The sequence below is a fragment of the Capra hircus genome, chromosome 8 (genome assembly GCF_001704415.2).
Source record: "Capra hircus breed San Clemente chromosome 8, ASM170441v1, whole genome shotgun sequence".
Taxonomy (NCBI): Eukaryota; Metazoa; Chordata; class Mammalia; order Artiodactyla; family Bovidae; genus Capra; species Capra hircus.
The window spans coordinates 7,681,465-7,752,781 of record NC_030815.1 but is presented as its reverse complement, the minus strand read 5'-3'; the positions used below and the strand labels follow the sequence as shown (position 1 = coordinate 7,752,781).

The 71,317-nt window shown below is 47.9% G+C and overlaps 1 protein-coding gene across 2 annotated transcripts; it reads left to right on the top strand.

The window, feature by feature from the left end:
• On the top strand, positions 17,362 to 69,916 carry BLK (BLK proto-oncogene, Src family tyrosine kinase). 2 transcript variants are annotated; one of them, XM_018051835.1, is made up of 13 exons: positions 17,362 to 17,504; positions 50,684 to 50,792; positions 53,384 to 53,438; positions 54,855 to 54,948; positions 55,811 to 55,909; positions 56,888 to 56,991; positions 60,960 to 61,106; positions 61,583 to 61,735; positions 62,978 to 63,157; positions 64,272 to 64,348; positions 66,744 to 66,894; positions 68,454 to 68,585; positions 69,274 to 69,916. In XM_018051835.1, exons 2-13 carry the CDS (start codon positions 50,685 to 50,687, stop codon positions 69,477 to 69,479), a joined length of 1,506 nt encoding a protein of 501 aa, XP_017907324.1. In that variant the 5' UTR covers positions 17,362 to 17,504; position 50,684; the 3' UTR covers positions 69,480 to 69,916. The 2 variants fall into 2 exon arrangements, with proteins under 2 accessions (XP_017907324.1, XP_017907325.1); XM_018051836.1 differs by lacking the exon at positions 17,362 to 17,504 and adding an exon at positions 30,671 to 30,749.

Genomic DNA, 71,317 nt, shown 5'->3' with positions numbered 1-71,317 from the left:
CTAAAATTAACACAAACTGATTGTCTCCATGAAAGCTGAAGCAAATGGGATGCACGCTTTCCCTGCCACCCAATCCTGACCACCAAGGTGGGGATGAGGGGTACCGAATGCCCAGTTCTGGTTTTGAGGACCTTGGATCTGGTTCTGGCTTTGCTACTTGTTATTGGGCTGCTTTGGGCAAATAACTAACCTTTTGAGCTTCCATTTCCCCTTCTACACATCAGGGGTCATGATACCTATGACTATGGGCCGTGGTGAGGATTAGAATGAATGTGAATGCTTGCCTATAGAATGCCTGATGTGACATTTGGCAAAGAGTAGGCACCCAATAAAGAATGTTTTTTTTACCCATGTCTGTGCATCAGCTGATCTTCGATTGTGCCGCACCTGAGAAGGGTCATGCCTGTTGCTCATTCTAGTCTAACCCACAGCACAAGCAAATATTAAACAATCAAGCTGAGAGGGTTCCCGAATGTCTTAGCTGCCTTATTTGCCTTCCTTGAACATGAGGCAGTCCTGTAAGGAACTCGACACTAGGAAAACAGGATGGAGCACAGAGCAGATCACATACCCCGTGGTTCAGCCGCAATCCTCAGGCACAGACTCAGGGCACTTCCTGGCAGGGATGCAGGCAGGACTTAGCATGGGCGGCTGCGACTGCCCTGACTACTGTCTCATGCTTAGGACTGTTTCTGGTCCACAGAGAGAACTGGCAGCAGACAGGGAAAGGGAAATAGATGCAGGCACCCAGAGATGGGCTTCCTGATGCTCTCAGGGATGAGGGAGACCAAGGGAGGGGGGCCAGGTGGTAAGCACACAGAGCAATCACTTCTGCAGGACACCCTGCAGAAAGCGAGTCACCTTCAGGTTAATGTTTCTTCATCAGATCAAAATGTTCAGCGAACAGAATCAGCCCTCCTTGAAAATGGTTGGTTGCAATGATGCCATAGGCTTATGAGAAGGAGGAGGAAGAAAGCGAGGGTGGGGAGGGAGGGAGAGGAGAAAAAAAGGAGGAGAAGGAAAAGGAGGAGGAGGGGATGGAGGGGAGGGGAGAAACAGAAGAAATGTGGAAAAGAGAAAGAATATTCAGAAGAGTGCTGTGGCTTGAAACTTGTGTGTTGCAACCCTAATTCCCACTGCGATGGCATCAGGAGATGGGCCCCGGGGGAGGTGACGAGGTCATGAGGGTGGAGCCCTCGTGAATGGGACTAGTGCCCTTATAAAGAGACCCTACGAGCTTCCCTCACTCCTTCTGCCCCACGAGGACACAGCAAGAAGACACTGGCCACAAACCAGGAAGTGGCCTCACCAAACACCAGTCTGCTTTGATCTTGGACTTCCAGCCTCCAGAATTGTGAGAAATGAAGTTCTATTGTTTATAAACCACCCAATCTGTCATATTTTCTTAGAACAGTGTGAATGGACTGAGATGGTGGGATACATTCTTCCTCAGTGGCCTGGTGTCTCAGAGTCAGGGGCCGTGTGAGTGACCAGGACTCCGCCAGGATGAGCTAACAGCCTGACTCTGCCCCCTGCTCCCCAGGAAGGCAGCCCTCGGCCCATGCAGGCCAGGTGGTCTAGCTGTCCCAGGAAGGGTTGGTCAGCCTGGGTCTGGGCGTCCTGCACCCCACCCCCTGCTGTGGGGCACCCCGACCTCAGGCAAACTCACCATACCATACCATCTCTCACCGTACCATCTCTCTGTAGGACTCACTCTGTTCTCTTTGGACCTGACCTCAGTTTTCCAAGCCAGTTTCCCCCTGTGGGCATTTCTGCACCTTTGCAAGTTAGGGCTCATATGCTGAAAAGCGTGGATTATATTTGAAGTTTTACAAGGGAGAAAAGTAACCTGTTGGCAGCTGGGAGAGAGGAGCACCTCAGAGGAACTCTAAAATCCTCCCACTGGCCCTGCCTTCCACCCATGCCCGCAAAAGTAGCCTTTCTTACCCTGAAGTCCAGCTATGCAAGCAGTGCAGTCCTATGGGACTCAGAGTCTAAGAGAGATCAGATGTAGCCCAAAAGAAATCAGGCAGAAGCCAAGTTCAAGAAGCAGCTAATGATCCATAGAGAACATTAGAGAAATAGAGAAAAGTATGGGCACCAAGGACGAAGAGGAGGAATGGGATGAACTGGGAGATTGGGATCGACATGTACACACAGCTATGTAAAAATAGATGACTAATGAGGACCTACTGTGTAGCACAGGCAACTCTGCTCAATGCTCTGAGATGACCTACAAGGGGAGGAAGCCCAAAAAAGGGGACGTATGTATATGTCTGGCTTCTCTGGTGGCTCAGGGGTAAAGAGTCCGCCTGCACTGCAGGAGATGTAGGAGATGGGGTTTGGTCCCTGGGTCGTGAGGATCCCCTGGAGCAAGAAACGGAAACCCACTCCAGTATTCTTGCCTGGAAAAACCCCATGGACAAAGGAGTCTGGCGGGCTACAGTCCACAGGGTCGGATAGTCAGATACAACTGAGCATTTGATATGCACAGTAGAAACGAACACAGTATTGTAAAGCAACAATGCTTCAATAAAATTAATGTTAGGAATTAATTAATTTTACAAAGTTAATGACCCAATCTTTTAAAACATCTTAGTTTTTTCTGCATCATGTCTTTACAAAAGACTTCTTGCCTTCAGAAGAACCATCAGCTTTCCACTCACATTCAAACATGCCCATTGAAACACATCTGGTACCTGCAAAAGCACTAGGCTCTGGACTACAGATAATTACACTTGTATCATCTACTTAAGCGTGGAAAGGAAGCAGAGAAAATGTTTAATAAATCTGGTCGGAGGTACCTGTTTGCAGGTCCTAGAATACATCGATTCTCTAATCTTTTTGATTCTATTCCCTCTTTCCCCAATAATCACCCCTCTGACTCAGATCGGTGCCCCTCATCTATGCTTCCCTATCACCTAAGACGAAACGTTGCTCTGACACTTCACCCTGAGGTCACCTATCCTTGTCTGTCTCTCCTAATCCTAACAGAGTCCAAGCCTGTGAGGTCAGGGATGGCGTTTTATCTTACCCTGGAAATGTACCTGGTGCCAGCTCGGGACTGGGACACAGAAAGTGCACAATCAGTGATGCGTGTGTAAGTGAACAAACCAATGAGTGAACACATGTTCTAATAAATCCTTGTGCCTAGTCTCCTCTGCCAAAGAAGGCATGGAAGGAAACGGACTAAGCCAGGGGTGTCGGAGCGTCCAGGGCCGCAGGTGATAGGGTGGGTAATTTGAGACCTGGGTCGTCTGTCCTAGGCATGAGTTGATATGGCTCCTTCGTTCATCTCCAGCATGGTCTGGCCACCACTGGCCTGCCTGATGTTGACTTACAGAAAAATGACAGGGGATCTCTCTCTCCACTATTATTTTGTAATTAATTTTTATTTGAGTACAGTCCATAGGGTGGCAAAGAGTCAGATGAGACTGAAGCAACTTAACGCACAGGTTTGTTTTGGAGTGTTCTGCTGTACAGCAGAGTGATCAGCTAAACATGAGCATATTCCCCTCTCTTTTGGATTTTCTTCCCATGTGGGTCATCACAGAGCACTGAGCAGAATTCCCTGAGCTCTACGGTAGATTCTATTAGTTACATATTTAATACATGGTATTAACAGTGTATATATGCCAACCCCAATCTCTCAGTTCATTCCCCCCTCCCTGTTATTAATTGGCCTCTGTGATCAGTCCTCTTTCCTCAGAAGCTGAAGAAAGGTAGTAGATTATACTGTCTCCTTTCTTAGGAAATCAGCAGAGGCTCAGCTTTGTTCTGTCTTTCCGGCAGGTAGAGAGGTGGAGGTGAGAGTGGGCACTTCCGTCCATGCCCTGCCGCTTGCATGGGAACCTGGCTGCTAGTCAGGACTTGTCTTCCCCTCCAGCCCTGAGTGCGGGAGCACTGGACATTCAAATGTTTTCCGTTCGGTAGTTATGACTTGGGAAAATTCCACAACCTACCCCTCCTTCCCCCCAGGCCCAGACAGCTGAGGTGTTTAGATGTGGGTATCTGGAATGTGTGTGAGCCGGTGGGGAGAGGGGGACAGAAAAGGAGGGCCCTGGTACAATTCTGGGCCTGAGGCAGGAGACAGATGGGCCCCAGGTTGAAACTCCATAAAAGCAGGATGATGGAGGAGGCTGAGCCCTGCTCAGATAAGAGATAAAAGATCACATATTCCTACTCTCAAAGTCAAGGAGAACTTCTCAACTACATGTACGCAGAAAGGCTCCTTGGAGGCCAAAAAGGGAGGAGACGTCACTTCACAGTAAGTGATGTCAGCTACCCACGAGCCTCTTGGATAGAATCCCTCTTGGCTGAGAGATGAGCACGCACAAGCAGGAGGTTCCTGAGATACACCAAATACGGCCTCAGGACCAGGCAAATCAAAGTGACAGGCCGAAGGAAACCTGAAGAAATGACCAATAAAAGCAATTCAATCTGCCACGAGCATGCAACTCAGCGACTCTCTCTCTGGGCCTGCCTATGTGTCTATCCACACGTGCATGCTAAGCCTCTTCAGTCGTGTCCTCTGTCCATGGGCGTCTCCAGGCAAGAATACTGGAGTGGGTTGCCATGCCCTCCTCCATGGGATCTTCCCGACCAGAAATCGAACCCGCGGTGCTTATATCTCCTGCGCTGGCAGGCAGGTTCTTTGCTACTAGCACCACCTGGGAATCCCCTATTTGCACATACTGTACTTTCTTCACCCCTAATAAATACTTTACTTGCTTCACTACTTTCTTTCTCTGTGGGAGTTCCTTTCTGCAAAGCCAAGAAGCCAGGGCCTTGTCACTGACCACTGGTCTAGTGGCTAGGATCTGGTGCTCTCACTGCTGGGACCTGACCTCAATCTCTGGCCGGGAACCAATATCCTCCTTCAAGCTGCTGTAGGCAGAGGCCACACGAGGTCAGGCCTGGCGTTCATTCCTCTTGAGGGGTGGTCTCTCCTGATGCTGGAACAGGGGAGTGAGAACTTAACCCATCTGGCTGTAGCCCTCTTGCAGGCTGAAAGCTCCTGCGTGTCCTGTTTGGGAGACGGTTTTAGGCTGGAAGGCTGAGGCAGGACCCGAGTCTGTGGGAAAGAAATGAGCTAAGTCGGGGAAACTGAGGGCAGAGCAGTGGAGACTCCCTCTTGGGAGCCTGAGAAGAGACCTGAGGCTCAAAAGGCAGCTTGAGCCTTTGCCCTTCTCCTCTGGGCCTTCAGGCTGCTGCTCCGGATTCTACTGAGCCACCCAGCTTGGTCTCAGCTTCTGCTACTGCCCTGTGAGTGGTAAGGACCTCTGAAAATAGGGTAATTGCTAAGTGATCCTTGCAAGGTCAGCCCCTGCAGGGTGAAGAGGTAGAGAGGTGGCTGCTGAGGATCCAGGCTGGACCTGGCTGGTGAGGTGGGCTGATTTCTTAAGGGCAGGTGGAAGTATTGAGGGGAAGTATTTTTAGGATAGAGAAGAATAGAACACATCTGAGATTAAGGAAAAGAATCAGGGAAGAAGTCTGTATTGAAGGTGGGAAAAAAAAAATTAAGGCAGGGGACAATCAGAAAAGTAGAAAGAAGTGAGCCCAGGTTTGGATGAAGGAAGAGGAGAAAATGGGATGGATGTGAGATGGAGAGGAAGAGGGAAAGGAGAGGGAGGAGAAGAAGGGAGGGTAGAGAAGCTCACACCTTTCCTTAACAGAAGAGGAGGCAAAGATGGAAGACTAGGATCCAGGTCTCAACTCTCAGCCCCAAAAGAGCTTCCACTGGCTCAGCTGTGTCCCAGCAGGGGTGACTCCGGCAGGCCAGGGTGGGCCCTCGGGAGTCTGTCTGGGGGCTACACAGAGTTGCCAAGCTGCAGATGTTGCTGACCTCTTCTTAAGGAGAAAGTCTGACTCGTGGCAGTTCAGCCGTCAGAATTCGATGCTCCCAGACCATCTGCTCTCAGCTCAAACAGGTCATTAGTGGGCTTGTGCGAAGGAGGTCTGGGAGGAGCTTGATAAGAGGCTGCACGCTGGGGAAGAGAGAGGACTGGACCACTGGTCAGGAGCACTGGGATCCAGTCCTGAAGTTCCAGCTCGCCAGCTGGCAGCAAATCTCTTTCCTTCTTTGAACCCTGGAAAACGGAGACAGGAAACAGTGCCGTAAGCGTCCCAGGACTGGTCCCAAACTTCCTCCGCCCTGGGGTTGTCCCCACTTCTCAGCATAAAATCCGTACCTGTTATCTCCTGTACCCATAGCCTGGTTCCCACTCGGCTGGCCAGTAGGAATGCAGCTGCAAAGAGTGACGGTATGTCAGTGACACCAGGTGACCTATTTTCTGGTAGGGCATTCTCCTCCTCTCTTTTTATGGCTGAGGGGCAAAGGAACACTGCCCCAACTCAACGGCATTATTGATGGAGCTGTTGGGTGTTTAGATTGAGGTCCGGCAACCCTCCAATCCAGGAGCCAGCATCCTCTCTTGTCTTCTACGTTTCCCTCAGGAAAGGGGGTTGTCCCCTGCCCTCCACCCTAGAAAACTCGTCGTGCTGAGACCTAAGCCCTCAGACGGTTCTGAATTGCTGAAAGCCAGCCCCCAGTCTAAACAACCAGTAACTGCATCGATAATGCTGTTGGGTTGGGCAGAGTCAGCTGTCGTTACCATCATCGCACAGCAATCCCAGGGAGGTTTCTGGTTGGTTACGCCGGCGTCCCAGTTTTCTCCACGGGCCAGTCTTTATTGTTGGAGAGGTGGGTATTACGGCTTGTCAGGCCCTTCCCTGTGAGTAGGCAGCATGTCTCTCACCCGAAGAGGGAAGGGCAATCTGGGAAAGCAGATGGAAAAAAATCAGTGAAACAAAAACCAAAGCAAAACTAAAAACAGCTTCCATAATCTTCCACAGATCGCCCCAAACTGTTTGGTCTGCTGACTCACAGGGTCAATAACCTCAATAGCACTTAGCCTGTGGCCATCCATGGTTGAATGTCTCAGGACTCCGCATGGTTCTGCTCAGCTGCCAAAACAAAGCACAACAGAGTGATGGTTTCAACAATAGACACATATTTTCTCTTCATTTTGGAGGCTGGAAGCCCAGGATTAAGATGTTAGCAAGGTTGCTTCCGAATGAGGCCTCTCTCCATGGCCTGCAGACAGACACCTCCTCCTTGTGTCCTTGGGGCCTCTCCTCCGTGCAGGTACACGTCCCGTACCCCTTCTGTGTGTTCGCATTTCCACCTCTTATGAGGACGCTAGTCAGATTAGATTGGGACCCACCCTAAAGGCCTTACCCTGACTTGATCAACTCTGTAAAGGCCCTATACAAACCCAGACCCACTCTGAGGCCCTGGATATTAAGGCTTCTACATATGAAAGTTCAAGGAACATAATTCAGCCAAAACCTAACTCCATCCATAGAATTACACAGACAGTAGGATTTCAGAAATCCCCGAGTCCGTTCCCTGGCATTTGCAGTGACACTCAGGGTCATGGAGCCTTTGCCCGGAGTCACGGAGGAAGTCAGTGCAGGGCAGGGGCCTGAGTCCTGGGGCTGCCCTGCTCAGCGGCATGACCCAGGTGGGCACCATCCTCACCTGTTAAGAAGTGGATGAGGAGTTCTCTCGCCCTGGGCTGTCTGTTGAGAACTCGGAGCACAATTACACTTGCAAACATGCTTTGTAAACCTGAATCCTGCCACTGAACTGTACAGTCAAACGTGGTTAAGATAGTATGCTTTATGTTATGTGACTTTTACCACAATAACAAAAGACATTAAAGATAAAAGAAAATAAATCCACCCAGCTATCCTCAAGAAGTATAAAAGCAATCATGGTCTCCAGCCTGGATACATTTCTCTTGGGAATCTTTTTCTAAAAAATAAACCCAGCAGAAAGGAAAAAAGAAATAGAACAGAAAAGGATAACGTTCACAGAAGAAAGGGGAAGGAAGAGGAACAGAACACAGGAGAACAGCTAACAGGGAAGAACAGGGAAATGGGGGTGAAACCTCGGGCTTAGTTATTCACAGGCGTGTCCTGGTTTGTAATGTAGGCTGTGGTTCACAGAGAGCTTTGGAAGCCAGTGCTGTGCTTTCCAGCCCTTTGTCTGCAAGCATCTCGTCTAGGACGCAGGAGTTATGACTTTCAAAACCTTAATGAGAGATCCTGACCCTGTTCAGTTTTGAATGGAGTTATTTCTGAAAAGTAAATGCTTTTCCTATTGGAGTTCCCAAAGATTAGGGATACGACTGCCAATCTGGTGAGCTTCTGGACAGCAGCTAAAAATCCCGTTTCCTTGCTGCCTCAAGAATTTTTCAGGGCCATACTCCCAGAATCTCCCGGTGCTTCTGGGCAATACTCCACTCGTGAATACAGAAGCTCCCCTACCCACTGATAACCTGGGTCATCCGGCTCCCCCCACCCCAGGACTATTTTTTTAACCTAGTTTTTAGTGTCTATCTGGGCCATACATGTATGCAGTTTGAAGACTCAGACAGGCTCTCCATGAACAAAGGGCCGCTTCGCCTCTGCCAGATGCCTCCTCTTTTCTGCTCCCCACAGTCCACACTGGAGAATTTTTAATGGATACTTGTGACATTATCTCCACGTCAACAAATAGCAAGTTTTGACCCCTGCTTCTTGATTTTTTCAGTTTTAGACATGATCTTTTTATTTCTTATTATGAAGCAAATTTAGCTCTTTCCGGTTTCTCCAGCAGGCCCTTCTAATCTCACCGTATCTCCAGTAGAGTTATTAATTTCTATAAGTATTTAGGGTCTGTAGTATGATTATATAAATTCTACTTACACTATGCATTTTTCCCAAACATAATTTTAAGTCTTTCCTGGATAGAAATGACTCGATTTTTCATTTGCTTAATTAACTGTATGTTTAGCATTAATTCTACCCTTTAAACGGAGGAAGGAATGGCACCCCATTCCAGTACTCTTGCCTGGAAAACCCATGGACGGAGGAGCCTGGTGGGCTGCAGTCCATGGGGTCGCTAAGAGTTGGACACGACTGAGCGACTTTACTTTCACTTTTCACTTTCAAGCTTTGGAGAAGGAAATGGCAACCCACTCCAGTGTCCTTGCCTGGAGAATCCCAGGGCCGGGGGAGCTATGGGGTCGCACACAGTCGGACGCAACTGAAGCGGCTTAGCAGCAACAGCCGCTACCCTTTATACTAGCTGTCCCTAGTTATATAAGTCTCCTCTGAATACCTTCGAACACACTGGGCAATGCAATAACACCACCTTCTTGAGGAAACCCCTCAGAGCCCTCCAACCTACTTCAAAATATTTCAACCTATTTCAAAATATAGGTTGTTTCCTAGGCCTGCTTCACAGTTTTTTCTTGAGCATTCTCTTCATTATTTTCTTGGGAATCTCTCTCATCTTGGCTGTTTTCTTTCTCAGATTCCAGGTCTTTTTCTTCCTTAATTTCTTTTGTCATTTTTATGATGCAAATCATGGAGTCCCTTTCTGAGAAAGGCAATGTGGAACCAATGCTTTAAGAGCTTGTATACCCCCAAAATGTCTTTATTCTACTCTTCCCCTTGGCTTAAGACAGAATTCCAACTTGGAAATAACTTTTCCTTAGACTTTCAAAGACACTGTTCTATTATTTTCTGGCTTCCAAGGTTACTTTGAGGAGTCTCAAGCTGTTTTTGCCATTGACCCTCTGCACCTGTTCCTCTGGAAGCTTGTGCATAAATATTCTCTTTTGTTGCTCTGAAATTTTGTGATGAAACGGTGGGACAGCTTTATTTTATCCATCATGATGAAGACTCAGTGGATGTGTATGGAGGTGGTGAGGGTTATTGGGGATCCTTGTTGGGGAAGGCTGCTGGGGTGCTCCTGTTCTCTTTATTCCCCCCAGGAAGGTGCTGTGGTCAGATCCCTCTTGGTGCTGGGTTTGGCCTGAAGGCATGTGCACGACTGAGGTGACACCAGAGTGTGAGGTGTAGTCAGGTTTGGAGTGGTCATAGGGCCAGGCCCGGCACACGAACCTGTAGCCCCCAGATCCAAGGTACGAGCATGCTTGGTGTGACAGAGATTGCTGTTCAGTTGCTTAGTTGTGTCCAGCTCTTTGAGACCCCTTGGACTGCAGCACGTCAGGCTTCCCTGTCCTTCACCATCTCTTGGAGCTTGCTCAAACTTATGTCCATTGAGTCAATGATGCCATCCGAACATCTCGCCCCCTGTCATCCCCTTCTTCTCCCACCCCCAATCTTTCCCAGCACTGGGATCTTTTCTAATGAACCGGTTCTTCACATCAGGTGGCCAATGTGTTGAAGCTTCAGCTTCAGCATCAGTCCTTCCAATGAATATTCAGGACTGATTTCCTTTAGGATTTAAGATTGAGATCCAATGGTCTCCTTGCTGCCCAAGGGACTCTCAAGAGTATTCTCCAACACCACAGTTCAAAAACATCAATTCTTTGGTCCTCAGCCTTCTTTAGGTTCACCTCTCACATCCATATATGACTGCTGGAAAAACCATAGTTTTGTCTAGACGGACCTTTGTCAGCAAAGTAATGACAGTGATGCTGGGGTCTAAGATGCAGGCACACACAGCGTGACTGAGGCTCTGAGGCTCAGGGCACAGGTACACTTGCTGCGGCGGTGGTGGCGCCAACGCCGAGTGTATACAGAGTGGTTTCTGAGCTAGGGGCTGGGGCATGTGTGCACCTGTTTGGTGGGGGTTTGGGGAATGAATTGGTGGGGGTTTGGGGAATGAATTGGTGGGGGTTGGGGGAATGAATTGCGGGTTGGGGGGAGTGGGGAGGTGGAAGCTCTGGCCCTGGGGAATGCAGTGGCAACTGCTCTCAAGGCAGGGAGCACAGCGACGGCTCCTTTTGGGGGACAAAGTAGCGGCTGCTTCTCCAGGGAGGCACAGCAAGGTGGATTCCAAGCAGCTTGGTTTGCTGGTGTCAGGTCAGTGTCAGCAAATACTGCAGCAGTCCTCGGTGGTGAAAGCTTTGGGTGTCTCTGTGCTGACAAGGGCTGCAGTGGTCTTCTGATCTCTTTCCCCCCAGGTGGGAAGGTCCTGCTGAGGGCATCCGTCTTGGCACTGAGCTGTGCCGGACTGGGAGATGAGGTGATCCCAGGAAGATGCTTCCGATGCTTTTCCACGCAGTCATCCTTGGGTTCTGTGCTCCACTGAGTCGCTGCAAGTTCTTGCGTTCAGAGCTCTTCCAGTGCTATGCTATTCCATCTGCTTGCAGTTCTTCGTATGTGTGTGTGTGTGTGTGTGTGTGTCTGTGTGTGTGTGTGTCTGTGTGTGTCTGTGTGTGCGTGAAGGACAAACATTGGAACTTCCTCGTATGCTAACTGCCTGAGATCACTTCTCCTCCTTACTTTTTACCTTTGATTTCTTTCCTCAGTGTTTGCTCTAGTGATTACAATGTTACTGCTGTTCAGCTGCTGCGTGGCATCCAACTCTTAGTGATCCCATGAACCGCAGCATGCCAAGCTCCTCTGTCCTCCTCCATCTCTCAGAGTTCCTCAAATTCATGTCCATTGAGTAAGTGACGCTATGTGACCATCTCATTCCCTGCCATCCTCCTCTCCTTTCACCTTCAATCTTTCCCAGCATCAGTGATTACAATATGCCTCTTCAATGGACCATAATCTACTTTCAATTAATGTAATTTCTGGTGAAAGAAAAAGGAAACTTTGCACACGTATAGCTCCATTTCTCTCTTTCCCCTTCTCTGCGCTATTATTGGCATATATATTTATGTGTGCTACAAACCCACAGTACGATGCTATAATTTCTGCTTGAGCAATCATATGTGTTTTTTTAAGTTAAGAGAAGAAAAGATAATATATTATTATATATTTTTAAATTTACTTACGTGCTTGCCATTTCCAGTGCTTTTCAGTTATTTCTGTCAGCTGGTTAACATCTGGTATCATATTCTTTCAGTCAGAAACAAATTCTCTGTTTTACTTATCTGAAAAAGTGTTTATTTCACCTTCATTTTCTAAAGATATTTTTATCGGATAGTAAATTCTTGTTGTTTTTTTTTTTTTAACTTTAGCACTTTAAATATGCCATTCCAGTGTCTTCTAGCCACCACCGTTTCTGATGAGAATTCAACCACTAATTGCATTGTTGTTGCTATAAATATGATGGATCACTTTTTTCTCTTGCTGCTTGCAGGATAATCTCTTTTCTTTGGTTTTCAGTATATAACCATGATGTCTCAGTGTGGTTCTCTTTGTGTTTATATTACGTTGAGTTCATTCTGTTTTCTGACTGTGCTAGTCTGTTTGGCCTACTATAGCAAAATATCATGAACTGAGTGGTTTATAAACATAAATTTATTTCCCACTAATCTGAAGGCTGGCAAGTCCAGGATCATGGTGCCGGTAGACTAGGGGTCTGATGAGTGTCTGCTTCACTGATGACCGACCATCTTTTTGCTGTATACTCGCATGGTGAAAGAGAGACAATTCTCTCTATATAAAAAATTTTAAAGGCCTTTTTTATTTTTTAAGTTCACTAATTCTTACTGTTTTCCAGGTAAATAAAAGTGAGGGAATTTGCCTTTATCCAGTTTACATGAGGCCATTGGAGAAGGCAATGGCACCCCACTCCAGTACTCTTGCCTGGAAAATCCCATGGACGGAGGAGCCTGGGAGGCTGCAGCCCATGAGGTCGCTAAGTATCGGACACGACTGAGCGGCTTAGCATGCTCTCATGGTCTAATCACCTCACAGATGTTCCACTTCATAACTAGGTTGGGGACACTGAGTCCCACATATGAATTTGGGGGGAACACAAGCATTCAGACCATAGCATTGACCCTTTAAGCTAATGTCATTCATTAACACTGAATAATTGTCAACTATTTTTTTTTCTTCAAATAGTGTTTCTGTGTCTTTTCTTCTCTCTTCTATTTTGGGGCTCCTATTACATTTATATTTGAACATTATACTTCATTTGTCAGTCCTCTAAGTCTCGTTCATTTTTCTTAACTCTTTCTGCTTCTCCTTCTCTCTTTTTTTTTTTGATTCAATAACTTTTATTGCTCTGTCTTCAGATTCACGTCTTTCTCCTGCCGTCTCGAATCTGCTGTTGAGCCTATCTAGTTAATTTTCAACTTCAGTCTTTGCAGTTTTCAACTCCAGAAATTCCACTTGATTCTTGTTTACAATTTCCACTTTTCTGTTGAGAGTCTCTTATTGTTGACATATTCTCCACATAAATTCCCTTAATTCTTAAACATATGTTCTTTTCATTTCTTGAACATAACTATAAAAGCTGCTCTGAAATCTCTGTCTGCTAAATCCAACATCTGGGTCCATGTGGCATCAGAATATTGACTTTTTTCTGGTCACAGTTTCTTGTTTGTTTGTGTGCCTAGTAATTTCTAGTTGAAAACTGGACATTGCTGTGGATTCTATTTTATTCCTGAATTTTGTTTTATTTTCTGAAAGGTGTTTCCTGTTCTCTTAACTTTTCTGCACCTGAATAGCAAAGCTGGTCTCCAGGACGGCGTGCAGCCCTTGCTATCACCGTGTAGCAATTCCTTTCAGTATTTCACTTTGTTTTCCAGTCTGACTCCCTAAGGGCGCTCCCTGATTGTGCACTGTTTAATGGTCAGGTCATTATTTGGATAGAAGTTCTGCTCAGAAGCCTTGAACACGTGAGCCTTCTACCTGCTGCTGTCTAAGTTGTGTGTGGTTGAAGGAATAAATTCAGCTCTGCAGAGTGTCCTTCAGTCTCCCTTGATGTCCACTTTTTTCTGGACTCTCTCTGGTCTCCCTGACGTGTGCATATTTTAGGAGTTGGTCAGGGACATGTGGGGAGTTTATTATCTCAGCCCTTTTGTGGCTCTCTTACTTCCATTGCATTTCTGGGTGATCTTTAGGCTACTCTGAACAGAAGCTATGCTCTCAAGCCCAGTAAAGCTGCAGTTTTTCGCTTTGATCTGAACTGTTCTGTGACCTTTAACCCATAAACAGCAGATTTTCACCTCCTCACTCCAGATCACATGTCACCTCCACCTGGCTGCTGGTTTTCACTAACAGGCCTCAAACAAGTTCATCATTCGCACGGGTAAAACTGTGGTTCTCGGGACTTCCCTGGTGGTCCGGCGGCTAAGATTACACACTCCCAACACAGGGGGCCGGCTTCGATCCCTGGTCAGGCAGCTAGATCCCACCTGCCGCAACCAAGAGTTCGCTTGCCACAACTAAAGATCCTGCATGCCACAGGGAAGATCACAGATCCCTCGAGCAGCAACTAAGACCCGGCGCAGCCAATAGGTAAAATTATATTTTAAAAAATAAGTCGTAGTTAAAAAAGAAAAAAGCCGTGTTTCTCATCAGCCAGGCTGAGGTGTGTGGATGAGGCACAGAAAGTCCAAACAGGAAGACCACAAGCCCATGGCTGTTCTGATGCAGCAGTTTCCCAAGATCAAACACTTCTCAATCTGTCTGCCTTTGGCCAGGCTCCAGTGCCTCTGAATGGTGAATTTTGACAACTTGATCTGGCTTTATACTTGTTTTCTTCAGAGGGAATTTGCCCCACTTCTCACACCACCATTCCTAAGTGAATCTTGGACTGGATTATTTTAATGTTTCTTCCCTCCAACTATTCTATTGTCCACAGCTTTCGATTTTTTTTTTTCCAGAAATGTTCTGATGTCAGAAGGCGGTTGCAAACACATGGAAGGATAGCTCCAAATTTTGCATATATCACCTCAAATGTGCAAAAATAAATGGGGCAGCCAGTGAGGCTGAACACTGAGCTGAGCAGGGGAGGGCCAGAGCTGGAGTCTCATCTCAGCGCAGCCCTGGGAGCCCTTAGGTGCAGAAAAGTTTCTGCACAGGACACCCCTCGCCTCACTTCGTATGTCCTGCTGCTTCCCATCTTCTCTCCCAGCTCCTCCCCTCCTCCTCCTGCCTTTCTTATGGATGCTATGACTCTGTCAGGGTGAAAATGGCTGAAAGCAACTTTCACTTCTGCTTAGATGACTGAAACCCAAGAGTCAGGTCATTTCCTCCTTCTTTTCTGGGTGGCTGCTGGAATCCATTTTTGGGTTTTTTTCCGATCCCTGTCTGTTGGGGGTGGACAGAAAGGTGAAGTTTTTTTCCCCCAAATCATACAAAAGCCAGCTTCTCTGATCTCCTTTCCCTGCAAACCTCACACATCCCCTCTCAGTCTAACCTTGAATAGATACGTCATTGGAGGAAATGCATTTTCTCTTTAGAAAGATAGACTCCCTGTTTCCCACTGTATTCTCTGTATCCTCGAATTCAAGTATGTAAAAAATTCTTCACAACTCACTTATTTAAGCCCCATAGATTTTTAAAAAATAGACATAATTCAGGCGGTATCACTGGACCCTTGGTAAGCAAAAAGCTCAATACTGGCTCTGCCTCTGAGAGTTTGCAGGATCCTTAGGGACAAACCATGTTCAAAGCTGTCCCCTTGGCAATGTACTCCAGTAGTCCCTGATGGAGTTAGTGTTCCTGCCTCTGTTCTAATATTGTGCCTTGTTGAGGCACCAATGGCTGCACTTACCACACCCAGTCATGGTTGTCTGTCTACCAGACCCCTCCCAGACACCTTAGACTGGCTCCCACAGAGGACAGCCATGCTTCTTTATGTCTGCACCCCCAGCCTCTTGTGTGTTCTTAAAGCAAACAATCAGAAAAGTTTGTGTTAGCTGAATTCAAATAACAAGACTGAATAATCTCTCCTCAATTCAATAACTTTTCTGTATTTAAGATTTTATTTATTTTTTTTTACTTCCAAGTTTTGTTTTATTTTTAATTGGAGGATAATTGCTTTACAGTGTTGTGTTGGTCTCTGCTGTACAACGATGTGAATCAGCCGTAAGTACACATATATATGTCCCCTTCCTCTTGAGCCTCGCTCCCATCGCCTTAATCTCTCTCCTCTAGGTTGTCTCAGAGCAACAGGCTGAGCTCCAGTGTAGTTACTATATATCAAATCAGTAACTTTTAAATCACAAGCTTAAGTAGTTTGGGAGGCTTCAAACTAGAGTGTAAATGCTTAGGTCCAACTCTCAGGTGTCAGGAAGTGACTATAAAAATAACACCTACAATTCACTGAGCACAGCCAGTTCTGGGCATGGTTCTGGGCCCTTTGCTGTCAAGGATGGAAGAAGCCAAAGCAGTTTTTCTAAAAGATTAGATTTGGCACTTGGATTAGGCATACTCACATCAGCTGCCAGTTATTTGGAGTTCTCATGTGCTAAATACTGTAATAGAGGTTTTTTATACATTAATTCATCTGTTCTCACAAAAAGATCTTTTGGGGAAAATAAAACAGATTGTTTCCAAGGAGTCTTAGAACCCAAGATCTCTATGTTGCTGCTATGGTTGCCACAAACATCTGTCAAAAAAATCTTTCCTGCCAGAGACTCACAGCGAATTACTCTCTTAATCCTAAAATCCAAGGGAAGGGACTCCATGAAGAAGCTGAGATTCTGAACTGTAGTTCCAGGGCAGGAATAGAAGCCAGTGTGTCTAAATTCTCTCCTTGCCCCCTCCCCTCCACCCATATCGAGGTTCCCAGACATAAGGGCAGGAAAGGAGACCCCCCCATTGGCTCCCTTTGGTCCACAGATCAGAAAGTAGGCCAGTGGCTCCCTATATCCGGCTGAACCAATAAGTTTCCAGAAGGCATCTCAGCAAACGTGTCGGTCCCATTGGTCCCTCAGCTGGTGTGGCAGAGGACAGCACCTCACCACCCTAGATGCTACGGTCCGTCCCCATCAACTCCATTGTTCTCTGCGTCTCTGAGTTTTCATAGTGGAGTGACACAGCACAGTTGAAAAGGCTCTGAGATCAGAATCAAGGACCAGCTAGAGTCAAGGGAATTCCCTTACTAGAGACAAGGGAATTAGCCAAATTTTTTGCCATCACTCCATTCTATCCTTTGTGCTCTTAGTATCCCATGAGCTGGGTATCATCAGGACTACTTGGAAGACAAGACAAAACCAGCATGGCTGGGAGATGGCCACTTTGCTCACACAGACGGCACAAAGCAGTGGAACCCAAGCTCCTTCTTGCCTTGCAGACAACCCTGCAAGGCAGCGTGAAATACCTTGCAGGGTTAACTTGGAGCTTTACTAACTCTGCCAGGCTCGCTACAGGAAAAACAACTCCATGTTGTAAAACCAAAGCCCCTTGGGAAAACTTTCTGACGGCAGAGGGGCATAGTGACAAACGTGGCCCAGCTCCAGAGAAAGACCAGCTGCTCGTGGTCCTTGCTCATAGGCTTTTCCTGGGCACAGCGAGCCCACGAAAGCTTTCCAAGGGCCAGTGGGAGGGGCGGGGCTCGGTGGAGGCAGCTGTGACCACAGACGGGGGTGGAGGGATAGCCTGCCACCTCGGCGGGGTGCTCGCCACCGTCGGCAGGAAGCCACAAGCTGCTGAAGTGACTGAGACGCCTGGGATGGGCTCCTGCTTCGGGATTGTTTCCGAGCCGCTGGTTGTAGCTAGGAGGCCGCTGCCCCACAAGGCGCGGCGATTTGAAGAGCTATGGTGAGCAGCCGCTGAATACCGCCAAGGTAAGACTCATCTTCCGCCTTCCTGACCGTCGCGTTTCCTCATGCCGTGCACACAGGGCGTAGGGGCCTGTGGAGACCCTGCGAGAGTGGGCAGGAACATTGCTACGGGCGTTACAGGGGAGAGGGAAGACTTTCTTAGGACCTGAGCCCCAGCTGTGGATAGATTGCCCCGTCGTTTGTTCTTTCCTATTTTAGAGGGTTTTTTTTTTTTTAATTTTCATCTAATTTTTAGTTGGAGGATTATTACTTGACAATATTGTGATGGTTTCTGCCATACTTCAGTGTGGAACGGTCACCCAAGAGAGTTTTATTGATTGCTAAAACTTCAGTCCATCCAGGATAGAGGCTGCTGCTCGGGCTTTCAGAGCTGGAAGAGGTGGTGAACGTGCCACGGAAGAGAGACAGGAGGAGGCTGTGGGTGGGGTGAGGGTATGGATGGGCACTCAGGGCCGTGTGCTCCAGGCAAGAGCCTCCCTGTGAAGGAGGGTAAAGGTACCGTGGTGCCAAGCTGATGCAGGGCAGCAGTGACGTGTGGAGGGTCTGACTCAAGGTCAGTGATTGGTTGTTGCTTTCATTTCATTTTGGTCTTCTTTTTAAAATCAGGTTTTCCATTTTTTCAGACATTTGGAGGTAGGGTGATGGAATAGGCTTGTTGCTGTTTGGTTGCTAAGTCATGTCCAACTCTTTGCGACCCCATGGACTGTAGCCGGCCAGGCTCCTCTGTCCATGGGATTCTCCAGGCAAGAATACTGGAGTGGGTTGCCACGCCCTCTTTCAGGGGATCTTCCCAGCCCAAGGATTGAACCTGTGTCTCCTGCATTGGCAGGTGGATTCTTTACCACTGAGCCACTAGGGAAGCTCCGGAATAGGTTTAAAGATGGCCTGTTTGGCTAAGAGAGCTCTTTGGCCAACTGTGAAAAGGAGAGAATAGTTGATATCTTGAGAGAATTTAAAAAATTGTAGGATTTTGACAACTTTTCCAGTCGTTTCCTAACTGGCCAGTGTGTTCACTCACCCTCAATTGCCACGTCACATGATGTATGTTGACACTCTCCCTCCTGGAAGGGAGTTAGAATCCCCTCAGCTTAAGTGAGGACTGGACCTACTAGAGAGTATGGGGAAGGGAAACTGGTAACCCTGCAGTGGAGAATCCTGGCCCCAAGGTCAAGGTTAACGTCTCCAGGGATAAGTCCCCTTGTATTTATTGTGTAACTTTGGCTGCAAGGAGAAAAGCACTTCACCTCCATGCTATTCCTTCCTCAAACCCCTAATCCTAGTCTAGTTATGAGAAAACATCGGACAAACCCAAATTGAAGGGCTACAGACTATCTGACCTTCAAGATTCAAGGTCATGACAAACAGGTAAAGACAGGGAAATTGTCACTTCAGAGGAGAGTAAGGAGAAATGACAGCTAAATCCAGAATTCACGTATGGGTTGGTTTGGAGCCTGGAACAACAACCTCAAAGTCCAGTGAAGAATAGGTGAACTCTAAATGAAGTCTGGAGTTTAACAGCTATCACTGATGTGCCTTGCTTGGTTCCGGCAAGTGTACCATAGTTAGGAAAGACACCAACACTCGGGGAAGCTGGGTGCAGGATGCCTGGCAAGTCTCTATCCTATCTTTGTAATTTTTCTGTAAACCTAAAATTATTCCAAAATAAAAAAATAAAAAATAAAAACCTATGCTCATCCTGCCTTGGGGCAGAAATAGTCAACATCTGAACATGCTTGGGAAAACTGGTGTCCATGGCCTGAGGGGCCCACCCTCTGTTTAAACATTCTGGAACCCAGAAAGCCTCTTGCATTTTCTATCAGCCTCTCTCCCAACTCCCCACCTGATTTTCAGAAAGCGCCGTATTTCCCTCTCTTCGTGGTCTTCCTCATCATTCATTTATTTTTTTATTCAACACACATTTCTGAGCCTCCACTCTGTGTCAGGGGGATTTAGGCCTAAGGACTGAACTTCTGTCTCCCAGCGGAGCTCACTGTGCTGGTTCAGGCTCCTGGGCCTCCAGCTCATGCCCAGCTACCCACACCTGATCCATCCCCAGTGAGGAAGCAGAAGGCTGAGCATGGAGGCCAATAAAGGCCCAGACCCGGCATGGAATACCCGGATGGACTCTGCCATTCTGGGCTCACCCATCCCCGCAGGATCTGTGGCCAGCCAGGCAGCACTGAACTGTGCTGCAAACACTCTTCCATGAGCAGAGCATCTCCTGAGGAATGCAGAGTCAAACTGGAAGTCTAAGACCTAGCTCCTGCTTGAGTGACGCCTGGGGGGCCTGGTCCCTGCACAGACCCTAGAATCGGCAGCATCCAGACAAGATCACCAGGGGCAGCAGCCCTGCTTTAAGGATCAAGTGTTTAGAGAGGTGCCAGGGAGACAGAGAAACCCAACCCACCACCCTCAACACACATACACACTCACATACGTACACACACATACATGTGTGCGCGCTTGCACTTCACAGGCCCGGCAGAGCAGGTGTGCCCTTGTTCAAAGGCGGTGTCTCAACCAGATTAGAGAAAGCTTCGGAAGCAGACATGAAAGAGGAAAGAATTATGAAGCTGTGGGGAGATAGCATTTACACGAAAATCACAACGCTTAGATGAAGATCTGAGCTGAAGCGCGGTGATTACCACCGGGCCTGCAGTCCCTTTCCTGTCATCTGCTGCTCCGCCACCGCTCCGAGTAAGGCCCCTCCTGCTGGTCGCTCTGGGGTGCACCGCTCCTCTTTCTCATCCAGGCAAGTCCCTCTCGTCCTGGCTTTCAGGATCGGCGCCCACGTCTTCTCTCCTGTCGTGTCATGCCGTGCCATGCCAAGTCGCTTCAGTCACGTCCAACTCTTTGCAACCCTATGGACTGTAGCCCACCAGGCTCCTCTGTCCATGGGCTTCTCCAGGCAAGAACACTGGAGCGGGTTGCCATGCCCTCCTCCAGGGGATCTTCCCGACCCAGGGATCGAAACTGTGTCTCTTCTATCTGCGGCATTGGCAGGCGGGCTCTTCACCACCAGCACCACCCAGGAGGCCTAACAGTGCCCAGATCCACGCCTGAGTCCCCGGGCCTCTAGCACATGCCTGGGGCACTTTGTTGGCAGGCCTGCTGCCCCTCTGGATCTGGCGCTTCCAAAGCAGGGACCAAGTCCTCCCTCCAAACACTATCCAAAACAGGAGAGGGTTTTGGAAAGAGCTTGAAGCATGATGAGGGTGCTAAATAAGAATTCTCTTCCTTTCTGTGTGCAAAACATAGATCAGTTCTTTATTTTTTCACCAAGAGGGCCAACTTATGGTGAGATATCCGGCTGTGTTTATTATACTGAGACAAATGACCTATGTTTCAACTGTCCATTTTTACATTTATTCTACCTTGTATTGCTACAGAAATTCTATAAAATTATTTCACGGTAAGCTTCTTTTTAGTCCTACCATTTCTAAAGTAAATGAGACTTTTAAAAAACAAATTCTTTTTTTTTTTTAATATTGCACTTGAAGATAGGATCAAAAGTAATAAACCATGCTATGATTATATTTGGGTGACTTTATGGGAAAGGCTGAAGTAGCCATTTCCTAATGGAAAGGAGACATTTCCTTTTCATGGTGTCTGTCCCTTTGTCTGTCTGGCGGACTCCCTGGCACGGTCAGGGGTGTCGGGGACATGTCAGGTTAAGACTGAGAACCGGGGTGTGCTGGCAAATGTTTAACCTCCAACTTTCCAGGAAACACACACACACACGTAAGTTAATCATCAGTTTTACTGGTATAAATGATGACTAACACTCATTTACTAATATTAATATATATAATACCCATTCTTATAAATACCACATAGCCAACTGATTCTCCGAATGATCATGTGAGCTTTTGCCAAACTCTTGGACACAAAGTCAAGCAACTGATGCACATGGGCTTCACTGATGTTTCCATTCATTCCAAGAAGTAAGGTCAGAGTGAGACCACATTATTCCAAGAAGTAAGGTCAGAGTGAGACCGCAAAGACGTGTCTGAACTGCACTTGATAGTCTGCGGGTGACCCACTTCTTTACTAAATTGGGTAACAGTATTTTATCACTTGAAAATTTTCTCCATGTTGGGAGGTGCTATCCACAGCTGCAAATCTTTTTAAGCAAAATCAACACTAGTAAGATTTTCTCCATCACCGTCTTAAGTCAGGGAAATTAAAAAAACGCATCAACCACACATGCGTTCAGTTCAGTTCAGTCGCTCAGTCATGTCTGACTCTTTGCGACCCCGTGGACTGCAGCACGCCAGTTTTCCTTGCCCTTCACCAACTCTCGGAACTTGCTCAAACTCACGTCCGTAGAGTCGGTGATGCCATCCAACCATCTCATCCTCTGTTGGCCCCTTCTCTTCCTGTCTTCAATCTTTCCCAGCATCAGAGTCTTTTCCAATGAGTTAGTTCTTCGCATAGGGTGGCCAAAGTATTGGAGTTTCAGCTTCAGCATCAGTCCTTCCAGTAAATATTCAGGACTGATCTCCTTTAGGATGGGCTGGTTGAATCTCCTTGCAGTCCAAGGGACTCTCAAGAGTCTTCTCCTACACCACAGTTCAAAAGCATCAATTCTTCGGCACTCAACTTTCTTTATAGTCCAACTCTCACATCCATACATGACCACTGGAAAAATCATAGCTTTGACTAGATGGACCTTTGTTGGCAAAGTAATGTCTCTGTTTTAAAATATGTAGCCCTTGCCTATTCCTGTGGTATAAACACTCCTACCATAGCCAATTTCAAGCTGCCAAAACATCTTCACTGAACATGAAGCTGGAAAGCCAGAAAGAGAGGGAGGCAGCACATGATTATATTGTTTCCACCCAACAGATAGAACTGAGGTAAACAACTTCAGGATCAGAGACGGCAGTGAAACATCCAGGAAGTTTCCACATATGTGAGTTAACATATGGTTTTTGTTTTTCTCTTTCTGACTTCACTGTGTATGACAGACTCTGGGTTCATCCACGTCTCTACAAATGACCCAATTTGTTTCCTTTTTGTGGCTGAGCAATATTCCACGGTGCATTTGCATCATAATTTCTTTATCCTGCTCGCAGGGCAGGGAGAGATGCAGATGCAGAGAATGGGTGTGTGGGCGTGGGGTGGTGGTGGTGGTGGGAGGAGCTGGGAGACTGCGCTGCACCTGCACATAGCATGTACATATACACCCCTCTCTCTGGGGGTCAGCAGAGCCTTGGTGAAGCAGCTGCTGCATGAGGGCAGGCCTGTGTGTGCTGAGCACTTTGGGAAGGAAATGCCAGGTGTGCAGGATGGTGGCTCTTGCTGTTCATGACACCCCAGCTACAGGGCTGCGGAGATAAAAGGGAGGCGGTTAGGAGCTTGCCTGAGGGACGTGAGCCAAGTCTGAGGTCGGAGCTGTGCTGCTGTGGCGCTCTTATTTAGGAGCCTCCGTGCTCAGGACTGGTGTGCGGACTGACTGTGACCCCAAGAAGGTCACGTCCCGATTGCTGAAGCTGCTGCCTCCTCACCCCTGGCAGGTTGCCCGGCAAGAAGCTCTTTGGAAATTTTCTCTTGGTGGCTGTTTTGAGAGTAGCTAACCTCCCATGACCCAGGGGAGGGGGTCTCTCACCTGAATGGGTCCTTTACTTCTGACTTTGTTTGCGGTGGGGGAGAATCTAAACAGCAGAAGCTCACATGGGTTTAGATATGAAATTCCTCGTGCTCTTTGCGGGAACCAGTGTGCCCCTCAGCCCAGACTCAGGTGCCAAGGACCCAAGCTGTGTGTGGTCTGCCAGGAGTGAGGAGGTGCTCTCTCTCTGCTCTTTCAGCCACAGGCTCAAGGTTTCGTGCTCAGTGGGGGTCCGTGGGGCTCTGACTGAGTCCTCTTAGGGTCTGTCTTCTTCACCTGCTCACTTAGAAAGCCTTCTAAACAGGGCAATTTAGAAGCAGGAGATCAGCCACAGTCCTTTGGGAGAACAGGCTGATTTTGTACAGATATATCATGTATCTCCTTTCTTTCTAACTATAACAATCATAAAATACCAAAAAAAAAAAAAAAAACTTTTGGAAACAGATATGAGCCATCAGTAATTCCACCTCTGATTTCTACCCAAGACTTGCTCGACTTGGTTTGTAGGATGTAGCTTTTTGTCACTGGAATCATAAAGGACAGAGACCTTTGGAGTCTATGTTTCTTCCTTGCTTTCTTTTTTTCATCTTAAAATAAGCATCTTCCCCATGGCGACATGTCTTCACAATGGTCATTCTTTTTCCATTTTTTATTTAAATATTAAAAACATTATTTTTACAATATTGTGTTGGTTTCTGCCATACAGCAATGCAAATCAGCCATAATTCTACATATATTCTCTCCTTCCCTAGCCTCCTTCCCATCCCCTTATCCCATCCTTCCAAGTCATCACCAAGTGCCAGACTGGGCTCCCTGTACCACACAGCAACTTCCTACAAGCTATCTATCTTACATACATATAGACAATGGAATATTACTCAGCCGTAAAAAAGAAGGAATCTGAATCAGTTCTAGTGAGGTAGATGAACCTAGAGCCTGTTGTACAGAGTGCAGTGACTCAGGAAGAGAAAAACAAATATAGCATATTAACACATACATATGGAATCTAGAAAAATGATATTGATGAACCTATTTGCAAGGAAAGAATGGTGACAAAGATGTAGAGAATGGCTTGTGGACACAGTGGGGGATGGAGAAAGTGGGACGAATGGAGAAAGTATTATCACAATGATCATTTTTGAGGGTTATGATTGGGAACAAAATAGCATGTAACTTGTAAAGTCCTTCTGAACTACATCACACAGCCAAAGAGTATTCTTCCCATCTTCAAGGAACAACAATTATATAGAGAGACGAAAGACTTATTTGGGGGTGGAGTGGGGTGGTCTTGGGTTTGCATTTGAAGTCATGGTGATCGTGGCCTGAGTTCTCGTCTTCTCATCTAGCTCCCTTGTTTTCAACAGCTATATTCGTTGGCTAGGGTTACTGATGTGGTCTTTGGCAGGAGAACAGACTTTCCTCTCTGTGAGACGAAATGACTCAGAAGGAAACAAAACCCAAGGATTTGGCCTCATTTGTCCCATAGTCTAAACCAAGATTCCTAATCAGAGGTCCATGAATTGCGCGGGTTTGGGGGGCGAGGGATCCTGAAACTGAACACAAAATTGGATGTGTCTGCACATAAGCGTACTTGGGAGTGACGGAAGTGTCTGTAGTTTCACCAGGTTCTCAAAGGAGATAGTGGTGTCTGAAAATATTTTTAAAAACAACTGATCTATCTTTCTTTCTTCTTCCCTCCCATTCCCTTTGGCGAGTCCAGTGTTGAAATGAGAGAATTCTAAAGATCTGTGCCTACATACAGAAGTCCAGATGTGGAATGGGCATATTATTCCCATCTGAGGAGCCTTTGGATTAGAACCCAAGTCTGTCTCACTGCCTGATCTGTGTGTGTGTACCCATCATGTGAGGCTTCCCAGACGGCACCAGTGGTAAAGAATCCGCCTGTCAAAGCAGGAGACTTAAGAGACGCAGTTTCGATCCCTGGATCAGGAAGATCCCCTGCAGGAGGGAATGAATGGCTATCCACTCCAGGATTCTTGCCTGGAGAATCCCATGGACCAAGGAACTTGGCAGGCTATGGTCCGTAGGGTTGCAAAGAGTTGGACACAACTGAAGCAACTCAGCACACACGCACTCACGCACCCATTATGCTAAAGTGCCTTATGGTTAAGAGAGTTGCTTCTCTTTTTACTTTAACCAAAGCTAATTGCTAATGTGTTCAAGGTTCTGCCGTAATTATGGCTATCTTTGGTTCTTCAATAAACTTCGCTAAATGTTTTGATTTTTTTTAAGCCTTGCATTTCTCTCCAGGGAGTCAGACTGACACAGAAATATTTGTGGTGGTGAATTGTTCTTTCCTGCTACAAGCATTAACCATAAGAGAAGAGCTGTGTTTATCAAACGGAAATGTTATCACTCAAGGCTTAAAGAGCCAAGGAAAAGAGTCCAAGAGATTGAACCCAACAGTCCAACCCAATGGGTGGGAGACTTGAGCTCATGATTTACTGAATACAAATGGACCTTTCCTCTTCAGATGTTTTTAGTAACAACAACCTACTTGGCACCTGTTGGTGACTTTGACTTCCTAAATGTGTTTGATTTCCTTCCTATCTTAGTAATCCTGTCCTGAATCTCCTTAAACTCAAGTGTTCATGCTGCTGCTGCTGCTAAGTCACTTCAGTCGTGTCCGACTCTGTGCGACCCCGTACATGGCCTCCCACCAGGCTCCCCTATCCCCGGGATTCTCCAGGCAAGAACACTGGAGTGGGTTGCCATTTCCTTCTCCAATGCATGAAACTGAAAAGTGAAAGTGAAGTCGATCAGTTGTGTCTGACTCTTTGCGACCGCATGGACTGTAGCCTACCAGGCTCCTCTGTCCATGGGATTTTCCAGGCAATAGTACCGGAGTGGGATGCCATTGCCTTCTCCGCAAGCGTTCATACCTGAAGGCAAAAAGATGGGGCAAAAGTTAATCTCAAGTCTCCTTGCTTCCTCTGAGAATCTCTGCTAAGTTAACCACTTATTATTATTACTGAAAACTGGCAGCCTTGAAAGGGGAAAGACTTCCTGCAATTTGGGAAATAATCATGCAGTAGAAACAGAGTAAATTATAATTTCATCTTGGGCATCTTATATGTAATACAACATTAAACGTTAGATCAGTGTGCCTTATTGGCCCTCTAGTTTTGGCCAGTGATCCATAATCAGTACATGGAATAACACTGGCTTTTGATATAAATGGCATCTTTTTACCATTGCCCTAGAAAATTAAACTGTTTACTGTTTATGACAGTGGAGTATTAGGGGGAAGTGGGTGAGAAGGCATTTTCTTATATTTGTGTTTTCTCTTCAAAGCAGAAGACCCAGGTTCAGTCCCTGAGTCAGGAAGATCCCCTGGAGAAGGGAATGGCTACCCACTCCAGTATTCTTGCCTGGAGAATCTCATGGACAGAGGAGCCTGGTGGGCTGCAGGCCAAGAAACTAACACTTTATAATAATATATGATCGTGCCATGGTTTAACAGTAATAACTTGCATTTATTGAGTCCTTACTATGTGTTGAGGCACTCTTATAAGTGTGTTATATATTTCATCTTATTTAACACAAAATCATTCAGTAACTTGCTTTCATAAGAGCATTTTTGGCTTTTTTGCCTTCGCCTCAACTTTTAGATGAGTCTAAATTATTCACTTGCAAGGTTTTCTGGGCAACAAAGCATGACTGCCTATCCAAAAACAGGAATTAATTATTCAAGATAGGCTGAAGCAAAGTCCTCACAAAATTTATTGTACCTTTGATAGAATGTTTTCATACTCTATCACAATCTGCCAGAACATTAGACTCCACTGCCAGCTCTGGACTGAACCCAGGCAGAGTGTGCCTGGGTCCTGAGGCACATCCACACGTTGGGCCCCAAGGAGGCTGCTGCTAACACGGTGTGCTTGGCTCCAGAACTGGGGCCCCCAGACCTTAAAGGAAGTGACAGCAGTTTGGGAGATGAGGATGGCAAAGTCAGAGGAACGAGGCTGAGGGCACAGAGGTGAAGACAGCTGATCTGTGGGCCGTGATAAAGGCAGAGAGGGAGTTGAGAGGGGAAGAGAAAGCAGTCTCAAAGAGATATTTGCATACTGTACTTGTTTCCACAGTGGCAGTATTCGCAATAGCCGCATGGTTGAGTGGATAAATAAATTGTTTCATGTACATGCCACGGAATATTATCCAGCCTTAAAAAAAAAGGAAATTTGAACACATGCCACGACATGGATGAACCGTGAGGGCATCATGTTAAATGAAATGTCAGTCCCAGAAGGACAAGTACAGTATGGTGTCACTTCTATGAGGTCCCTGGAGTAGTCAATTTATAGAAACTGAAAGTAGAAAAGTGGTTGCCAGGCACTGGCAGAGGGGGAAATGGGGAGTTTTTCTTTAATGGAGATGAAGTTTCAATTTTGCAAGATGAAAATGTTCTGGCGATTGGGTGCCCAGCAATGTGAATATTTGTTCCATTACCTAAGTGTACATTTAAAAATTAAGATGGTAAATTTTGTGTTATGTGTATTTACCTAGTTAAAAAAAAATTTTTTTTTGAGAAATAGAATAGGATAGAAAATACTCAAATGCATTGCTTGAGTGAGGACAGATAACATTGCCAGACAAGCCTTTGTGTCAAGGCGTGGGGGATGTGTGTGCACACAGGCGCCTTGGCAGGTTCTATCTTGCAGGCGTACACTGTGTTCTTACGAGGGTCATACTAACCAAGGGAAAAACCTTCTGATAAACACCACAGTGGACGACCTCAGACCACACAGCCCAGTAAGGCTTCTCGTAACCTGTGTGGTTGAGCCATCCCTCCCCCGGGGCACAGCAGAGGGGTGGTTTCTGCTCTATGGTTCTCACCTCCCGAGGCATCTTTTCCACTCAGAAAATGCTCATTAATTGACAAGCAGATCCCCTAGGAGATCTTGCATTGATACTTCTCCATCTTCTCCCATTTCCCCAAGAACCAAACTCAGAAAACTGCATGGATGTGAGAGAGAAAAGAAATGCATGTGTGCTGAGTCGCTCGGTCGTGTCCTGCTCTGTCCTGCTCTTTGCGACCCCATGGACCGTGGCCCGCCAGGCTCCTCTGTCCATGGGATTTCCCAGGCAAGAACACTGCGGTGGGTTGCCATTTCCTCCTCCAGAGGATCTTCTCCATCCAGGGATCCATCCTGTCTCCTGATGCTCCTGCATTGGCAGGCAAATTCTTTGCCGCTGAGCCACCTAGGAAGCCCTGAGAAAGGAAATGACAAATACTTAATTTATTCCAAAACTGCCAAGGGAGGGAGGGATGGAAGGGGAGAAGAGAAGAAGGAAGCAAGGACGATGGCTGTGGTTTTGATTTCTGAGACTTGCAGGGTTTAGATAAACCCTCTGTAACCTCAGGAAGCTCAGAGGCTCACCGGGAGCCTTTCTAGCGCTTGGACAGGGGTCTGGGAACCAGTCCAATTCCAGGGAAATGGCAGGAAGAAACACTCCATCCTTCTGGGCCTTCAGGAGGGACATGGGGTCTCTGGGGAAGAAGGAACAATACGCTGCCCCACAGGGCCACCCAGAGGGAGACATTTGTTCTCTGGGATAGTCCTGGAGGGGAGCCTGTGGAAGGGGCAAGAGTGGAGTGTGTGTTTAATATAGTGGCTGCCATTAGCACCTGGCTTGTAGCATCTATAAAGCACTGCTCACGTGAGCAGCTGTGAGCTCCGCATGGCAGCTCCTAGAGGAGGAGAGGGGCATTCAGCTAGCAAGAGGCAGAGCCGTGACTGAAATGTGTCCCTTGTGATTTAAAATCCCTCCTCTTCTGCTCCCCGGGAAAGGTGGTGCTGTAGACCTGGGCCAGGACGGGAAGTGAACAAGGCAGTGAACCAAAAGGAGGAGGAGGTTTTCATCCTGGCGTATCATGTAATAACCCTGCAGCCCCGAGGGCTGTGGCAGGGATGGAATTTCAGGATACGATCAACTGCCTCTGTCGATGGTAGGATGGATGCCACGTGAGAAGAGGAGCTGTCTGTTCGCTCACTCAGACATAACTGTGAGCTTTTCCTGAGGCACTGAGTCACATCAGAGGACAAAACAAAGGCCTCTTCTCATGCAGGACGACAGACACCAAACAAATTTGGAAATACACGTCGCGTCAGGTGGTAATCGGGGGAGAAGTGACGCGGCCTGACCTGCATCTTCCAGCATCAGGCTGGTAGGAGGGCAGAAAGAGGAGCAGAAGAGCAGCCGGGAGGCCACTGCAAGGTCCTGGCTTTGGCTGGAACAGCAGCAGTGGTCCAGTCCTGGCTGCATGTTGAGCCCACAGAACTTGGTGATGGTTTGCTTGTGGGAAGTAGGAGAAAGAGCGTGAGAGACTCCGAGATGGAGTCACTGTTGAACGAGATGGGAAAGCTTCGAGGCCTCGGGTTTTGGGGAATAAACAAGGGGCTCCTTTTGGCCATTTCAAGTCTGAGCTGTTTTCTAGAAATCCAAGTGGCAGTATGATTGATGATGTAGTCAACTGCTTCTCTGAGCTCTACCAACCCCTCCTCTGGCTCTGTTCTGCCATGAGCATCACGGACCTCCTAGCCTCCAAGCACACTGGAACCTCTCAGATGCCGCCAGGCTTCCCACAGCCTCCTGCGGTTGCAGCTTAGGCCAGGCTCCTCTGTGCCCCGCCTACTTGCTGAGTCAAATTTGATAGGGAGCTTTTCCTGGGCATGAGCAGCACCTTGTGGGGCAGGAGGCAGCTGCCCAGCTCTTGAAGACCGCGCTCCATCGGTGCTGAGCCCACCGTGTGAGACCCTGCCTACTGCTGGTGCAGCCGCAGCTCTGTGGTCAGAGTTCTTGGCCCCATTACACGGTTGGGTGCTATTCCCCAAGGTCCCACAGTTGGATCCTGAGTCCAGGGCCCTCCCCCTGAGCTGAGAGTGACTTCTGGGAAGCCAAAGAGGTACCTTTCTCCTGTAGCAGCCTCTAGAGCAGCCCAGCGCTGAGCCCATGGTTCAGGAGGGTAACCTCCAAGAGGAGGAAGCTGAGCACCCTTAGATGCTGATAACAGTGAGAGCGATGCATGCTGGCTGCTCAAAACTCACTTAAGAGGGTGGGGGAGCTGAGGTAGGGAGCAGATGGGGGAAGACACAGTGCTCACAGCAAGTTGATGGTTGAATCCCAGTTCTCCCAGTTGCCCAGGAGCTGGCAGCACCGCGCCCCCGCACACACACCGCTGAGCAGCCCTCTGGCTTCACACAGGCACAAGGATCGCTTTATGCTAAACAAGGCACAGACGGTCTTTCAGATCCAGGCTCCAGCCAAGGCTGTAGAGAGCAGCTACTCCTGGCAGAACTTGGCTTCAGACACCAAACAGCCACTTCCATGTGTGTTTATTTAGCACATTTAATTTTTGAAGACTAATCTGTGGAATCCCTGCTGGGTTCCAGTTCTGAGGACAGACATCCCCAGGTGGGGGCGGGTGAGAGGTTCTGATCCGTAGGAGGAGCATGGGGCGGCTCTTTCCCCTCCATGCACAGCCCCTCCCGCAGCTAAAGGTCATCGTCACCTTGCTTGGCATCTCCCCATCTCCCTCAGCATCCCCCTTCTCCAATCTCTCGTCCACCACCTTTCACAGAGGCCCCTTGCAGCTGCCGTGATCTTTCGATCAGGTAAGTGGGTCCACTTGAAGCCATCTAGAGGTTCATGTGGCTTCTTGAAAGGAAGCCCAGCTCCTTCACCTGCCCTCCTCTCTGCCCTCACCTCCTCCATCCTCCCCACTGACTCTGCTCCACGCTGAGCCCTCCTCTCAGCCCCGCAACCCAGGATCTTCCATCCTGCCATCCCCCTTCCCTTCCAACCTCAGGCAGCTGCCTCTGGTCACTCAGACCCGGGAGGGCTTTCCTCCACTGAATAACCTCATGCCTCTGTTTCAATTCCATCACACGGGCTCTGCTCTCTGCACAAACTCACCTTTCTCAGAAGTGACTAGCCATTTTCTCTGCTCATACGCCGTCTGGTCTCCCTTTGGCTCACCTCTCTGCCCCCCAGCACGCAAGCTCCAGAGCGCATCCCTGGTCTCTGCTCCCCACAGCATGCCCAGGACCCGTGCTCACGGGCCTCTGTCAGGGAGAACAGGCTCTTCACAGGAAAGGAGGGAGGCAGGAGCTCGTCAGGGGGCCACGCTGCCCCAGGTGGGCCTGCTCCCACACAGCTGCTGGCAAACCGGGTTGTCACGGGAAAGCAGTTTGACAGTTTGGCTCAGGAGTCTTAAAATAGTTCCTTGGTGTTGAAGCAGAGTAATCTTCCTTCTGAAGGCCTAAACAGAAGGGGGAAATCTGAAAAATAGGCAATCCAAATACTATTGATTATAGTAATGAGCTTTACATTGCATCACGATGACATTCATTTTTTAACTGGAAGTTTATACCTCTTAGAAATGCTTTTTTTTTTTTTCCTGGTTAGGACATATCTTTTTTTTATTTACACAGCACTGAGGGAAAAAAATAACACTGAGAGTTAGACCATGACAAGTTGCTTTCATGATAGTGTTGATCAGTACAGTAATCTGTTCCATGAGCTTCTCTTGCCTTTTAAATTTCTCTTATCCAGTCTAAGGAGTTTGGCAGTTGTCTTCATATGCATTGCTCCAAATGTGATAGCAAATCCTTTTGCACATACCTTGGTTACAGACCATAGCAAAGTTTCATCGATTTGTAAATAGCTTCCACGGTAGAAAAAAGCATCAATAATAACTGAAAATAAATGAGTTCTTTTTTAAAAAAGAAAACTGTAATTTTTCTAAATGGTCAAAGGATATGAATGGGCCATCCACAGAGGGGAAAACCCACATAAATCAATAAACATCTTAAAAGTAATCAAGAAAAAACAAATAACAAAAAGATTCCATTTATTACCCATCGGATTAGTAAAAAGCAATGTCTCATAACGCCAGTTTTGGCAAGCATGTGGGGAAATGAGAATTCTTGGGTATTGTTGGGAGGAGAACAACTTGGTACCCTGGAGACAGTTTTGGGACTCCACAGCCAAACCGAAGGGTCTCACTCTATAGCCCTGTGGGTCCTCACAGTACCCTGGAGGGTACCACACTGTTCAGAGACAGTCTCACATGTGTGCAGGGGGACATGGGCTCCTCACCGTGGAGTTTGTCATCATGGAAAAGAGGAGACAACTCAGTTGCTCCTTAGCAAACAATGATTAAAGGGACAAATAAGATGTGGTTTATTCACTTAATGGAATAAGGTTTTTTTAAAATAGAAGAATTAGGGATCTGTATAGCAAAGTAAACAAACCTCAAGAATAAGTTTGGGTAAAAAAAAGCAAGTTTCAAAAACATTACTTGCATTATGAGGCCATTTTTGGCAAAACATACAAAAGTATATATTGCTTGTGGCTGTTTATTTGTATGTCATAAATGTGCAAAATCATATGTGGTAATAACACGCAGTTACTTCAATGTAATGATGGCTTTGGAGACAAAGAAAGGAGAAAATTGTGATCAAGCTTTAGTAATATTGGTGACATAAACAGAGAGAGAGGAAAAACGAGAACTGAAGTAAATGTGACGAAATATTAATGCGTGTTTGATGTTAGTGCTGCTGCACTTGTTTCTGAGTTTTTTATGCATATAAAGTATTGTGAAAAAAACTAATAGTGAAAATTAATAAATATATACGTAGGTGTAATATCTATAATCTTAAGTTGGGGACGATATTTCTAAGAGGGAACACCAAAAGCAAAGATTGGTGAGAAAGATTAGTAAACTGACAAGATAAAGATGATAACAAATTGAAAAGCGAATGATAAAGTGAGAAAAGTATTTAGACTGTATTTGACAAATTAATGTATAAATTAGATATATCTGTGATATAAAGAGTTCCTATATGTAATAGGAAAAATGATTTTTACACCTCAGTGTAAAAATAAGCAGAGAAGTGGACAACCGGTTCATCACAGGAGAAACACAAGTGGTCGATAAATACATGATAAATATTCATAGAAAAGTAAATTAAAGCCGTGTTGCTTTTCACTTAGAGGACTGGCAAAGGTTTGCAACTTGATAAAAGCTCTTGACAAAGATCAAGGGAAATGAGCTTTCTTCATTGCTGTGAGAATATAAATTAACATCATCTTTGCAGAAATTAATTTGGTATCAGAGTTCAAGATCCTTAAAAATATGCATCTTCTTTGACTTCATAATTACACTTATAGACATATAGCTTTAAAAATATTGGACAAACAACTAAACATTTATTCTATAAGGATGTTTACTACAGGTTTATTTATAGCCATCAAAGGTTGAAAATAACTTATTTGAGCAATAGTGATTAAATAATGTTGTCTGTAGATGGCATGCAATTAATAATATTGGTTCCCAAATTACCCTTATGTATATGTAGTTTACACTGTACTGTTTGCTGAAATAACCACGTTATTATACTGCATAAACAGTTTGGTTCCATCTTCTTAAGGGTATATGCAAATATGAAAGCTCTGCAAATTCACCACCAAAGTTTCATAGTGTTTTTTCATATGTGGTGAGATTTTGAGTCTTTCTAATATTTTTCTTTATATAGATCTTAATTTTCTGATTTTCAGCATGTGTATATTACTTACTTAGTCCAGGGAGTCGCAAAGAGTCAGACACGACTGAGTGACTGAATGACAGCAATGAAACAGAAAAATTAGATTGAAAAGAAAAAGATAACTTTTTAAATAAATTAACTTAGTAAGTATAAAAAGAACAATAACGTTTCCTAGAGAAAGTACAGGGAAATACATATATCCAGTTGTGTGAAAATCCCTGAAGGGCAATTTGGCAAAATATGTATCAGAAGACTTAAACATATTATGTTCTTGAGCTCAGAAATCCCACTTCTAGGATTTTTAACATCAGCAAAGATTAACGGGGGACTTGAACAAGGGCAGGGTATATGAGCAAAGGACATCTTTGCAGCATTATTTCTGATACTGAAAAAATGGAAGCAGCTTGGGCATGGAAGCAGAAGAATGGGTAAATTAAGTATGGTACCACCTTCCAATAAGAAACCCCACAGCCCTGCGTGTGATGCAACAGGCGAAGGGGGTAAATGACAGGAAAAGGTAGCCACGATACAGTCTTAAAAACAGGTCACAGAACCGGATGTAGATAATGATCCCAGTTTTGCGTTTTTAAAAAAATGCCAGTGGAAAATGGCATACCAGAATGTTAACTAACAGTGAAGTAGCTCAGTCGTGTGCGACTCTTTGTGACCCCGTGGACTGTAGCCTACCAGGCTCCTCCCTCCATGGGATTCTCCAGGCAAGAATACTGGAGTGGATTGCCATTTCCTTCTCCAGGGGATCTTCCCGACTCAGGGATCAAACCCAGGTCTCCTGCATTGCAGACAGACGCTTTAACCTCGGAGCCACCAGGGCAGCCCTAACTAACAGTGGTTATCTCTAAATAATGGTGCTGTCAGTAAATCTTATCTTCCTCTCTACTTTCTGAATTTCCTATAACTGCAAGCCAATTACGTGCGGAAAGAGGAAAGTATATTAATGTGATCCATCAGAGGAGGCCAGGTCCTCCAAGCATGGCCTGAACCCATAAAGGATAGAATTCCGCCGTCACCTCTTTCATCCTCTAGAATGTTGCTCAGGGGCACATGTCCCCCCCTTTTTTTTTTAGGGTAATTGCCAATTCATTGTTTTTAACTTCACATTTAAAAAACAATATTTAATGGTATTGGGAGAAGGAAATGGCAACCCACTCCAATATTCTTGCCTGGAGAATCCCATGGACAGAGGAGCCTGGCGGGCTACAGTCCATGGGGTCACAAGAGTCGGACACGACTTAAGGGACTAAACCACCACCTCCACCACCACCATTTAATAGTATTACGCATTTAAGCATATCGTTCTGTGTTTAATACAAACCGCACCAAAGTGTGTAAAGTGAAATGTGAAGTCTTTTTTGGTCATGAATTTCACTCCCCAGAAACAGCCCTGTTGACAGTTTTATTTATACCAAAGGGCTTTCAGACATTTTTTTCATTTGCAAATATATTTATATACTCCCCTTTTTTTCTTTTCTACGATTATTTTATACAAAGTACTCTTCAATAAACTCTCTCACCTAACGATAGTGTATTCCAGGCATTTTTGGTCAGTTAGATCTTTTATTCTTTTCCTAATTTATTTGTCTACCCATTCATTTGCCGAGTTAGGTTTTATCACTACATAAGTTATCCATAAACATGATTTCTTAAAATGTGGAAAGCTCCAAAGGGTCTAAACTGAAAAATAAAAATTCGTCCCACCCCTCCCTCTATCACCCCAGAAATAAGGGATGCTAGCAGTTTTTGTTTTTAAATCTCCTTTTCGTCACCTTTGTAACTTTAAAGAATACCAATACTTTGATTTTAAATTAATCTCTGGGCTAATTATATCGATTCCCACTATGAAAGATACAGAAGCCCTTCCTTACCTGCCTCCCACCTGTACCCTCTCTTCTTTATCGAAATTTTCATTCGTGGTTGATTCAATCTGTAAACACAAAAACTGTAAATATGAAGGGCAGACTGTGACCTTGAGAACAAGGAGATATTTTGGCAAATGTGGGGACTCCTGGAATCAAATCCCGGTGGATATGAGAGGGCTGTGTATGGAATCAGACAGTATATATTCTTCGTGTTTTATTTCTTTCTCTTAAAATGGTGCTCTGGAAGTTCACCGCATTAGTATAGCTAGAGTGATCAATTACAACTGCGTGTTTGAAATCCATTTACCAGTTAACGGACCTTTGTGCTATTTCCAGCGGGAGCTAATGAGTAAAGCTGCTAGGAGCGTATGCCCACAAGTCTTTGTGTTAGATGTGTCCACTGCTGTTTGATAAATAACCGGAAATGAAATCTCTGGATCATAGAATAGCAGCTCCCAAACTGGTTTCCCAAGTTGCTGTTCCGTTTCGCTTTGCCGTCGGCTTTCAGCGTTGTGTGAGAGCTACAGGTTCCCCAAAGCCTGCCCCGCACTTGCTTTGGTCTTTCAGCAGTAGCCATTCTGGCGGGTCTGTAGGGGTATCTCTTGGTGATTTTAATCACCGTTTTCTCTAACGATTGATAATATTGAGCCCCTTTTCTTGTGCTTGTTTGCCAATCATAGAATATCTCCTTTGTTCAACTATTTAAGTTGAATTTTTGTCTTCTTTTACTGAGTTGAAAAAGTTATTTATACATTCTCACATCAGATACATGTTTTTCAGATATTTTCCCCAGTCTGTGGTTTACCTCTTCATTTCCTTAATGGTGTCTTTTAAGGTGCAGACATTCTTAATTTCGAAAAACTCTAATATATCAAATTTTCCTTTCATGGTTCATGCTTTTACGTTCTCAAAGATTTTTGGCCTGTAAAAGTCACAAAGATTTTCTCCTGCGATGTTTTGCTAAACATATAATGTATCTTCTCTAGAAGTTTTTAGGATTTTTTCATTATCGCCAGTTTTCAGCGATTTGGTCATGATATAACTTGATGTAAGTTTCTTCATCTATGAGGTTGAGTGACTTTCTCGAATCCTTGAGTTTATAGTTTCCATCAAATTTGGAATTTCCATCTTTCACTTCTTCCAATTTTTTTTCTCTTCTATCCCTTTTCTGATAATCCAGTGACATGTTTTTGGACCACATAATACCGTCTCACAGGTCACTGTGCCTGTTCTTTTTCCACTTTTATTTCTTTTTTTATTTAAAGTGCTTCATTTAGTTTCTTTTCCTGTTGCCATGTCTACAATTTCCAAGGTCCTCATCTTGTTCTAAAATCCTATCGTAATCTACTTTTCCTTGTTTATCACTTATTACTTAATTTTCTAATCAGTTTTATGCTTTTCACAGGTGTCATCTCAGTGTCTTATTTTCATTATGTCACATACTTTGGAACAGAGTAGAATCAGCTAACTTTCGAAGCTATAGGATTGATTTTTAAACGTCAGTCTGTGACTCACTATATGGTCTTAAGCCTTTAGACGTGGGTGAGCCTCAGTTTCTTCATCTATGAAATGGGAAGGAGCGTGCCTACTTTCAGTCCTAGACGCAGTACACGTGAAGCCCTCGGCAGTGTGACTGGCCTTGAGCAGGAAGGAACACAGGCCTCTGCGTTAGTATTCACGCTCCCATTTGATGGGCAAACCCTACGACAAAGAGCTTTCGTAAGCTAATCTTAGATCTCCGTGCCTGTCAATCCGTGTCTGTCGATTACTACAGATAATTACAATCACTGTAACATTATTACAGTTAACCCCCAAAATGTCAGGGACCGAAGACCTTTCTTTTTCCCTTTCTTTTTTGCTGTCTTTACTTTTCCCAAGTTCCTGTTTGCAAGCATAAAATAGAGCCAACTTTTTCAGTCCAAATGTCCCCACCACCCCCTGAAACCTGTGGAGGTGCTTCTCTGCACAAGTCTCCTTTCTGTTTACCAATTCCACTTCTGAGTTGAGCTTAGAACATTGGAGAGGAGGCTCTCGAGGACCGATGATGGATAATGAGAAAGAAATTCAGGCTGTGAACAGATGTGCATTTGGGAGCACAGCTGCGAGCCTCAGTGTGAGAGAACACAGCTTCACGTCAGAGAGGACACTCAGATGCCTGTTCAGTTTCTTCCGCTTCTTCCTCTCTGTCTTCAGCCTCCAGAGGGTGACGGTGAGGATTCTGCTCACAGGGTTGTTCTGAGGCTCCTGAGATACACATGTGAAAATGCTTTGCCAGCTGGCAAATATCAGAGTCATGCTGGCTGTTGTAGAAAGGGAAGTTATTCCCCCATGTCCAAAAACTATATAGAAATATATTAACATATAATACGTGTATGGAGGACAAAACATGTTTCCTTTCAAGATAAGAGGATCAGTGGCAGGAAAACTAACAGCTTTATTTATGAGAGACTCTTTTTTATTTTATTTATGTTTTAGAACTTTTGTGTTGGGGTGTAGCCGATTAACAAACTATGTCATAGTTTCAGGTGAATAGTGAAGGGACTCAGCCACACACACACGTGTATCCATTCTCCCTAAACTCCTCTCATCCCGACTGTCACATAACACTGAGCAGAGCTCCCTGCCCTACACAGTAGGTTCCTGTAGGTTATCCATTTTAAATACAGCAGTGTGTATATGTCCGTCCCCGACTCCCTAATTATCCCCTCCCCCGCATCCTTTCCTCCAGAAAACATGTGTTCATCTAAGTCTGTGAGTCTCTTTCTGTTTTGTATGTCAAGTTATGAGGGACTCAAAGGAAGGTCTGCCTGCAATCCGGGAGACCTGGGCTTGATCCTTGGCTTGGGAAGATCCCCTGGAGAAGGCAATGGCAACCCACTCCACTATTCTTGCCTGGAGAATCCTATGGACAGAGGAGCCTGGCGGGCTGCAGTCCGTGGGGTCACAAAGAGTCGGACACGACTGAGAGACTTCCCTGTGAAGGTTTGCAAGACTATCTTTTAATCCCTTTTGCAAGTAATGCTCTGGAAGTGCAGCCAAATAAAAGAAAGAATCCTAATGAAGTGGGGTAGGTGAACTGGTCTGCATCAGCGTGGTCGGGGAGCTAATTAAAAATGCAGACACTTGGCCCCAGGCTGGACTTCCGTGTCAGAACTGCTGGGGCTGGAACTCAGGAATCTGCAAACTCCCAGCTGTGATAATGCAAGTTAAGCAACTACTATGCTAAAAAATCATAGCTGACTCCATTAGGAAGCAGTGAATTCATGATTTAATTTTGTAATAAAAACAATGCAAAAAAAGAGAAAGAAACAAAAGTAGATTAAAGTCCGCAGTCCCATCAGTACCAAATATACTGGTAGTTGTTTGCATTTCGACATATGGGCAGCGTGTTTTACTTATCACCACTGTGGTTTTTTAAATAAACGTGTATATGGTGTCTCCAAATAAAAAAATTTTATTCACAAGCTAGTAATTATCACAAGAATTTAAATATTACCCTGATGCCACTTTTACACATAATTTGCCTAACAAATTTCAAGCTTCGCTATGTCAGCAGAATCAAATGTAGGTGACACAGTAAGCATGCATCTGTATTTTAACACATTTTCACAGACATGCTGTCTTCCTTCCTGAAGTTTTTGCTCAGCACCCTCAGACGTTTCACCACCTGAAAACAGTTTCCATCAAATTTATCATTGCGGGGAGTGAATTTCCACTGTGGAAACATTTTCAGTTTGCAAAATTGAAATAGCCACATGTGTGTCTACTTATCACTGAGCCGAAGTTGGCAGCCACTTTGGCCCAGGGGACATACAAGTCCAAGTCCACTGCCAGCTCGCCCAGCAGCCCTGATATACCCAGGCGGGCGTTACAGCTCTAACAGTGGGTCCTGTGATAGCATAGGGCAGATATTCTGCTGGTATTGAAAATACTGCATTCACTCTGGTTTCTTGACTAATTCCATCACATGCTCTACAATCTAGCCAATGGAAAAACTGTTTTCTGAACAAAGTTTCTGTCTCCATGTCTTTGGGAAAGCACTGTTTCTCTACATGTGGATACTACTTAATCCTGGTGGAATTATACATGGCATTTTTTTCTTTGATGTTCTCTCATTCTCATCCTTTACTCTCTCAACTCCCAACAAGCGTGAAAGGAATGCTGGAATTAAAGCATCAGTACTCAGTGACCTCTTGCGGAACCAGGAGCTGAAAATGTTGACAAGGAGCTTTTCAATGAGAGGATCAGGCTGGCATCACCTGAACCCAGATCTATCGTAGCATCTCTGAAGTGGTACAGCTGGATATTTGAGCCTCCTGACAGATGAGCCCCCGCATGATGTGAAGCACATGTCACTCCTATTAGGCATCTGAACTGATCAGAAAAAGGTGAACCTACGTGTAGTGAATCCTGCAGAGTTAGTTCTATGTGTGAGAAACACCAACAACCTCAGACACGTGGATGATACCATTCTAGTGGCAGAAGATGAAGAGGAATGAAAGAGCCTCTTGATGAGTAAAGGAGGGTAAAGGAGGAGAGTGAGAGAGCTGGCTTAAGATCAACTATTAAAAAAATTAAGATCATGGCATCCAGCCCCATTAACTCATGGCTAATAGAGGGGGAGAAGGTGAAAGTAGTGACACATTTTCTCTTCTTGGCTCCAAAATCACTGTGGATGGTGGCTGCAGCCATGAAATCGGAAGACGTTTGTTTCTTGACAGGGGAGGTATGACAAACCTAGACAGAGCGTTGAAAAGTAGAGATATTACTCTGCCATCAAAGGTCCATATGGCCGAGGCTATGGTCTTCCCGGGAGAAGGCAATGGCACCCCATGCCAGTACTCTTGCCTGGAGAATCCCAGGGACGGCGGAGCCTGGTGGGCTGCAGTCCATGGGGTCACGACTGAGTGACTTCACTTTCACCTTTCACTTTCACGCACTGGAGAAGGAAATGGCAACCCACTCCAGTGTTCTTGCCTGGAGAATCCCAGGGACGGTGGAGCCTGGTGGGCTGCCGTCTATGAGGTCGCACAGAGTCGGCCACGACCGAGCGACTTAGCAGCAGCAGCAGGATGGTCTTCCCAGTGGTCAGGTACAGTTGTGAGAGCTGGACCATGAAGAAGGCGGAGAGCCAAAGAATTGATGCTTTTGAACTGTGGTGCTGGAGGAGACAGGAGAGTCCCTTGGACAGCAGGGAGATTAAACTGGTCAATCTTAAGGGAAGTCAACCCCGAATACTCATTGGAAGGACTGATGCTGAAGCTGAAACACCAGTATTTTAGTCTTCTGATGCGAACAGCTGACTCATTGCTGTGAAAGATTGAGGGCTGAAGGAGAAGAGGATGAGATGGCTGGATGGCATCATCGACAATGGACATGAACTTGGGCAAGCTTCGGGAGATGATGAGAGACAGGGAGGCCTGATGTGCCACAGTCCGTGGGGTCGCAAAGAGTCGAACAAGACTGGGTGACTCAACAACAACAATGAGACATAGGGGAGCCCGTTATGAGCCATCGTGAGGAAGCAAACTCCAGAAAGCAGAACATTCCGCAGGACCACCCATCTGGGTCTGACAAATCAATGGCATGAAACAAACCCAAGCAGGGGCTAGGGTGGGCGGCGGTGGGAGGCCACTCCAGTAAAGGTGACCCAAGAGACTCAACCATCCGGCACGGTGTGTGAAGCTTGGCTGAATCCTGAATAGGACAAACCAGCATCAGGAGGCCATTTTTGAGACAGTTGGGGGAAACCGATTATGGATTGGATGTTAGATAAAACCACAGAATTACTGCTCCTTTTGTTATGTCTGATAACAGCATTGTGATTCTGTGAGAAAAATGTCTCCATGTCTTAGAGATGTGTACAGAGTATGGCGGGGACACAGCATGTTTCAAGCCATGAGTTTCATTTCACTTTAAAGTTTAAATCCTTTATAAAATGATTTGTCTTAAAATACTTAAAGTATTTCCATCAAGAAGATAATTTCTAACCCTTCCCTGGTAGCCCCGTAGTTAATGCTCCGTGCTTCCAGAGCAAGGGATGTGGTTGACTCTTGGCTGGGAAACTAAGATCCCACATGCTGGGCAGTGTGCCCCCAAAAAGGAAAGAATAAAATAAGTAATAATCATAGTATGTAAAGATAATTGGTGAATCTGGGAGATGTGCATAGAGGTGTTCATTATACTCGTGTTTTACATTTTGAATTTTTTTGTGCAAAACAGTTTAGATCTAAAAAATGATACCTGAACCATCCTTTAAGGATTACCTAGTGTTTTCTCGCGGGTGGAAGTGATTTCTTCTTGCTCCGCTCACAAGGCCTCTCTTTTGAACGTCATCTGCGTACCCCGCTTGTTGTGACTTGCGTGTACGTCTCTCGTCTTACCGTCCCTCGAGAACAGACATCTTCCTTGTTTCATCTCTGTGTCTTCGCTGCGCCTGACACAGAATGCAGTTTCTGTGACTATGTGAACACAAGAATATGGTTTCTAAGAGCCAGCACTGTTAAGCGGAGGGGATGATACACACAAGGTGAACTTTCCTGAACAGGAGACTCGAAAAATAAGTTTCAGTTCACGTTCTTTGGCCTCTTTTTAGATCAGAGTCATGCATTGGCGAAGGAAATGGCAACCCACTCCAGTACTCTTCCGGGGAGAATCCCAGGGTTGGCGGAGCCTGGTGGGCTGCCGTCTATGGGACCGCACAGAGTCGGACACGACTGAAGCAACTTAGCAGCAGCAGCAGCAGCATAAGCCCATCGTTGTATTCGTCTCATCTAGGAAATGGGCGTTGCACTAGAGGATTCATGGAGGGGGCAGGACTTGGAATGCTTAGAAGCTGGCAAATACTCCATAAGGATGCAAGGAGCTCACCAACGGGAGGCTGGTGTCTCATCACGGCAGCCAGTGCCCAAAATGAGCCCTGGCTCTGCTCATAGGCTCACCTGTTCCACCTTGAAGTGGCCCCTCACGTCTGTCAGGTGGAGTCACAGAGTTGAGATTTTGGCCAAGAACATGGCAAAACTTCCAGATACCAGACTTAGGAACCAGTCAGAGGTAGGTGGAAGGCTGTCCCCACAGCTCACTAGCTCAACTGGGCTTTAAGTCATCTGTAGAAAGAGGGCGGCGCTGCCCGTTTGACAGTTACTAAAGAAACCATGATTGGTAGTTATTCGTATAGGTGGAGTAATAGTGAAGTATTTATAAAACACTTACTTTATGCGCCACGCACTGTTCTAAGATGTGCCAGTAGCATGGAATAACTCATCTAATCCTTACAGCAATGTTAAGCAACTTTCTCAAGGACACAGGGGTTGAGCAGAGCAAGACGGGGGTTCAGACCTCTGCATTCATGTCTTCGGTGCGCTGTGGTCTCTCTCAAACACGACAGTGTTCCTGGGGTGTCTGGCTCAGTATCTGGCACAGGAAGGCCACTTAACATGTGAGAGTACCTGCTATTTAAAAAATCTTTTTGTGGCAAGGCATGCGGGATTTTAGTTCCCCAACTAGGGATCGAACCCAGGCCCCCTGCATTGGAAGCAGAGTCTTACCCACTGGGCTGCCAGGGAAGTCTTGGTACCTGCTCTTTAAAAGAGTAAACCAGAGCCACAACGTTGGCTTTTGGTACCTCAACCGCATGTAAGAATTAAAGATTTTAAAATTTAAAAAAAATTAAAAAAAAAAAATAAATAAATAAAAGCAAAAAAAAAATCAATAACAATGGTACTTCTGAAAATACACTTTGAATATAATCTTCCAGACTTTGAATAAATAATTTTGGGGGGAAAAAATAAAATAAAATTTAAAAAGTAAACCAGCATTAAACTGAGTTTTCTGTCTCGCCACCACATGCATTCCAGGGTTGACTTCATATAATAGAAGATATTTTCCCACTACGTCCACCTCCTGCCTCTCAGATAACCTGCTTCTGGAGCAGCCAGTGCAGTGGAGGGACTCAGAGCCATCAGCGCTCCTGGGGCCACGCGGTGACCTGCCACGCACATTGGCCTCTGACCACCCAGGCCCTCAACCCTAGGAAAGGTCAGGGACTTCAGGGAGTCCCAGGCCAGCTCAGAGCTCCGCGAGGCTCTCCTCTGTCACCCAGTTCATCCTCCAGTCACGATTTAGTTAGTACCCTGTCTGCTCCGGTTCTTTCATCTGATTTGGTCTGCATAACAACCGTATGACTTATGTACAGGCCCTGGGTCCTTGACCTTTATAAAACCTAGGTAGCTGCACCCTGTGTCCACATTACCAAACACTTTCCCTATGTTGAATTTGGACTTGAGCACGTCAGCTGATGAATGAACTGCCACCTGCATGCCAACAGTTCCGTCTTGTCCAGATTAGCACTTTCATCTGAGTAACAGTGTTTGCACAACTGTTTCCGTGTTTTGGTGCCTTTTCCCCTAATTTTACACAAATGGACAAATAGTCATTGAAATTACACCTGTAATTGTGGGTGAGTGCATAATTAAAAGACATCTGTGAAAGGCTAAAAATAGACCAAGTTTTTCCAAATAGGCAAGACATAATTGACAGGTTATCAGTATTTATTTTAAAACATGCTAAAAAAAAATGGTGTTCCATCATGCCAGACCCAGGCTGAAGGAAGCCCACAGACAGGGTAGTGCAAGCAGAAAAGTGCATTGAAACCTGGTTTAATTCTGCAGAAACGAACTGCCTCCTCAGCCCCAAAGTCTATTGTTTGGCTTTTTCGGCATTCACCTTTGAGTATGTTTTTTAAAAAAGTCTTTATATGTGAAAATGAGGAATGGTTTCGTACTTCCCCATTTTATAGGTGAGGAGACTGAGTCTAGAAGAAGAGATGATTTGCCCAGGTTCACCCAGCCAATTGGTCACTTGCTTGGACCACCCACTTCCCCTGGACCAGGGAGGAGGGAGACTTCTGCGCCAGGCTCTCCCTGGAATTCCACACCTCCCCTCTCCGTCAGCTCTCGGACGGCTTTTCCTCTGGGCTGGAGGGCTTCAGAGGCGGGTTCAGTCCCCACAGAGATGAAGATGAGGTGTCAGAACTCGAACTGTGAGCCCTGGACATAGAGCCCCAGGCAAGGCACCCATGCACCCTTTTGGGGCAGGGAGGTCGGGGGCAGAACAGGCTGAGAACCCCCTCCAGCCCCTGACTCTGTCACCTTCAGTGTGATCTTAGCAAGTCACCTGGCCACTCCATCCTCAGCAATGAAATGAGAATAATTGTAGCCACCCTACGGATGCTCTGTGCTATGCCAAGTCACTTCAGTCGTGTCCGACTCCGTGCCACCCTATGGACTGTAGTCTCCCAGGTTCCTCTGTCCGCAGGATTCTCCAGGCAAGAATACTGGAGTGGGTTGCCATGCCCTTCTCTAGGGGATCTTTCCAACCCAGGGATGGAGCCTGTGTCTCTTATGTCTCCTGCATTGGCAGGCGGGCTCTTTACCACTAGCGCCACCTGGGAAACAAACATGAATATCCAGTAAATCATATCTGTCAAGTCCTTTCAACCTGTGAAATGCTGGCAACTGTAAATAAAAGGTTTTAAGGTTGAGGCTGTGTTTCAGGCTACAAGCATCTCCCCTGGGGCCCACATTGACCTCCCTGCTCCGGTAAAGGTCTGCACGGGGGTCTAACCTAGTCCAAATAAACAAGCATGAGCCCCCTCCCCAGCCTTCCCCTTCTCTTGCTACTCCCCCACCCTCTCTGCACTACACACACACACATAGCATACACACGGTTGCTCTGTCATGAACACACACAGGGGCACGTGTGCACACTCTCACACTTACACGTATACCCTTCTCCTATCGATCAGTCCTTCACTGCTGGACGGAGGCCAGTATCCCCTGAGTGCAGCAAAGCCCCCTGAAGCTCCTGGGACCTGCACATGTTGCCTAGGGCTTCTGCATGGACCCTGTGTTCCCTGGCTCCACTCAGCCTGAAACTGCTAAAATATCACAGCAGGGTGACAGCCCGAGCATGGGACAGGTCGCTGCTCGTCACATGCCCTCCTGATTGACTTGGGCTCCCGTCAGAGCCCCTGGGGTGGAGGGACCCTAGAGAACCTATGTGTTTACAAAACCCATGGAAAACCGTCTGCATACACACTGCTAAGGAACTGAAGGACAAGGAAGCGTAAGCAGTGGTGATTTAATCTGAGGAATTGTATTGATACTTCTTGTCAACTTATGTGGATGTTCAGTTCTGTTGTTTAAGTGGAGAGAAAGGTTTGCACAGAAAGTTTAAAACTGGTGGCAATAGGGTTGACCAGACAAGGTTGGTCATTGCGCAGGCACAGAACCTGATGGCCATGTAGGGAAAATTCTAGAAGCTGCTGCCCGCCGACCCTTCGTTGAGCCAGGAGGCTGGAAGAAGGAGGAAAAGCCTGAGACCCAGGGAGTTGTTCCCCAGTGCTGGGGCTCACCCTGGTGCAGGTCTCACACCCTCTCTGGTGCTGAGCAAGGCATTCCCATCTTTTTTCATTTTTCTGCTTGTACCAATAAGATATGCTTGCTGTTAAAGAATTCAAGGAACATATAAAATCATAAGAAAGCAGTTAAAAAGTCACATGAGGTCCTGTTATTTGAGATAAACAATATTAACATTTTAGGAAATATCTTTTTGGAGCCCTACTTTGCATCAACACTCCCACACACACCCACACACACAGTTTTTTAAATTTGCTTTTTCTTTCTGTTGGAGGTTGGGGATGGGGGTGTTCTACCTCCTTTTCTGTCTCTACCTCCCCCGCCAATAACCAAAGTAAACATCTTGCTGTTTATCCTCCCAAACCTAACCCTAACCCTATACAGCGGTTTCTTGTCTCATTCTTTTGCTTTTCCGAATATGGGTAAACCTCACCCGCTTCGTTGTATCCTGCCTTTCTCACCTAGCAATATGTTGTAGAAGTTCCTCTTAGCCTCACTGTAAAGATCTAGCACATTCTTTTTAATAGATGTATCACATTTTAGAGACTTTTAAAGTCCAGCTTTACAGTTGGTGAGCAGTTACGAAGTTTTTATGTTCTGTTTTTTGTTGCTCCAACTATTGCTGCAATAAAGCACATATATCTTATACATTCCTATATAATGATGTCTTATTACACCGTGAGATTCTTGTAAATCGAAAAAATGTATATTTTTTCATTTTAATAGAACTTGAAAGATTGCTTTCTAAAAGTTTGGTAATATCAGCCCTGGGATTTCTTTGGAAGGAATGATGCTAAAGCTGAAACTCCAGTACTTTGGCCACCTCATGCGAAGAATTGACTCATTGGAAAAGACTTTGATGCTGGGAGGGATTGGGGGCAGGAGGAGAAGGGGACGACAGAGGATGAGATGGCTGGATGGCATCACTGACTCGATGGACGTGAATCTGAGTGAACTCTGGGAGTTGGTGATGGACAGGGAGGCCTGGCGTGCTGCGATTCATGGGGTCACAAAGAGTCAGACACAACTGAGCGACTGAACTGAACTGAATATTTTATTTGTTCAATAAATGTTTATTAAACACTTATTCCATGCCAGGCACTGTTTTGGTAATTTAGATTTAACAATGTATAATACAAAAATCCAAGTCTTCATAAAGCTTTCAACCTAGAAATGGAGTGAGAAAGAACAATGAAATAACAATAATTAATATTTTTGTACCAGAAAAGTAAGAAACACAATTTTCCCTTTATCATCAACAATTGGTATTACCATTCCTTGTATTTATTTCCCAGTCTTATTGACGTAATATAGTCTTTCCTTGATACTCTGATTTGCATTTTCCAATTGGGAAGTAATTTCAGCATTTTCACATGCCTATTTAGTGATTCCCATTTCTGTTGGACGGATTGCCTATTTGTAATTTTACTAATTTTTCTATTGAGTAGATTATATGCTAATCCCATACTCCTTGTCAATTTTCATGAGCTCTGTGCACGTTATAAATAGACATTTGTCTGCCATGCAGTTTGCACGTCTTTTCCCCGGTCCATCGCTCATCTGCTGGCTTCATGACGGTTTCCTCCTTTTGGTTGTGAGTGTGCCCTTCATTCTCTCTCAGCTTCCCGCTCTCCTATCTTGGTTCATCGTCATCTCCAGCTCTGATTCACATGTTGCTGTGGTTGTTATTTTTGTTGTTGTTCAGTCACTAAGTCACATCTAATTCTTTTGCAACCTCATGGACTGCAGCCTTCCAGGTTCCTCTGTCCATTGGAGTCCCCAGGCAAGAATCCTGGACTGGGTCTCCGTCTCCTTCCTCAGGGGATCTTCCTGGCCCAGGGATCCAGCCTGCATCTCCTCTGGCTCCTGCACTGGCGGGTGGACTCTCTACCACTGAGCCACCAGGGAAGTCTGGCTCATACGTATTGGACTCCTAATTTTTCTTCCAAATCTTTAATCTAAAAAAATTTTTAATATATTTTTTCAGTATGCCTGGAACTTATTTTTAACGTGGTGTGAGATTGGGGTCCAGTTGCACTTTCTTCTAAGTAGATAGATGTCTTCTCAATACCTTTTATTAAAATAAACCCTCAGCTCTCCGCTGAATTAAAATGCCACCGTTTCCGTATGTACTGGAATCTGTTTGCATGCTAATTGTTATGTTTCACTGGTGAGACATCTATTCCTATACCACTTTCATGCTATTTTGATTATACTCTCCATTTTCATAATTTTAAAGCTGGTATAAAACTTTATTTGGTCTTAGAAACTTTCAGATAATTTTATCCAATTAAAAAATCATACTTATTATTGAAAGTACTTTTAATGTCTGTTGGGAACAAGAAATAAGCCATAATCAAGCAAGAAAAGAAATGAAAATAATTACAAAACAGTATAATGTAAACCTTAATTGCAATGAATTTGAAAAGTAAGGGAAATCAAAGATCTCTTATAAATCATATAAATTATCAAAATGGTGTAAGAAGGAGGAAAAATAGCAAGAGGCAAATTCCTGTAGAAAAAAATTGGAAATTTATTTAAAGATCTATTATTTAAAATCCTAGGAACAGAGGACTTACCAGCTGAGTTCCATTTAGCCTTTAAAGAACAGATAGCCCCAATGTTATTAAATTACTCAAGATTATAGGAAAAAAGATGAAGAGCTCCCTGGTATGTTAGGAAGCCAGCATCATCTTAATGTTAATTCCTCATAGACTAATCACACTTGGGAATATAGATTTTCATTCAAAATCAAATATTAACAAATAGGGTCTAACCGTGAATCAAAAATCAAAAAGACTAACGTCCTGTAACCTAATAGCTTTTACTCCAGAGTGCAAGATGTTTCAGCAGAAAAAAATTTATCAACATAAGTCATTACATCAACAAATTAAAGAAGAAAAACTACTCTATTAATAGGTACTAAATAGGTACCTGGTAAAATTCAGCAGCCCTTACAAGTACAAACCTACTATCCCTTATCCACAATGTGGATACCGAAAGATCTCTGAAAACTGAAATGTTGACCTGTCACTTTGACACTATATTTCATTTGATGTTAAAGGTGATCTAAACTAACAAAAGAGACTACTTAAATACAAGTAAATACAAAAAAGGGGGCTTTGCTGGTGGCTCAGCGGTGTATAATCTGCCTGTAATGTGGGAGACCCAGGTTCAATCCCTGGGTCGGGAAGATCCCCTGAAGGAGGGCATGGCAACCCACTCCAGTATTCCTGCCTGGAGAACCCCATGGACAGAGGAGCCTGGCGGGCTACTGTCCACGGGGTCACAGAGAGTGAGACACGACTGAAGCAACTGAGCAGGCACGCACACAGACACAAGGAGAAAAGTGTTATTCTTTAACACTGTGAAGTTTCAGAACTGTTTACATTATTAGTAACTAAAACCAATTAGTAATTAGTTTCCATTATTATTACTACTAATAACTAGTAATTATTATAGTGCTAATAAAATTAGTACTATATTACTAATGTAGTTTACAAATGTTCTTTATGAGAAATATACTAAAAAACAATACTTGGGGGTTATTTGTTACTATAGTTCTCTATCCATCATTCACAATTATTATAGTCTTTTCTTTTTTCAAGATGATTTTGAAGAGAAATAATACGAGGTGTGTGCTTTTGACTCTGAAAGAAATGCTTTACGGTGTTTCTTTGAGTCTAAGACACCGCTGCTCGGAGGGCTAGCGTTTATGTTTCACTAAGAGAGGGGGGAAATGCTGTTAATTACCTATGAATCATCATTAACTGTAAGACACTGAGACGCGGGAAAAGGGGTGTGCCTTGGAACACGATGTATAAATCCAGTGGCAGTCAGGAACCCCGTCATCCACACACCCTTTAGACAAGAGCCCTTTCCTCCATAAGCACCTGCCTGGTGGGGGCGGGCCAGCTGTGAGCTGGAGCGTGATGGTCTAGGGTCAGCCCAGGCTCCAAAACTGACTCTCTGTGTCTGACCAGGGACCAGCTATTTACCATCTCAGACCTCCCACTTGCACTCATTTTGGAGATCTGAAGGATGATATGAGATAGGTGAAGTTCTTGGGCAACAGCAAGCTCTCCCCGAACAGCTGCCCCTGGAGTGAGGGTGTTGGTGACGTGGTGGGGATGCTGGGGTCTTCCCCACATCTGTCGCTGAAGTCTCTTTATTCAAGAAAAATCTCGATCATATTTCGTTCGCCTCTAGAGAACTTTCCCCGATATTACTGAGAAGTGGACCTTGGGTGCCGGCGGGGCTCATTGTGCTGTAAACTACAGCATCTCATCTGAAAACCTGAGCTGGAGAGAACCTCAGAAGGTTCTCAGGGCCCACGAGAGGGGACGTGAGCTTCCCAAGTGAAGACTGAAACCCAGACCATCAGATGCGCTGGTCACCGCTTTCTAGATAGCAAGGCTCCTGCCCCCAGGGCCTGGGATCCACCCCAGCAGGTTTCTGGCACTTTCCTCAGACCAGACCATCTCTGAGTCCTAGACCCAGGTGTCCTTCCTCTCTGGGCCACCTCTTCCGGCTCTTGGAAAAAGATGCAAACAAGCTTAGCCCGCCCAAACCCCTTCTGAACCCGTGTTCTGACTTTGACCTCCACTCTCCCCACTACTGCCTCTCTGCCTTTGAAATCGGCCCCCGGAAAGGGTTTGGGGGTTCTCTTGTGCACAGCGCTGATCTGCTGCGTGCTCTCTGACAGGATGGGAGTGGTGAGCAGCAAAAGGCAGGTCAAGGAGAAGGGCAGGAGTGGATGGAGCCCTGTGAAGACCAGCACCCAGAGCAAAGAGCCCCCACCACTGCCGCCCCTGGTGAGTGACCTGGGTGCCCAGCTGCAGAGGGCGGGCGACGGGAGCACAGAGCCTACCTGTGCGGCTCCAGGGCTGCTGCCTGTCTCCAGCCAGGGCCAGCACCATCTCTAGATAACTCAGGGCTCCGACACACAGGCCCCCTCCCACGGCCACCCTGGCTCAAGTCGTGGTGGTGGTGTAGTATAAAATTAAACAGCCAGGTTGTTGAGTCAAAATTTATTAGCTGTGTGCTTCAAAGCAGGTTGCTTACCTCCCCTAAGCCTCAGTGTCTGCATCTGTAAAATGGGTACAGTCAGAATGCCTTTCTGATGGGGCTGTGACCATATGCAGCATATATATGGGTATAGAAGGCACACTGCCTTTAGTGCAGGACCAGGCCTGATGGGCCCACCTGTTAATTCTTAGCCAGTTTTCAGTGGGCAAGGGCAGCCTGAAGAGAAAAGGAAATAAAAAAATGTCAACTTGAAAAGAGGAAATTGAGGGAGTCTGGAGCATTTAGCAACATCTGCTGCCCCCATCCCATGGGTGGAGGAGGCCGGTGGGCTACAGTCCACAGAGTCGCTAAGAGTCGGACACGACTGAGCGACTTCACTTTCACTTTTCACTTTTCACTTTCATGCATTGGAGAAGGAAATGGCACCCCACTCCAGTGTTCTTGCCTGGAGAATCCCAGGGACGGGGGAGCCTGCTGGGCTGCAGTCCACGGGGTTACTAAGAGTCGGACACGACTGAAGTTACTTAGCAGCAGCAGCAGCAGCAGCAGCTGCCCCCATCCCTGCTCAGAAGCTGCTGGAGATCATTGTCCCCTCCTGGTCTGCTCACGAAGCACCATTTGATGGTACCATCCCCAAAGATGCACTTTTAGACAACTATTCCTGCCTCCTCCTGCCTGGCCACCTACTCCCTTTTTATTTGGGGCAGCTGGGAGTCATGCCTGGATCCCCCACTCCAGATCTCTCTACCGCCATCAGCATATCTATCTGGCCATTGCTTTACTCTGATAGTGACCTGAAGCAGTTGGGGGAGAGGGGATTGCTAATCCCATTTTCTAGAGAAATCTCCATCTATGTCCCAATTTAGTGCAGGGCCTGGCAAATAACGAAATGTTTGTTGAATGAACGAATGATTCACTGGGCAAACTCTGACTTAAACTGAGTTTGTTACTTGCTAATGAGTATTAGAGTTTGGGATGTTTTTAACTTTTTTAAAAAGTCACATAATATATATTAATTATGGGAAAAAATTATAAATAGTCATTTGTCCCACTGCCCAATGATATCGGGATTTTCACTTCAGAGCTCCTTTCTCCAGACCCCTTTCCTGTGTTATTTATGTGTTTATATTTTCAGTGGAACCATGCAATACATGATGTTTTGCAAAATGCTACTTCAAAATTGTGTTCAATAAACATAGAATACAAAAGGAATGTTTGTAACACATACATCAAGTTGAAAATAAGAACAAAGTGAACACCCAGCACAGCACCCCCTCAGCCTCAGAAGCAGAAAGTGGCCAGTGAGACTGTCTGCTGCCCCCGTCCTTCCTGTCACCTCGGGTCTCACTGACCTGAGTGTTTATCATTTCTTAGCTTCACTTTTTTGGTGTGATCACATATGTATGCATTTCTATACACTATTCAGTTTGATTTTGCCCTTTGAATCAGATGGCACATATTCGTCTGAGATGTGGGAACTTTTTTTTTTAATGTTAATTTATTGGTTTATTTTTGGCTGTGCTGGGTCTTTGTTGCTGCTCAGGCTCTTCCCTAGTTGTCTTGCACAAGCTTCTCACGGTGGTGACCGCTCTTATTTCAGAGCACAGGTCCTAGGGCACGTGGGCTCGGTGGTTGTGGCACACGGGCTTAGTTGCTCCTCGGCACGTGCGATCTTCCCAGATCAGGGATTGAACCCGCGTCTCCTGCACTGGCAGATGAATTCTTTACCACTGAGCCACCAGGGAAGCCCGGAGACCTGGGTTTCTGACGTCTGTTACATATGTGGGTTTTATCCACGTGAATGTGCGGGACTAGAGCCGCAAACTCCCAGAGTTGTCCAGAATTTCACTGCATGACTTTCCAACCAGTCTGTCTATTTGTCTGTCTTTGGTCAAAGAATGATTTCCACACTTCAGCAATTTTTATTTAATTTTTTGGGGGGCTAGGAGCATTCCTGTATAAAACTTTCTCTACAGGGTATATATCTGGGAATACATTCGTTGAGTTTTAGCGAAATATGCTTTTAAAATAATTTTCCTTGAGAACAAATACTGTTTTGCAACTTCATCTTTTAAAGCAGAGCCAGGCTTATAACCTGGCTGGTGATCCAGTTCCCTGCCCCAATTCCACAGCTGCTTCTTACGAAGTTGGGGCATCCCCATGTACCCCTCCTCCAACCCTGTGTGTGGTCTGGCAGATGGTGGGGGGGCGGTAATGGGGGATGGTGCTGGCACCTGGGGAGTTTCAGCCGCTCATGTAGAGTTTAACTGTGCAGCTCGGGCTCCCCCAGACCCTCCAGCTGGCAGCCTCACCCCACAGGGCCCCACCCAGACCTCAGGGTGTGAACTAATATAGAGCGCCTGCATTTCCGCTCTAGGTTGTGTTTAACCACCTGGCTCCCCCACCTCCTGACACCACGCACCCAGATCAAGGTAAGAAGGGGCTGCAGCCGAGCGCCCCCTGGCCACGTCCTCTGGGCCCCGGCTTCGTGAGGCTGGAACAAGGGCTAAGGTGGGAGCAGCTGCCTGGAGAAGAGAAGCCCTCGAGGGTTGGAGAGAAGTCTGGAGGGAGGCTGAGTGAGGTGCCCCAGGTTTCACCTGTCAAAGGGGATCTCTCCAGGAGTCTAACCACCAGCTCCCTCAGTATCTGAGCCTCAGTCTTTGTAAAAGACTTTATAAACGAACACCAAAAGAGTTACCGCAAATACAGACAGCATCATCAAACCCAGGCTTTCAAAGATTCCAGCACCTAGCTTCCAAGGGTGAGGGCTGATGTTCTGCATCCCAGCCCCTGCTCTGTCCCACACCTGGAAGCCCCATCGTGTTTCCCAGCCCACTTTTAAAGGCCCCCGCCAACCTTCTAACCACCCCCAGCCTCCACTTCAGTCTGATGGGAGGGACTGCGGAGATGACATAATGAATGTCCTCGGCGGTCCTGCGTCAGCTCAGACTCGGGCAGGGGGCTCACAGGGTGGGGCTTCCAGGAGCAATCCACCCCAGCATCCTCATCACCCACCTGCACCCAGCACCTGGGGTCCTCAGGCTTCATGCAGTCACACCACTGCACCAAGCAAGCAGCCCAGAGCCCAGCTCTGCCCCAGGACTGCGGAGGACGCCAAGCTAATTACGACATGGCTCTTCCCCTGAGGGAGCTCAGAGTCTGCCTACTCTAAAGGGCTGGAGCCCAGTTAGGGGCCTCGCCTGGTGCCTGGTGTTTCTTATCCTGCTGAGGACACAATGAATAACCTTGTGGGGTGGGGGGTGTAGGTCCTTCACTTCCTGCTGGGGACTTTGCACCTCCAGGAAGAAAGCTCAGGGGAAAGAAATAAAGCAACAGCCTTCAGCACACGTATTCCAGCCCCTCCTTCCCGGCAGAGTGGGGTGAATAGCCAGGCTTTGGTGACAAAGCTGAGTCATCTACTCCCAGGGAAGATAAGTGGTCTCCAGGTGACCTTTTCCTGGAGGGGTCTTGGCTTCCCAGAGCTGTGCAGAGAAGTAGTGGTCACTGGAAAATCTCTAAGCCAAGCTCCGGAGCCCCCTCCCCACCTCTGCTGTGGGACCACCAGCGTGTCTGGGTACTGTCAGGCTGAGCACTGTGACCAAGCCCCGGGCACAGTCACAGGTCAAAGTTACAGCTGCCATGTTCTGAGACCACCACTCCCCTTGGAACGGAGGTGGGGAGGGCAGGAGGGGAGGCTCATGGCCTATAAGGGCTGAGAGATCTGCCCACCCTGGTCCCAGACTTGGGTCTGCAGCCCTCAGGTCCACAAAGCTCATCTCCCTAGACCCTCGGGACTCTCCCAGCCCCTACCACGGCTCTCGCGGCCACGTCTAATCTGTTCCCTTTAGAGGATCACTTCGTGGTGGCCCTGTATGACTATAAGGCCACGAACGACCGGGACCTGCAGATGCTGAAGGGGGAGAAGCTGCAGATCCTGAAGGAGTAAGTGTCCAGGACACCGTCCCTGCCGCTGCAGGACCCCCTCCCCTCTCCCCACCCCGACACCCCACAGCTGCCTCCCGAATAACTTCTCCAGTGCCCTGCCCCCTCCCCCCAGCCCAGTCACCCAGCACTTTCTTAAACTTGACCCAATCACCTTTCCTCCATGCACTTTTTAAAAGTCTTTCTGGTGAGGTGGTTCCTATTCACTACCTCCTGCTCTGCTGTCAAAATCCTATCCTTCCTTCAAAACCCACCTCTAATGTCACCTCCTCCATGCAGCCCTCCTGACACCCACAGTGCTTGCCTGACTGCTCCATCACAGCTCTGGGTTGGAGTCAGTTGCGTCCAGATTTATCCCGGATTTCTTCTCAGAAACTCCTCCAAAGTCGATACTCTGCTTCAAACATCGTGCTTGTCCTGTGGAGCCTGGGAGCTGCTCTTGCTCTCGAAGTCCTATGAGGGCCTCCAGCCAAGAGCAGAATGGCTCTTGGTTCGTCCTTTCTTAGCTGCCCTTCTTGTTTCTGTCTTTCCCATCCAATGCAAACTTACTCCCTAAACTCTAAAAGTGTCCCATTAATTGAGAGGAGGCTGCTCACTAGAAGACTGGGCCCCTCTTGGGTGAACCAGGCTGTGTAGATAAACCTCCCCTGGAGGCCGCATTGTCCCCTTCTTCCCTGGAAGGAAGCTTGCAAGTTGGAAACGACCTGGACACCTCGGGGACTGAGCCACTGGCCCCCGTCCCTTCTCTCCACTCGACTGTCTGCCTCTCGAGTTCTCTGCCTGAGACGCTGCTTGGGCTGCAAGCTACCCAGGGAGAGGCCCGCGAGAGTCACTGCCCATTCTGTTTCTCCTTCCTTCCTAGAACCGGAGACTGGTGGTTGGCCAAGTCTCTCATCACAGGAAGAGAAGGCTACGTGCCCAGCAACTTTGTGGCCCGGGTAGAGACCCTGGAAGTGGAAAAGTAGGTGGACAGACAGCCCCACAGGTGTGCTGGCTGCTTCTGTTCCAGGCAGGATGGAGCCAGAAAGCAGCTAAAAAGCAGAGCAGGGTGTGAACCCAGCGCGGAGGGCACAGGACGGGGGTGGGGACTTGGAGTCGCTGGGAAAGGCTTGTCTGAAATCCCAGACAGCGTTTAAACGTCACCAGGGAGCCTACGCACGCCTCCCATCTGTGAAGTGAGAGCTGCCCATTTCCTGGCTAACCTGATAGGGACGCCCTCAACCAGCCAGCCTCCTCCCCTGCCTCCAGGGGGCAGGGCTCAGGGCTCACACCTCGGGGGACTCACAGGATGGGGGCCTTACAGGAGAGCCTGGGCACAGTATCCTCATCACTCACAAGCACATGGCACCAGCCACGGCCTCAGGCATTAGAGCCCCGAAAAACCAGGGCCAGAGCCCGGCTCTGCCCAGGACTGGGGAGGACGCCAAACCGACTACGACACGGCCGCTCCCCTGAAGGAGCTCAGAGTCTGTCACATTCATGAGCTGGAACAGGCTAGCAGCCTCGCCCGGTGTGCCCGTCCAGTGATGCTCACCCTCGGGAGGGCTCCTTGCCCAGCACGCCCAGTCCTGGGCCTTTCCTTGGACCAGGGTGAGGCTAGGGCAGGTCCACCTCAACCAGCCACGCTCAAGGAGCACTGGAGACCGACCGCAAGGAGGGTGGGCTGTAGGGGAAGGTATCGGGTGCATTTACCCAGAGCAAAATTAACGAAGGGCACCAAACTCCATTCTCATTTCTTGTCAAGGAAACACCATGTCCATTGCTGACAGGAGGGAAAGGGACTGAGGGGATTTCATGTATCAAGATACGGGGGTTCAGCTCAGGGTCAGGTTCGCAACAGGAACACACTGTATCTCAAGGGGGAAGGGGCTTGGGTGACAAGATCCCCAGGAACATGGCCACACTCAGCTCTGCCTGCCTTTGTGCTTTTCCTTTCCAGGTGGTTCTTTAGATCCATTTGCCGGAGAGATGCCGAGAGGCAGCTTCTGGCTCCAGTCAATAAGGCTGGCGCCTTTCTTATTAGAGAGAGTGAAACCAGCAAAGGTAACCCTGGGGCCCTGCTGCCCTCGCCATGCAGCCGGGGACCCCCACCTATGGCCTTCCTTTTGGGAGTTGGGTGGGGGGCAGGAGAGGTGCCAGCCAGGAGAATCTGATAGCTTCCACCTGGGAGTCCCCGCCACATCAGGCCAGCCAGGACAGCCCATGAGTATCCAGTATTTGACCTTGAGGCTGTGCACACGGACAGCTCTCCCAAGACCTGGCTAGAAATGCAGGCAACACAGGTGGGGGATCGGAGAGGGAGTTATAGAGCTGCTCCAGGCACTGAGGGCCGGTCTCACACCGCCTGGGCCAGGGGGAGCGCTGAGGCTGGTGGGGGGCGGAAAGGCGGGTGACCCATCTGGAATCAAGGGATTTGAAAGAATCTTCAGAGATCATCTCAGTCAGAGGCTGTGACTCAGACACTTGCAACAGCCTGGGAGGTCTCGGAAGTTTGGGGCACAGCCTGTGATACAAAAGAAGGGGGTAGGATCATGAGAACTGGGGGGACTCCCAGATTTAAACCCACTGACCGAGTGGAGTGTTTCTGCCCCCACTCTCGGTCACTGGGCTTTCTCTTTCTCTGTCATTAGTCTTCTGTCTTTCCTTCTTAAAGTGCTTTTGGCTATCAAGTATAAAACACATCTAAAAATTGCATAAATTATGAACAAGAGCAGAATTATAAATAATCAGTATAATAATTATAAATATAAATAATTATAGTATTAAAGTATTATAGTATTATAAATATAAATGAGTATAATAATTATAAATAATAAGTAAACATCTGTGTAACCACAAGAGCAAGAATATTCCAGATGCCCAGAGCCCCTCTCACTGCCCCACTGGTTCCCCTTCCTGATTCACCTTCCCACCCGCAGAGAAGCCACCGCTATCCTGACTTTGATGGAAGCCCTTCCTTGCCTTTCGTTATAGTTTTACCACCCGTGTTTCATCTGTTTTTCACCTTTATTATACAAATGAGATCAAGCCATTTTAGTTTTTGTGTCTTATTCCTGTCACTCAACATTGTAAAATTCTGTATTTGTTTGCTAGGCCTTCTGTAGTAAAGTACCAGGAACTGAGAGGCTTAAACAGCAGACCTGTGCTTTCCCACAGGTCCAGAGGCCAGGAACCTAAGGTCGAGCTGTCAGCAGGGTTGGTTCCCCCTGAGGCCTCTCTCCCTGGCTTGTAGGTGGCCATCTTCTCCCTGTATCCTCATGTGGTTGTCCCTCGGCATATGTCTGCGTCCTCGTCCCCTCTTATAAGCACGCCAGTTGCGTGGATCAGGACCCACCTCAATAATGTAACCTCCTCTTTAAAGGCCCTATTTCCAAAGATAGTCACATCACTGAGGTATAGGACTTGAACACAGGAATTCGCAGGGATGGGGGGACACAATTCCGTCCATCACAGATGCATTTGTGTGGTTGAGGCAACAGCAATAATCTGCTCACTTTGACAGCTAAACAGAATCCAGGATATGAATATTCCATAAGCTCTTTCTCCATACTGGTGGAATTGGGGTTGTTTCCAGTTTGGGGCTGTTATAAAGGTGCTGCTATGAACCTTGAGGGATATGCTTCCTAGTGGGTTTGCCTCTAGCCTTCCATCTTTGAGATACTGGGCCAATATCCCCATTGAAAGATGGGGAAACTGAGGGAAGAAGTGACTCACTCTAGACCAACAGTGAACAAGCATCAGAGCCCAATCATCTGAGAGGCTCTGAAAATTTTCACAAGCTCTAAAATGTGCCAAACAGACCTAACACTGGGCAGATGGAGAACTTCCCAAACAGGGTGAAGAGGACTAGATGTTTTGTTTGCTGTAGAATATTTCAAACACACACACAAGTAAAGCAAATAGTAAATGGAACCCCTGTACTCAACACTCGGCTTCAACGATAATCAACCCAGCTAATCTGATTTCACGTACATCCCCAGCCCCATTACTTTGAAGCAAATGCCAGACATCACGTCATTTCACCAGGAAATGATGTTTCAATGGCTGCCTGTTGCTAAGAGGCCCTCTGGAGGGAAAGCCACCCCAACCTCAGTGTGAAGGAGGAAAGGATCTCTAAAGGTGGGGTGTCTCCTCCTGTCCTTGCCCCCCACCCCACAGCTAGTCCAGGCTGGGGTTGGCCAGTTGGAGCAGGGGCTAGAAGACCCCTCGCAAGACCCCTCTACACATGCGCACACGCTCCGCGGAGATCCAAAGCCTCTTCAGGAGGGAAGGAACACTGCTCCCGGAAGGCGGGCAGTGAGTTCGAACCTAAGAGGTCTCCTGAACATCCCTTAGCTTCTCGAGACTAACGTTATTGGTATGTATGTTGGAAATGACTAGTTTCCCACTTCAAGGACAGGTGGCCTTTACGAAAATCTCAGTCTCTGGGAGCCAGCCGCAGGGTGGAGACAGGACAGGGGATCCAGATCTTGTGTACAGGAAGGACTGAGGCCCGCTTTAAGAAGAAGGAATGCCAAATTGTAAAAAAGACATTAGGGACGGGCCCTGAGAGGAGCCCACACAGCAGAGAGGCTGCCGCGGCACTGGAGGAAGAGACTCGGGCCTCCGTGGCTGATCTGGAGGCATCACAAGCCCGGAACAGCAGCCGGGAATGGAGAAGATCGCTCTTTTCCTCGCCAGAGTGGTGCGTGGATGAACGTACTCACTAGCGCCCCTCTCTGGTTCCTGCGATACCCGAGCTTGCTGCACTCACCAGGGGCGAAGTTGGGAAGACACTTCGCAGCATGCACGTTGGGCTGGGGTAGGATATGAGGGGCGGGCTGTGTCAGCGGCAGGGCACGCCACAGGACGCGCGGTCTCTCCACATCCTTTTGCAGGTGGGCGATGAGAGAGGCGCAGTGGCCAAGGAAGGGGAGAAGGGATTTGAGATGGGGTGATAGTCTGATACGGGAGGAAAGACGCCTGAAGACAAACAGCGCAGGGCAAAAATCAAGCGCCCACGCCCAGGACAAGACGTGTCCGAGCCTGCCACCTGGTGGCGAAGGGTAGTACTGCCCGCGGTAGGCGCGCCTTTAGTACAGTCCCGGGAGCCCCCAGGCTAACCGCTGATCAGCCAAGGGCCCTGGGGCAAGCGAATCCCCGTTCTGGGCCTCAGGTTTCTCGTTTAGCAAATCAAAGTGGAAGTATGTGGCACCCAGAGAACTGAAGAGAGGCTCCTTATAAAAATATCAAGTTCATGGAAAATTTCTCAGCTGGAAACTCTTGCCTCCTAAATTGCTCTTAACCCTTGGCATCTGCAACCGCCGACTGAAGAAAACAGGATACGTAGATGTGTGTACGGATTTGAACAGAAGCCTTGGGTTGTGTCTTATTATGCTCTTCCCCATGGACAGGAGTGCTTCGGGTTGTAATTTGCTATTGCATGTGGGGCAGAGTCAATCTTCCCACGGAAGGAAGGAATGAGTGAGCCAATCTCCTAGTCCCTCCAAAAACTCTGTATCTAAATATTCCGGGGCAAAGGGTCCTCAGGTCCCAGGTGCCCAAGAAGGGGGACAGCCTGATGGCTAAGAGAGCATTCTGCATGCTCCAGAGTTCTGGAGCAGATTCAGAAGGTTTGAGGAGGAATGCCAAGGACAGAGTTAGGATGAGCTGACAGGAAAGGCTTCCAGGAGGGTGGAGGGTGAGATGAAGAAAAAGGTAACTGATGATGGTCAAAATGGAAAGCAGAACTGGGGGAACTTGCCTGCAATGTGGGAGACTTGGGTTTGATCTCTGGGTCAGGAAGATCCCCCGGAGAAGGGAACGGCTACCTACTCCAGTATTCTTGCCTGAAAAATTTCCTGGACAGAGGAACCTGGAGGGCTACAATCCATGGGGGTCTCAAAAGAGTTGGCACAACTGAGCAACTAACAGCACTTTTCCAAGGCCTTGAAATGAAGCCCCAAATCCCAATCCTGATTTTCCCTCTTTGTGTCTTACTTCTCACGCGTGTGTCTTTGTTAACCCTCTAGGTGCCTTTTCGCTGTCTGTGAAGGATGTGACCACGCACGGGGAGGTGATCAAACACTATAAGATCCGCTCCCTGGATGATGGCGGCTATTACATCTCCCCCCGGAACGCCTTCCCCACGCTGCAGGCTCTGGTGCAGCACTATTCCAGTAAGAGGGGGGGCATCTGACAGAGGCCTGGGCTGTGCCAGAGGAGCCCTCGTGTCTCTCCATCACTGAGTTCTCAAGATCGCATGAACCATTGGTGCTGTTTTGGCAGAGGGGTGGAGGATTATCCCAAGGCTGGACCTAAGGTGTTGATAACTGTCAACATAATGATTCCCTGTCTGTGTCCCTGACCCTCTATGTTGGCTGTGACCACATGGAGAATAGCAAGTATTTTCAGTCTTAGAGACAGCAGGACAATGACAGCATGCTTATTTTACATAAAACAAATGCAGAGCGCTGAGTGTGTGTGTGTGTGTGTGTGTGTGCGCACTTGTGCACATTGAACTTGGGGTGGATGCGGGGCTGTCGAGAAGGAGCGGGGACACAGCCGGGAATGATACAGCTCTCATGTTCTGTATGGTGTCCGCAGATCTGTCTATGCTTGTGACCTCCAGCTCATCTCTTCTTTCCTAATGCAGAGAAAGGGGACGGGTTGTGCCAAAGGCTGACCCACCCCTGTGTGAGCCTGGCCCCCCAGAACCCCTGGGCCCAGGATGAATGGGAAATCCCCCGGCAGTCTCTCAAGCTGGTCAGGAAGCTTGGGTCCGGGCAGTTTGGTGAAGTCTGGATGGGTGAGTATGTGGCACTCGGGAGTTGCTCACCCACTGCCCTACATCCTAGAGCACAGGAGGCTCGGGACCTGCATGGGGCATCATACTTCCCATAGAGGCCTGCGAAGGGGAAGGGACTGGGGCCATATGCCCGTTTCACAGACGAGGTACTGGAAGTACAGAGCGCTGAAGTCGCCTGCCCTCGGCTGTTCTGGCATGGAGACGAAGCAGGAGCAGAACCCAGCTCTCCCGCTGCCCCCACGCCAGCCCGTGCCCGCCTGCCTTCTTCACTGCCCAGAGCTGCCTCTGCCATTGACTCCTGTGTGACCTGGAAGAGGAGCCTGGCTAGCTCCTCTTGGCTTTGTCTCACTGGGTGGAAACACTATGTTAACCAGGGGGAGAGGTGAACTAGGGGCTCCAGGACCCTGATAACAAAGTCACCACCTGCAGCTCTGAGACTAGCCCGTCCCTTAACTTCCTGGCCCCTGTGGCCTCCCCTTCAATTACAGTGAATGGCCGATCCTCTGCTTACCAATGTGCGATCGGAATATAAAAGATGCTTTATTTTATCCCTGGAAAGGTCCGTGTCTCTGGGGCATGATTTTAAGGTGGGACCCTGCTGCCTCCCTGATTCCTCCGGCATCCAGGACTGATGCCTGGGGCACCCCTGGGGGGAGCTCCCCCTGGCTCCTTGCAAGTCTGAGTCCTGACTTATCTTTTCACGTCAGTGCAGACGGGGACCTAATGGGCTGGGCGGGGGGTGGGGGTGTGTGTGCAGGAGCCATAAGGATCTAGAGATGAACGTCGCAGGGCGCAGAGAGGGGCACGGAGGCCTCCTCTATGATCCTGCCGCGGGCTGTGATGCTTACTGCCATACTGACGCTATTAAGTGGTTGAAGAGATTCATTAGGCAGGGATAGGAGGACAAAAGGGACACACCCCGGACCTGGCTGTAGGGATCGGAGGTGAAACAGCCCCCCTCCCAGGCTGGGTAATTTCCTTAACTGCCCGGGGTTCCTGTCTAGCAGAGGAGGCCGGGACAGGCTTGAATCCTTCTAGGTAAGCGAGCGCATCCATCACCATCAGGAGTGGTAATTCCAGCCCAGGACCACTTCCAGGGGGCAGGGCTCTGGCCACAGTGCCCCATCTATATAGAACAGGGATGGCTCCTGGAAGCTTACGTAGATTTTTGGATAAGGGATCACCTGCCCCCACCTCCAAGTCTTCTGAACATCCTCTTCATCTTCTGTCCCCGGGCCTCAGGTTATTATAAAAACAACATCAAGGTGGCCATCAAGACCTTGAAGGAGGGAACCATGTCTCCAGAGGCCTTCCTGGGCGAGGCCAACCTGATGAAAACTCTCCAGCATGAGAGGCTGGTCCGTCTCTACGCGGTGGTCACCAAGGAACCTATCTACATCGTGACGGAATACATGGCCAGAGGTGGGGCCCTGCCCGGGGCTGCGCCCCTCACACAGGCAGGAAGCCTTGAGGGTGGGGGTCAAGGCTTGGGGGCGCCGAGGAGGATAAGGCTGACCTGCTGCTGTGAGTTTGCCTGGCCGGGGGACCTCTGCAGGGGACCACTAAGGCATGAGCTGGGTCAAGCAGCCAACATCCTGCAGATCTAGGGTGTTCCACATGCAGGGGTGGGGGCAGAGTGAAGGGTGATGAGAACAAGACAGCTAAGTGGTCCTTATAGAGGAGTTTCCATAGCTCAGGAGACCCTGCACCAGCATCTTTGCAGGGAGCCTCCTGTGCTTGGCACCCCCTGGGGCGGACAGAGGGCAGCAAAGTCTAAAGAATAGTAGGCGGGGCGTCCAGAGACGGTTCTAGTCCAGGAGACCTTGTACAACCCTATCAACATTTTCAACACGGATGATGAGAGGTTGGGTGAGATGGCCACTGAGGTCTAGAGTATGGCCATTCTCTACTGGGGCCTGGGGAATCCTTCTTACCCCTCCTATGACCCTGACTGCACCCCGACTCCTGTCGGATCCTAAAATGCTGTGTTGATGCTGACTGTTCTTTAAAGGGTGTCATGAAGGGGTCCTACATTGAGCTGGAGGCATGTGGCTCCCTTGCTCACCTCTTAGCCATCCCTCAGGTGAGCAGTCCCCCGCTCTTAGATACCAGAGAGGAGCAGCTTCTGTCCCCTGTACCAGCTCCAGGAGATGAGTCTCCGTAATGCTGGTGATTTCTTGCATCCTCGGAGGCAGAATGTCTGCCAACAAAGGGTGAAGTGGGCGGAAGATGCTTTGTAATGTCATGCAGGGTACGAGCAGTGTCTGACCCGGTTCCTTGACTGTGTGACCTTGAACCTGACTGAGACCTCACGTCCTCCGAGCAGCTGGCAGCAGACCAGCGCCTCTTGGGAGCTGTGAGGGCTGAGATGGGAGTTCTGTAGAGCAGTGGCACCTGCAGCCGTGGGGGCACAAGAGACCTGAAAGAGTGCCACCCACTTCCCGCCCAGGTGGGCAGCAGCCCACACCTTGAGAGGCCGGCTCGGCCAGGGTTGGGTCACCCTGCAGAAGGTCAGCTGCAACTTCTCTTTCCTCAGGCTGCCTGCTGGATTTCCTGAAGACGGATGAAGGTAGCCGATTGTCCCTCTCAAGGCTGATTGACATGTCGGCCCAGGTTCGTGAGCTCCAAGTGCAGGGATCCAGGCCCCTGGGCCCTATCCTCTGCCCTTGCAGCTCAGCGAGATCAACTCTTTGGAGGCTGTGTCCATTAGATTTAGGCTGGGCTGTGAGAGACAGAAAACCCAAGCCATCATAGCTTCAGTGTGTAAGCACCAGAGGCGGGCAGTCTGGGGTGGGCAGTGGAGCTTCCCCTCAGAGTCACAGGGACCCAGGTTTCTTCCACCCACTGGGTCTTAACAGATCATCTTCCCACCCAGGGAGCCTGCTCACGCTTTAGCGTCTTGTTATCCTTAGCCAGGAGGAAGAAGCGGGATGGAGGGGGCAAACCACACCCACTCCCTTTAGAGCCAAGTGCTGGGAGTCACTCCCTACACTTGCTCTCCCAGCCCCATGGCCACCTGTCACCTGCCCGTACCCAGCTGCAAGGGAGCTTGGGAAATGTAGTCCTTCTCCTGGGCAGCCATGAAGGTTCTGTTGGTGAGAACCAGAGGAAGAAAGGATGGTGTGGGGAACCCAGAAAGTCCCCACGAATTCCACGTCCTATGGCGGGTCAGCACTTTGTGGTGACCTCCTCCATCCTCAGATGGTGCCCATCAGTGCCTTCTGTAGACTCAGACATCATGAAGTGAAGAGCCAAATGAAGAGGAGGGAAGCGTTCCTCCCGGGGGATTTTAGCTGAGGATTCTAACTGGCAGCAAAGCACATCCGGTGGCCCTGGGTGTGTGTCTGTTGAAACTGGAACTCTCGGAAGAAAAGCTCCGGTCTGTGGTCAGCCCGTGAGACACAGACACACACACACACATCCTGTTGGAGGGAGGCACCCTCCCCTCTCCCACGCCACCCCCACCCCCTCCAAGCCGTTATCTGCTATGAGTATCAGGGCAGGAACTGAGGTCACCATGCCTTTTTTCCACCCCCTTTTTTCCACTGAGGTGCGCACAGGCTGGGTTGAACAGGATGGTGAGGTGGTCTCGGAAAACTAAGCCTGGTAACTGGTTTCAAACCACAGCTCATGATAAGCCTGCTCACTCCCTTTTTTCCCTTTCTTTTCCTTTTCTCACTCGTTGTCAATGATCTCTGTCAAGCCTTTGGGAAATCTTGGGTCACCAAGAAGCAAAGGATATGAAAAGTCACCTGAGTTTACAAGTTCAGTTCAGTTCAGTAGCTCAGTTGTGTCCGACTCTTTGTGACCCCGTGGACTGCATCACACCAAGCTTCCTTGTTCGTCACCAACTCACGGAGTTTACTCAGACTCATGTCCATCAAGTCGGTGATGCCACCCAACCATCTCATCCTCTGTTGTCCCCTTCTCCTCCTGCCTCCAATCTTTCCCAGCATCAGGGTCTTTCCCAATGAGTTAGTTCTTCCCATCAGGTGGCCAAAGTATTGGAGTTTCAGCTTCAGCATCAGTCCTTCCAATGAATATTCAGGACTGATTTCCTTTAGGATGGACTGGTTGAATCTCCTTGCAGTCCAAGGGACTCTCAAGAGTCTTTGCCAACACCCAGTTCAAAAGCATCCATTCTTCGGCGCTCCGCTTTCTTTAAAGTCCAATTCTCACATCCATACTTGACTACTGGAAAAACCATAGCTTTGACTAGACGGACCTTTGTTGGCAAAATAACGTCTCTGCTTTTTAATATGCTATCTAGGTGGGTCATAGCTTTTCTTCCAAGGAGTAAGCGTCTTTTAATTTCATGGCTACGGTCACCATCTGTAGTGATTTTGGAGCTCAAAAAAATAAAGTCTGTCACTGTTTCCAGTGTTTCCCCATCTGTTTCCCATGAAGTGATGGGACCAGATGCCATGATCTTAGTTTTCTGAATGTTGAGCTTTAAGCCAGCTTTTTCACTCTCCTCTTTCACTTTCATCAAGAGGCTCTTTAGTTCTTTGCTTTCTGCCATAAAGGGTGGTGTCATCTGCCTATCTGAGGTTATTGATATTTCTCCCGGCAATCTTGATTCCAGCTTGTGCTTCATCCAGCCCAGTGTTTCCCATGATGTACTCTACAAATAAATAAGTTTCTAAGTAGATGTGGCCAAGAATCTGAAGGTTAGGAAAGCAGAAAATCAGAACCTTCCAGGTGAACAGCTTCTAAAACACATTGTGATCACGCTAGCGCCTTGCTCTGTGTACAGGCACACACACACGTGTACACTCTGCCTTCTGGGTGCTCCTCATCTCGCTTTATAGCATGAAGTGCAAAGCTTCCCTCCAAACGCAGCCCGTGTGCCCCACTTTGCAGCCACACGGCAGCTCCCCCCGTCCTATCACACCTTGGAACCTTCACGCCGCCTGTCTCTGATGTCTGGCTCTGATGCAGAGGGTGGCCTAAAGTCCTTTCTCTCCCTGAGAGGGGCTGGCCTTCACTGTGGGGCCCCCTCCCTCAGATTGCAGAAGGAATGGCGTACATCGAGCAGATGAATTCAATCCACCGGGACCTGAGAGCGGCCAACATCCTGGTGTCTGAGGCCTTGTGCTGCAAAATCGGGGACTTTGGCTTGGCCCGGATCATCGACAATGAATACACCGCCCAGGAGGGTGAGCAGCACCCCAACTCCCCAGTCCCCCTTGGACTTCTTGTCGTGCAAGTCTGACCTTGCTCCCAACTGGTTCAGCATTTCCCTGATGTGCTCTGCAGACCACAGGTGCCTCAGGAGGAATGACTAGGTGAGAGTAGGTTTAGAGATACCACCCATTCCATGAGCCCTCCCTTGGAGATTCCCCGCCCGTAGCAGCATAATGAAGGCCCTGAGAGGGCATGCAGCTTAGGAACGGTGCACACACGTTTCCTGTTGTGTCTCCCGAAGCCATTGGAACCCCAGAAACTTTTCCCACGTAGGTTCTGTGAGCCTCTCATGGAACCAGGGGTTCACAGAGCACACTTTAGAAATCACTGCCCTAAGTGCCTGCCCGCTCAGTCCCTGCAGTCAGGTCCAGCTCTGTGCGACCCCGTGGACGGCAGCCCGCCAGGCTCCTCTGTCCATGGGATTCTCCAGGCAAGAACACTGGAGTGGGCTGCCATTTCCTCCTCCAGGGGATCTTCCCGGCCCAGGGATGGAACATGTATCTCTTACATCTCCTGCATTGGCAGGCGGGTTCTTTACCACTAATGCCACCTGGAAAGCCCAACGTATGAGCAGCAAAAACTTAATACCTGAATTGGGGTCACTACAGGTGCTTTGCTTTACTTTGTAAAAACTAGGCAAAATCCTCTTTACAAGAGGATTTGAGGCACTCAAAATACATTTCATTAAGCAAGTTAGCGAGTGACACTAGTGAACATATTAATCAGTTGATACGGGAAATGGATTATCTGTCCCATTCATTGAGGGAACTTCAGGGGAGAAAGCTAGAGAAGGTGCGGGTGATCAAGGGATGGGCCGTGCAGCTGCTGTGGACGTCATCCAGGGCTGTAGGATTTGAACTCTTTCCTCACTGTGACCCTAGCAGGTACATGAGTCACGTGTCACCACTTCCCTTTTGCAGGAAAGGATTCTTTAAGGCAATAAAGTGAAAGTGTTAGTCAGTTGCATCTGACTCTTTGCAACCCCATGGACTGTAGCCCACCAGGCTCCTCTGTCCATGGGATTTCCCAGGCAAGAATACTGGAGTGGGTAGCTATTCCCTTCTTCAAGGGATCTTCCTGACCCATGGATTGAACCCAGGTCTCCTGCATTGGAGGCAGATTCTTTACTGTCTGAGCCACCAGGGAAGCGCAGCTAAGACATGGACAAGTTAAATGACTTGCCCCAGTCATGGGTTCCCGTTAGTAAACAAGGCTAATGGGAGATGGAAACGACCTCTTCAGTCCCAGGTGGAAACACATGCTGGTCGTCCAGTGAAGCCAGTTTAGGCAAAGACACAAAGCAGGCGATGGGGGTGCTATTTGTCCTTTGGTGCTGTGGACCCCCAGGGTCTTCACACTCCTGGTCATGCGTCCTGTGGGTCTGAATGACTCCCTGGGCGCATTTCTGTCTGATATAGTGACCCAGGCATCAGCAGGCAGGGCAGGGGCTGGGGGAGAAAGAGCAAGGAGTTGGGGGGTGTGGAGGAAGTCAGTCATGGCCTCATGAAGCTGCTCATGGTTTTTCTCGCAGGGGCCAAGTTCCCCATCAAGTGGACCGCCCCAGAGGCCATCCATTTTGGGGTGTTCACCATCAAAGCGGACGTGTGGTCATTTGGAATCCTCCTGATGGAAATCGTCACATATGGGCGTGTGCCCTACCCAGGTAGGCAGCTGTGTCCTACAGCGACCCTCCCGGCTCAGGGCTGTCCTGAGACAGCTGTGATGGCAGATGTCCCATCCTCAGGGCCTGGGGCTGCCCACCTGCGTGTCAGAATGGAGCCCATGGTTGAAACTGAAGCCCAGGTGTGCCACTCTGGGGGTGGGGTGGGGCGGGGTGGGGCTTCCCTCCCGCCCGTCAGCATTGGTCTTGGAAACAGGACTGTGTCCCCTGCATCCAGCAGAGGTCAGTGAGTCCACAAACCTGGAATTCAGTGAAGGTCAGGGTCTGAATTCAAGTCTCTTCCAGTTAGTTTCCCTCAGTTGAGTGGCCAAGTGGTCCCTCCCTTGGCCTTACACCCTGGGTACAGCCCCCAAACCTCCATCCCGAGAGTCAACCCCCAGGCGGATCTGAAGCGCTTGGGCCCTTAGCCTGTGGGAGGGGCTGGGGCCTGTTCACCGAGCACCTGCTTGGTGAGTGATGCTCACCTGTGTGCCTGACAGTCCCAGGTAAGCAGGTAGCACCCCATCCAGGAGGAACTGCCCCGCACTGAGACCATCTACCCTGTTCTCAAAGCAATGAAAAATCAATAGAGGGATGCGTAAAGGTGGCACCAGCCGGGCTGAGGGCAGAGACAGCGGTGGGTGCCTCGCGGGCCCCCGCCGGTCCTCAGCCATGTCTCTTCCGCCTCCAGGGATGACCAACCCCGAGGTCATCCGCAACCTGGAGCGCGGCTACCGCATGCCCCGCCCAGACTCGTGCCCGCCTGAGCTGTACAACGGCATCATCGCCGAGTGCTGGCGCAGCCGGCCGGAGGAGCGGCCCACCTTTGAGTTCCTGCAGTCGGTGCTCGAGGACTTCCACACGGCCACCGAGGGCCAGTACGAGCTGCAGCCCTAGGCCCGCGTGCAAAACTGTCTGGCCTCGGCCCCAGGTGCACCCGAAAGGCGGGGAGATGTCCGCACGCCCATTTCTCAGATGAGGAAACTAGAGGCAGCTGGGTCACGGCCTGGACTTTGGAGCAGGATCCAATCGCAGCGCCACCCCGCTCTGGCTGTGCGGCCCTAGGCGACTTAGCCTCTTAGCGCCTTCACCTTCACCCTGGCAGAAAGGGGATGAACCTACCTCGCATGTTCCGCATGAGGATGACCTGGTGAAATGTTCAGAGTAGTGCCCGGCACACTCCTCAGTGTCCGTCATCGCGTCACAGAAGGCTCCCTGTGTTGGCACCAGAAACAAGGAGTCGGCCCCCGGCGACCTGAGTCCAGCGACTCTCGCCAGACCCAGACTGCGCTCAGCACTTTGGGACTTTTCGGAAATAAAGTCGCGAGACCTGACGTTTCCCGTGTCGTTCTTGGCGACAAGCCTGGACATCGCATACATGTCATTCGTGGTTGTATGAGTGGTGCGTCTAGGGACTCGCAGATGGCACTGGGTTTCAAGAGAAAATCGAGGACCCCAGCCCCCAGACAAGGGCGCCATCACTGCCTTGTAGGGCGGCTAGAGTAGCGCCAGCAGGTGGCGCCCTCACCCCAGACATCCTCAACCTCCAGGTCTGAGTTGGGTGATGGGGAGAAAGGGGGTTTGCTCAGCAGGGGCGCAGGCAAGGGAGGCGAACAAGCCCTGGGCTCTGGGTCCCTGGACCGGGAGCATAAACAGGTGACTTGGGAATGGTAACACCGAGGAACGTTTCAGGCTCCGCACTGTTCATTGAAGCTCCCATTTGTCACGTTTTTGTTTTGTTTATGCTCAATTTTACTTCTTTGAGCTGTTAGGTTTACAGAAAACTAAATGAAAAATATAAAGAATCCCTATTTAACCCCTCATCCAGCCCCACCCTAAACTTCCCCTATTGTTTACATCTTGCAGTCGTAGCTATACATTTGTAAGGACTGATGAGCCAATACTGACGCGTTATTATTAGTCGAAATCCATAGTTTCCCTGCGTGGCTTCTCAGGTGGCGCAGTGGTAAAGCACCCGTCTGCCAGTGCAGGAGACGTAAGACATGAGTACGATCCCTGGGTTGGGAAGATGCCCTGGAGGAGGGCATGGCAACCCACTCCAGTATTCTTGGACAGCAGAGCCTGGTGGGCTACAGTCCACGAGGTCGCAAAGAGTCGGCCGCACCTAAAGCAACTTAGCATACAGTTTACCTTGGGACCCACTCTTTGCCTTGTGTTCTGTGGGTGTGGACCTATGTATACTCCCATGCCACCGTACAGTGTTACAGAATAGCTTCATTGTCATTCCCTGGGCCCCACCTGTTCTTCCCTCCCACACTCCCCCAAACCTCTGCCCAACAACTCGCCATGTTTCGACTCCTCTGATCCCGTGACAGTCTGAACCGAACAGAGCTTCATAATCAGTCAGTATTTATTGGGTATAAAGAGAGGCAGAGCCTGTGATCCTTGTTTTAGAGATGAGGAAACCTGGGGCACAGAGAGGGTAAGTAACCAACCCAAGGCCACACAGCTATAATAGTGGACTGAGGACTCACCACTCTTAGCCATTCTTCCAGGAAGATTCTGTCCCAATGTCTCAGACCGTGCCCCCTCGAAGCCTTGGGCCTCCATGCTGGGTTCTCAGGAGAAGGAGGCTCACAGTAGGCTGAGCGGCTGGGAGAAAGCCCACCCACCTCAAGCAGAGCAGACCCTCTTGCTTCTGGCTCACAAGCTCAGAGGCCTCACAAGGGTTATTTGAACAGAGTGTGACTTTTAAATTGTTTTGAAAATCAATC

Excerpts from the sequence above, each read along its gene's own strand:
- BLK (XM_018051835.1), top strand. The coding sequence starts at position 50,685 with ATGGGAGTGGTGAGCAGCAAAAGGCAGGTCAAGGAGAAGGGCAGGAGT. Across the intron at positions 54,949-55,810 it reads AAGCTGCAGATCCTGAAGGA|AACCGGAGACTGGTGGTTGG; the intron begins GTAAGTGTCCAG and ends CTTCCTTCCTAG. Across the intron at positions 61,736-62,977 it reads GTTTGGTGAAGTCTGGATGG|GTTATTATAAAAACAACATC; the intron begins GTGAGTATGTGG and ends CCCGGGCCTCAG.